A 70,402-nucleotide genomic window follows, 5' to 3' on the forward strand; every position below is an offset into this window, starting at 1 on the left:
TCTATATAAATATATATATATGTGTATATGTATATATATGCATGTATATATATGTATGTATATATATATATATATATATATATATATATATATATATATATATGTATATATATATAGATAGATAGATATAGATATGTATATGTATATGTGTATATATATATATGTATATGTGTATATATATGTATATATGTATATATATATATATATATATATATATGTGAAACATCTTATGATACCATGGATTATTGAAAGAACATGAGCCCTAGGTTTATTTTATAATTTATTTTGGGTGGTTATTTTTTGTTTGTTTGGTAAATATATATATATATATATATATATATATATATATATATATATATATATATATATATATATATATATATATATATATATATATATACATATATATACATATATATATATATATATATATATATATATCCTTTATAGTTTATTTTTTGTTATTTTTGTTTATTTTTTGTAATTTTATTTTGTATTGTGTTATTTGTTGAAAGGGCAAGTGCTAGACATCCTGATCTCCAGTTGGTGGCGGTAATGCACCAAACAGTTTGCCAACCGCCGATAAACCATAAAGAAGAAGAAGAAGTGACGCATCCAGAAGTGATGTCACAGGAAGTTAAAAACGTATACAACAAAGATGGCGTCTCCCGTCGGTCAAGCGTCTCCCGTTGCACACGTGGAGAAAAAGAAGAAGGTAACCACGATTAAATCATTATTAAGAGTGCCTAACTTTTGGTGCGGGCAGCCGAGTGGCGCTCGCGCGACGCTTTTCAAACTGACGCACGCAACGTAACGGTAGCTCCGCGAGCGTCACGCAGCTAACTTAGCGGCGCGTGTGTGTGCGTGAGGCTCCTACAGGAGTTTCTGAACACAAATACACCCGGTGTTGTTCTCAAAGTTGCAGCCCTTAACCTGCCACCGGTTTCTCACTTCTTCAACAGCCTGCAGCGCGTTACTGGGAGGATCCGCAGCAGCAGGAAAAAGATGAAAACAAAGTGGGGAAAGACGACAATAAAGTGGGGAAAGAAGACTGGAAGAAGACCGAAAGACAAATGGCGGAAAAGAAAACGAGAGCTCAGAAAAGAAAACAGAGTGAAGATCAAGGAGATGGATACAAATTCCTATCAAGGGTGAGGAATGGAAGTGCTAATTGCGTCATGATATAACGCCATGGTGCACATTACATACACTTTTAAAGTAAATGTAAGCTGTATAGGTCATACAAAATTTACTGGCTAATGGTACGGTTCAGTCCATTTGGCGTGTTTGTGTACAACATTGAACCTGAAGTACAAATACATGTGTCTACGAAAAGGTTGATAGATTTGTGAAATCTTTTCCTTTTTTGTTTTTACTTAAGTAACTTTATCATCTTGTTTGAGCTCTTCATTGAGGCGATACGTTTATAGATGTAAATGACACAGAAAGTGTCTACATCTTCCGCCGCAAACTAAAAACTCATCTCTTTCGACTACACCTCGAATAAAGACAATGGCAGCAGCACTTAGATGTCCCTTACTGATAGCACTTTGTAATTTGACTTTATTAAGAAATTGTACTCTCTTTGTTCCTGTTGTTCTTAGTTCGTATTTATGGTTGAATGCACTTATTGTTAGTCACTTTGGATAAAAGCGTTAGCTAAATGACATGTAATGTAATTTCTTTTGGCTTCTCTGTTAAATCAATTGTAAATACGCATTTACTACGCATTGCCCAAAATTCATCTTGATTACATGTACATTTCTAATGTAGTATAGTGCTGAATCAAAGCACTATATTTTATTTGTAACTGTGGAATGACACAATGGAGTTAAGCTTGTGTTTCAAGAGCGCTGTTCTGAATGTCGCTGTCCATCCCTTTTTAAACTGTGAGCAAGTGTTTCGACCAAAAGGATGATGATGATGATGATATTTAATCTGTTACAGTCCCAAAAATATCTTTTGTCTAGTCTGATGTTGAAATGACGTCAATGCATCTTCCAGCTGTAAATGAATTCGCCCTCATCTTAATGTTTCACGAAAGTAAATCCGCTTTATTTGTTCTAAACTCAGAAACCAGACCCTTTCCCCGGAGATGCTCCTATTCCCAAAGACAGACTTCAGAAGTTCAAGAGGAAAGACAAAATGAAGAAGGTAAGGGCCCCGATGTCTCATGTTTACAATGTCTAGTCAACCACACAGAGTCCACATGCGCCTCACTCCTTTGGTTCTCCTCGTCACAGTCTGGCCAGCGGCATTACAAGCTGACGGACATAATCGCTCGCTCGGAGGAAGCCTCAGAAATGGCCCAGAAACAAGCGGCTCGTCTTGACATCCTGCTCCCGGAGGATGCTGGGTAATTTCTTCTAAATGTTGGCTTGCTGCTTCGTGTCACAGTGTACAATGTGACACAGATTAAATGATGACTAATGTCTCTCTAAATTATTGCTGGTGGCGACGTGTTTTCTTCTGATCTCAGGTTTCTAGAAGGAGATGAAGACGAGGACACTTGTACGATCTCTCAGGAGGACATTGCCGACTCTGTGGATATAACGTCAAAGACAAAGGTAGGACACTAACCCGACACTAGTGTAGATGTAGACAGATGTCACTTGACGACTTTAGCCTTTTTAAAAACGTCTATATTCTGATCTTTTTTACTGTCAAATGTTGATTTGTTCCCAATTTTATTTACTTATTCGTAGATATGTCAAGGTTTAGCTTGACAAATCCAGTGGGTTTAATTCCCTTTTTAGATAATAATACATCTAAAAAAGCATATCTGTAGAGGAGAAATAACAGTGTGTTTGGAAAAATACTTTTTATTTTGGATATATCTCCCAGGATTTTTGCAGTTTTTTATTAATTTGTTTTTTTATCTCTGGCTCTCCCATCTCCTCCAGTATTTTGATCTGAAACTGTCTCAGTTTGGACCATATCGAATGGATTACAGCAACACGGGACGGTCAGTATCTCACTGTATACAGGCTCAAAGTTGTACTTAACAGTTTAGTCAAGTTAACTTCAGCCAAGCGAATACAGCTCTTAAACGGAGTGGTTATTACGGTTCTTTATGCGCATAATAAGCACAACGCGAGGACTCGGGTTACTTGTTCTTGAACATCAATCATGTCGCCGGCTGCGACTCATCAGAAGATTCATGAAGCTAACGTTAACCACAACTCCACCACACAATAAGGCTCACTTCACTACAGATGGGCTCAAATCAACAGCAACAGCAACCGCACGCTTGTGTACTTACATCGCTGCTTATTGATGTAGTTAAACACCCCCCCTCCTCTCGGTAACGTGAACTTAACAATACATTTGAAGTCGCCGTGTGATGTTCCAGCGACAACTGAACCTGGGAAAACTAAAACACTTTCTGTTGTCTTGACGTACAAACCACGTATGAAGTGTTGGTCTTTGGCTTTGCCGCCGTAGCTGATGATGTGAGTCAGTCCAGCTTTTTTTTGGGCCTCTTAGGGGTAAGAAGCTTAAAAAAACTGCATGACCAAACGGCACACTTTAATTTTCGTTGGCTTCATCGCGACAAGCGAGTCCTTCCTCGCCATGTTGACATATTGATTCAAAGGTTTGAGGTGCATGTGTGTTTTTTTTTCTCCCTTCAGTCAGCTGCTGCTCGGTGGGAGGCGAGGCCACATCGCTTGCATCGACTGGCAGTCCAAACAGCTTATGTGCGAGATCAACGTGATGGAGTCCGTCAACGACGTGAAGTACGTTGTCCAACCAGCGCCGTTTCGTACTTCTGACCGCGCCTCAAGTTCCAGCAACTGCGAACACCCCTTTTTCTGTAAATCCCAAATGAAAGTGTGTTTTTTGTGTAGGTGGCTCCACAGCGAGGCCATGTACGCGGTGGCCCAGAAGAAGTGGCTGTATATCTACGACTCCAAAGGAATTGAGCTTCACTGCATCCGCAAGTTCAACGACGTCCTCCGTATGCAGTTTCTCCCCTACCACTTTCTGCTCGCGACGGCGGTGGGTTCATTTAAAACCTTTCTTTTACAGGGTTTGAACATGATGGAATCAATGTTTATTGTGTGTTTTACTGCAATAACAATGGCATTGTTTGCCACAAACCACAACGTGACGTATCAGGTTTTCTTTTGGTTAAAAATTCATTGCCCCTGCAACGCACTGAAAGCGGGTCTGTGACCCACAAGTTGAGGATCACTCCTTTAATGGGACATATGACCATACTGGGACCGTTTGACCCGACCTGGCACACGCTGCTGAAAACATGGAGGGATAAAGTGCAAAACAAGTTGAAACCAGAACCAGCAAAAAAAAGAAAACGACACTCCGCTATATAATAAAAGTCCCTTCAAAATAAAACCACAGGATTAAAAAAAAAAATTGTCACACTTTGGCGTCCTCCTGTGGCGAAATGGAGACATTGTCCAAACTTGTATATCAATTTTGACAACTCATGGTGTCATTTCTTCACAAAGGAAACCAGAGATATAAAAAAAAAATACATTAAATATGGATATAAAAAAAACACATCTCAGAACTAAGTTTGATACACATTTAGTATTTCAAACACTCTAATTAATAAAACTTTTTTTTATTTGTTAATTTAAATATAGTGGTGACTTAACATATTTAACTTTTAGACTCTACAGCGCTCTGCGGTTATTGGAAATGTTTGAAACAATCTTAAGCAGCCACCACAGGAATTTTATTCTTCAAATAGTGAAAGTAATAACACTGATAATAACACTTTTTTTTATCTCCAACTGTGCAGGAAAACAGGATTTAAACAGAATGTACACTACCATGCAGCCAATTATAAATAATATCTTTTGTGCACATTTTATTTTGACAACCTCGGAGCGCACGCATTCTAACGCACCGGCCGTGATCGGGTCCCGCACCGCCGGGTTGGGAACCATTTGATCTCGAGAACAAACGCGTTGCGTTCCAGATTCCTTTCCTTCAGCTCTTGACGGCCCTTTCCTGTCTTCCTCCCAGAGTGCGACCAGTTTCCTGCAGTACCTGGACGTGTCCGTGGGGAAGGAGGTGGCCGCCATCTGCACCAAGACGGGCCGGCTGGACGTGATGTGCCAGAACCCGCACAACGCCATCGTCCACCTCGGCCACTCCAACGGCACGGTGACGCTCTGGTCGCCCAATCAGAAGGAAGCCCTCGTCAAGATGCTCTGTCACCAGGGAGCCGTACGCTCCGTCGCTGTGGACAAGACGGGCACGTGAGTCACCGTGAAGCTTTACTCCCCTTACGGACGAAAACAGGCATATTGGGGTTTTGTTTTTTTAGAGGCAGGACGCCGTGTTTAATCATGGAGGTCGTTTTGCGGTAAATCAGAAATGTCTTTTCTCGTCTTCCGACCACTCGGAAGAGCTTTACAGGGTTCTTTTTACAGGGAAAAATGGGAATAAACGGTTATTTCCTTAAAGGAAAACAAACACTAAAGTGTAGTGAAAGCCGTGTAAATGTGTTAAATTCATGTGTTCATGACATTCATTTATGCTGAGTTTGAAATAATTAAGATGCTTTTATAAAGAAAGAGGCTCAAAATATAAGCAGGCATACATCCAGGCATCTATATAAATGTTTATTCCTTTAATCAAACTACTGTCTCATTCATTTGTGTTATTTAAGGTTTACTGTATGCTTTGAATCCTCATTGTTAGTTTTAATACTACTTTGACAAAACAATTCCCCTTGGGGATTAATCAAGTACAATAAAGATGGATCTATCTGTCTAAATACTACATTTTATCACTTTTTACCGTTTACACACAGATTTCACAACATGTTTGGTCATGGAAACCCACTGCTCAACATGTTTGACCCCTGGCTTTAATGCTGATGGCAGGTAGCATGCAGAGTGTTACCTGCTCATCAGGTAACTATCTAACATTCCCACCACATTTATACCGTAGGCGGCGCTACAGGAGCAGTTTTGTGCGCGTCGTGTCCAAGGACGACTCCGCTTCCCCACAAAGGCCGTCGTTAATAATTACCTTAAAGGGCGCCTGTTAGGATTTATGATACTGGACCGATTATAATGCGAGGTCACCGTGTCTGTGTGAAGCTTGTTTCTCTGCGTTAGTCAACAAGTGATTCTGCCCCTTTTTGCTCTTCGAAATCAGATATTTATTATAAAATACCCCTTTTTCTTAGTGAAATATCTGCAGGTATTATATATTAAAAGCGCAAGACGGGTGCAACCCGTCTTTTAGATGATATCTGAAAGTCTGTGGACGAGTCTGTGGACTTTAGCCCAAACCGCCACCACGTGTTAATACGCGGCCCTCGTCTGGTTTATTGTGCTTTTTTTATTGGGACTTTTTTTGCCGCATCATCACCATTCATATCATATCAAGCTCTGTGTTTATGATTTAATTGCGTACAAAGGCACAAAGGTCTTCATAGATTAGGCTTTTTTTTATCTTAGTTGTAAACTTAATGAATGATTGTTTTTATGCCTGCGTCCTTATGAAGCTGACTACAAAGACAAACAAACTCTAATCTCTTGATGCATTATAAATCGCATGTTCTTAATAATGCAGCGTTCTTGTCATAATCTATAAATCAAACATAGTTCTAGTGTTCCCGCCCAAAAAAATCCATAAACGATACACGGCTTCATCATCAGGTTGAATAACCTTTTCCATGAACTGCTCAGTTCCCTGAAGTTCCCTCAGTGTCCACCAGAGAGCAATCTGCTGTGTTCTCCTCCTGGCAGATACATGGTGACATCTGGAATGGATAAAAAGCTGAAGGTGTACGACATCAGAGCCTTCAAGCCCCTGAAGTCCTACTTCCTCCCCGCCGGAGCGTCCTGCTTGTCTCTGAGCCAGAGGGGGTTGCTGTCTGCGGCCACGGGCGACATCGTTCAGGTCACTATTCCCACCTCGCTGCACGTTCACTGTTTAATATCTATCTATCTATCTATCTTTCTCTATACAATACAATAAAAAAACACCCGACTCACAGGAAGTGGGGCCTTCTGGAAGCTGGTTTTGTTGTGAGTGAACACAGCTGGACTTTCACCACGGTCAGCACATGCACCCTCGTTTTGTGGAAACCTGAGACGCACATTAAATATATAATGATATGAAAAGAAAGCGAATGTCTCTGTGCTGGTAACATCCAGCGATGTCGACACTTTTCAGAGTGAAGCTTGCGTGTGTCTTCCTGTAGAGAGCTGTGCAAGCTGCTTCTATTTAAAGAGGAAATACACACTCTCCTCGGAGGCAGATGGATCCCACTGCAGCGTTCATCTTCATTTATTATTGTACACTACAGCTGACCTGCTGAATTTTTTTATAGTGTTTAATTATGTTAGTTTAAGTATATTCAAGACAACATTTCCTTCTCAGAAATCCGACACAATATGACCCTTTACCTGCTCAAACCAAAGTGATACGTCCAAGAAATGCTTGTATTCTTTTTTTCTTTTTCTTTACTTTGTCCTATCTGCCCTTCTTTTTTCTTTTCGATAACTATTCTATCACAGCTTCCCAAAACAGGAAACATGGCCATCTGAGGGTTAAGTTATGTTCAGGGTCCCGTTAACACTTGAATGTTTCCTTGTGAGCCGGCCGCTCCGTTGCGCTCTGAAACACTGAACAGACCTCAGAGTCCTGGAGGAGATGTAGCCGGTGTGGCGTCGCTTGTTTTGAGTAATGTTAAATCAGTTGGCATGTTTAGGTCACGTTAACGAGCCTGCCGGCGAGCTTCGCCTCCATCTTTCGCTGTGTTTGCGTTCTTCTTTTTTTGTCTTAGTCTTTAAGCATAGATCTTATTATAGATGGCTCGTCTTCCCCCCCTAGAGGGGGCAGACTGAGCAGTTTGTTGTATAAAACTGTAAATCATAGCTTGTGTTGTGAAGAGAGAAAAAACTGAAACTGCTGTATTTGGATGTATTGAACACCATCAGTAATATACAAGTGAAATATATGGTTTGGTACCGGGGGGGAAAAATTAAAATGTAAAAATGACTCTAACCCAAACAAATAATCATCCAAAAAAGTGATTGAAACCCATTCATTTTCGCTTTGTGTCATCCTCATTTACTTTAAACCAGTAACATATAGACAGATATTTACACATCTGAACAACATCTCACATGTGTAACATTTTATTATAACTCCAAAATTATTCAAATAGCCCTGGTGGTTGAAGAGATGCACCCTTTTCAGTTTGGGTATGACATTTTCGAGGAAAGGGTCTAATAATATGTGAATTTTCTATCAGTTAAATTCCACTTGTCAGCTGGATCATCACTGGAAGTCTCTGGGGACATAATCCCTAGGACGGAGCTCATTTTCAAGGAGCTTTTCCTGTCGTAGAAAACGTCTGCAGTGACATCTGGAAGTTGAAAAAAAGAGAATAAAAACGATGCATACGGGGCAGATCACAATTAGCGGATAGGTATTTCCAGTACTCTTTCATTTTTTGGAAAACTGTCAAGGCGTTTTTGTCAAGGCGTTTTTGTCAAGGCGTCTCACAAGCGGCTGCGCTTTGAAAAGTCGCGTCCTGTGTGATCGACCCCTACGACATCTCTTTGCGTCATTTGTTTAACCTTTGTGTGTCTCCCTTCAGGTGTACAGAGACGTGTGGAACGCCCCAGTGACTAAACCCTACATGGCCCACAGAGTCCCAAAAGCGGTGTGGGGGATGCACTTCTGTCCCTTCGAGGATGTCCTCGGGGTGGGACACGGGGACGGTTTCACCAGCATGCTCATACCAGGTCCGGCTATGTGCCGACTCGCCTTTTTTTATTTTTCTTGTTCAAAATTTGCCTTCGGCACCGTTTCCATCCGTCCGTCCATATCTCTCGTTTTACGTTCGCAGGCGCGGGAGAGCCCAACTTCGACGGTTTGGACGCCAACCCGTACCGCAGCGCCAACCAGAGGCGGGAGTGGGAGGTCAAGGCACTGCTGGAGAAGATCCAGCCGGAGCTCATCAGCCTCGACCCCACGGAGCTGGGGAAGGTCGATCAAGCCACCTGTGAGACGAGGCACCAGGACAGGGTCCAATTCCTGGTGAGTGTCCAGAAGCATCCAGCTTTATTTTATGGAAACGGAACCTAAACATTTAGAAATACTGACTCGTTTTTGTGTACTTTACTGTTCACGCCATTGTAAAAAGCTTTTTTTTTGTTGTCTTCCCAGGGCTTTGACCCACTCGCCACAGAGAAATTTGTTCCCCGGTATAAGAAGAAGGGTCGCAGTAAGTCTGGCAACGTCGAAAAGCGCAAGAGACAAGTGGCTCATGAGGATCTGAGGGTAAGTAATCCCAAAAAAGGAAGGAATTGTGATCTTTCTCGCTCTATCTGCAGCGTTTGGCTCATCCCTCTCGACACATTTGTTCACCCAGGAGGACATCCAGAAAACTGCGGAGGACAGAATGAAGATTGAAAAAGAGAGGAAGCAGAAGGAGAAGAAAATGGCGGCGTTATCGAGCCAGAGATCCGCTCTGGACAGATTCAAAAAGTAGAAGAGGAGGACCCTTTGTGCCGCCACCCGAACACCCCGTGACATTCTGTGGGCCGTGACCTTTTGAACTTCACATAAAGGACGCGCATTTCCAGACGCCGGTTCTCCGCTGAGGGAACAAAACAAGAGACGCCATTAAGATGTTCAGAAACGCTGTCCAGCAAATGAAGACTCACCCCGATGGGCGGCAGATGGTCTGTAATAAATGTCCAGTGCATTGAAAGAGCTGTTTCTGTTTTTTAATCACTGTAGCCTGAAGCCTTTCCTGTGCTCCGTGGAAGTCATGCAGAATTACTGTTAAGTTGTTTCTTTCTTCTCTACTGATAAAAAAAACATTTTGTTTTTCTCCTCAAATGTTTGACATTGTCCAACTGAACAACGGAGGACTTATTTTGGTGTCCGGCCCGACATGTCAACTGTTTTTATATCTATATCTATCTATATATCTATATATGTATGTATGTGTATATATATATCTATATATGTGTGTATATATATGTATATATATATATCAATATAGACATATATATATATATATATTATGTGTTCTAAGAATAAACAACCCTCTCTGAGTTCAGAGTAACTTGCTCGTACAGTCAAGTAGATACCGGTCGACTTGGAACGAGAAACTTTTTTTCTTTTTCTTTTTTTGGCACGGATCGCATTCCTCGAAAATTTGTCTGCAGGCGCATTCGGGAGCGACAGTCAGTGAGAGCAATGAGAGCAAAAGGACAAGAATTAATCCCCAGTACATTTTTTTAAACCCGGATCAGACTGCGTGACCCGTCACGCCCTGCGGTGTGACGGGTCAACCGTGTTCTTGCCTCTAAAAGTTCCTCATTCCAACTCTGAACTGGTTTCCTGTCAGACGCAATAACTGGAAAGATCTGCTCTTCAGCGACGCTCTTTGTTCCCTCTGTGACATTTCAGAGTAAGTGAATGATCGCCTCTAAAGGCGTGAAGCTTAATCACTAACCGACTGCCAAAAAGCCACAAACATTTCTTAGGACGGTGTGTCGCTGTACTACAAAAACATTAATTATTGATTTGAAAAGGAGTTTTAAAAGGACGGCTTTTTCTATATTCCAGATTGTTTGGGATTGAGTTTACTAGTTTTTAGAGCTATCGGGTGTCGTAAATGACATGCGGCTTGTGCTCAAAGCGGTTATGAGTAATATACATACATTTTTGTTCCTTCAACCGCAGCTTTTACATGAAGCCGCTCACAACAAGGCCGGTGCTTTATCTCGAGTAAGTAGGTCATGAGTTCTATAAAGTGACGTTGTGGTCGTAATGTATCTTATCTTCCCGCTCTTTGAGCACTGCGAGCCGAGCGCCATATAGTTTAATAATTAGGCAGAGAAGGCAACTGACAAATAGCACGTCATCATAATAATAGACAAGAGAAAAGACTAAACGTACTTTTGGATGTTGGGTTGAACTGTTCCTTTTAAGTTGTCATAAAGCAGGCTGCCCGGCCACGACAGAAAAAAGGGAATACAAGGGAGTGGTTTAACGACAAATACGGTTATCGTCAAAGTAAATATGGAATGTCTTATGCAGAGGAGAAGTTAGTCACCCACATCCTTCATGGTGTGGACGAGGGTAATAAACACCAACTGGCATATAGTGTTGGGCCTTCTGTCACACTGTTATTAAGATGTCATACTATTTCTTTTTTTTACTGAAAAGGTGAAACAGGGAACTTGTGTGCACATGAATGCAAAAAAAACGACATCAGGCCAATCTATTTCATGACTGAGCGGTTTATTTGAGACAGTATTTGATTTCATCATATTTCCTGACTTTCTCTTAGTGCTGTGTGTGCGTGTGCGTGCGTGTGTGTGTGTGTGTGTGTGTATGTGTGTGTGTGTGTGTGGGTGTGTGGCAGACAGCTCGAGACGCACTCTTTTAAAATACACTCTCATTCGCGCTCTACTTAAAGGTGAATCCCACGAGTGCAGAGAACGGTAATAAATACATTGAGGGTTCTAGCTGTGCATGTACATGCACATCTTCTATAGTTCAGTGGGTCTCAACCTTTAGTCAGTGATGTATTTCCTGTAAAATGTGTTTTTCAGCCAAGTGCGTTGCCTCCTAACAAGCGCAAAGCCTCCGTGGTGGAAAACAAAGCTGTAAAACACAGCACTGAGCCATCAGCGACTGACTTATATAGAGTTTATTAACTTAACTTTATGAACTTGTATTTGATTGAGTATGTATTAAATAACAATTTCTAAAGGTTTTTTAATGGATGTTACTTTTACTTTTTGATCTGTTCCATCTGAAGCAGAATAACGAGCCTCCAAATATGGAATGGCACATTTCTCTGTTTGTTCCCAGAACTGCCTCCAATTTAAAGCCTTCCTCATTAAATTATCCTCATGCCATTCTTATTATTCAAAACAAACGCACGCAATGCCTGAAGTTCCTCCCTTTTGCACATTAAAAGGTTTTAGTGAATAGATATGTATGTATTCCTCCATATTTGGATGTATGAAGCCTGTGGTTTCATTTCTATTGTTCTATTTGGAGCATCATGCACTTAGGCGTCTAAATAGACAATAACATTGTGTGCGTGCGCGTGCGAGAGGGAGTGTGTGTGAGATATTAGTGTGAGAGAGGTCTGCAGCCTCTGGATTGTGTGTGTGTGCGTGTGTGTGTGAAAGAGAGAGAGAAAGTGTGTGTTTGTGAGGGCTGGATCTAAGGTTAGTGTGTGTGTGTGTGTGTGTGTGTGTGTGTGTGTGTGTGTGTGTGTGTGTGTGTGTGTGTGTGTGTGTGTGTGTGTGTGTGTGTGTGTGTGCACTGCTGTGTCAGCTAATGTTCTTCTGCTACAGCAAACTGGATAATATTTTGGATCCTATCCTGTTTGCGGTGACTAGTTCATGTGTGGCTGTATTTCCTCACTGAATACATATCAGCATGCGCAAGTTGTTTGTTCTACACCTACAATATGTCAGTGTAACAATGAAAGAACAAATAAATGACAATTAGTCATACAACCATATTGTTCTGCAACACAAACAAAACTGAATAAATACATGTTCATAAAAAAATAAAGCTCTAAAAAAAATAAAGTGACATTTCACAGCCTGAAGAGCACTTGTGCTGTTCACAGTATCTGCAGCGGGGCCCGGGGCCCCGCGGAGTCCCCCTCACAAGCCCTGCTCCAGGCCCAGCGCGTTCCCGAGCATCGCCCTGACCTTGCAGAGCCCCAGGGAGGCGCGCACGCTCAGCCAGGAGCAAGGCTGCGAGGTGTGCACGTCGGCCCAGTAGTGCAGCATCTCCCTGGGCGGCACGTGGTGCACGGACACCATGGCCTGGTAGCAGCAGCGGCCGTACGGCACCCCGGGGCCCCCGGAGAACAGCGGGCAGTGCGAAGGCAGCACTCCGGCGGTGCGCGCGCACAGGCCCACGAACACGTCCTCGGGGGGCAGCGGTGTGGAGAGAGGGGACGCGGAGGCGGCCAGGGAGATCTTCAGCAGCGCGGAGCGGGACAGCACGTACGCCGTGCCGCTGCAGTAGTCCGGGAACACGGCCGGGGGGTAGGCCCCCGAGGGGAGGTAGTGCTTGCTATCCGGGTCGCGGTCCGGGGCCACGCGCAGGTGCACCCTGCCCAAGTACAGGTCGCCCTGCTCGTACGGGTTCCGGCTCTTGTTCAGGAAGTGCAGCAGGGCGCTGGGGTTGAACAGCACGTCGTCGTCCACCTTGGCCATGAAGTGCGCCTGCGGGCAGAAGCGGCGCGCCCACCCCAGCATGGACAGCGTCTTCAGGGTGAGGTTGGAGTAAGTGTCCAGAAAACGGCCCTGGATCAGGTCCCCTCGCTCCTTGGCCTCCTCTATCAGCAGCTTGGCCATCCCAGGGTCGGACGCCACGCCCACCATGAAGAGGGTCATGACCCGCAGGCCCCGCACCTCCACCTCCCCTCCCCAGGTGTCCCGCACGGCCTGGCGCGCCCGCTGGTTGGCGGGCGCAGAGGTGACCATGGTGATGAGGTAGGGCTTGGCGCGCTGGCACACGAGCGGGCTGGGCATGAGCAGGAACTCCTCGGGTCGCGTGGGTGGCACGCTCTGCGGCGGGATGATGCCCGCGTGCGGCTCCACCGCCGTGTTCATGCCGACGGAGGTGACCCACGACTCGATGGAGTCCACGAAGAGCAGCGCCAGCAGGGCCGCGCTCGCCGCCGCCGCGCACAGATAATAAAGCGCCACGAGCCGGTTCCCCCGCTTGCCAAACCGGGGCTTACATATCCATTGTCCGCGTCCGACCATGGCCAAACTTCCACGACCAAGAGGGTACAACTCGCTCTTGTCCTCACCGGCCCCGCTCAGTGTCTCCACGGTTAAAATCCCGGCTCCATCATCCCTGGCTTCTCCTGCTCTGGATCTCCTCTGCGGCTCCTCTGGTCAGCGTAACGCGCAGCAGCAGCGTAGGGTGGAGGATGCGGTATAAAAAAAATATTTAAAAAAAAAGAAAGAAGAGAGGAAGCTGCTGCTGCTCTTGTGTTGATGCTGCAGCTCCAGTCCGCTTTTACAAAAGCGGGATATTGTTCATGCGCAAATGAAACGGTCGATTCGGCAGCAGCAGAGCCCCCGGAGCTGCTCCTGCCCTGATTCTTTACAACGTCAACGCTGGAGCTACACTTAAGAGGTCGATTGCGACATCAGAGGAGGAGGGAATTAGATGAATGTGCCAAACGTTTCAGACTTCTTCTCGGAAATGGTGAACCGCGATCAGACGCTGCTTAATGGGCACTTTTCTGTTTTCTGTTTCTGAGCTCCATGCAGCTCATGAAGGCCCATCATCCACCATTGAACAGGACGTCCACGTCAATAATGGCTTTCCTTATCGACAAATATTGACCTGTGGAGAGAGGGCTTTGATGTTCGCATGCCCAGCATTTACTATGATGTATTGGAAATCACTGTTTGACTTTTCAAATAGGACATATTAAAATCATTTTTGGACTGCGGAGAAAAAGTGATTTATAGATGCGAAACATTTTTATACAATCGCTGAAAGCATCAGATTCCCATTATAGAGCGTGGGCGAGTAATGGCGATGCATTTGTTTATACAGCGATGTCATCTCCAATTATGCAATCACATTACTAATATTAAATTAAGTGTGTGTGGGGGGAGGGGGCTAAAGACCAGCTAAGACATCTTTTATTTGATCAGGTTTTAAGGTTATTTTCCATCACAGTTTATTTGAATAGGCGTGATTCTCCGCCGTGCGCTATTGTTCTTCTGCAGGTTTAGTAACATCAGACCTGGTGGCGCAGGGCGACATCTGGTGGTCAGTAAGAGGTACTGCATGTTTGCTGACGTTGGACCTTAAAGTCCTAATATTTCCATACTATATGAGAGATGCATGTAAATGCAGGGAAATAGGATGGGATTGTATGTAAAAGTAATTTGTTTATTTAGTATGTTATTTGGAGTAGTTGACGGGGACAATGTTGTTCACGCAACCACACAAAGATGTGTTGCACATCTCGAGACAAATAGGTCAACTGTTGTATAAAGTTTTGGGGACTTTAGACTGTACAATGATGTGTTTAGAACAAAACCCTATTTCTACTCCTTTATTGTCATTAATAAACAACTTATTTTTGTAACCAGATTGCATTTGTGCTTTCTTAACATTTAAATGCACATATAAAAGTATATCGTGCCTTTTATTTTCTTACTACTGCCACAAACATTTAAAAAAATGAAATATTTTGTGTGTTTTTATTACTATTATATTACACTTAGATATCCATCTCTTGGAAACAAACTGCATGACAGGACAAATGTTGTTTGTCCTATCATGCAGTTTTCCAAGAGAGCTCTAATTTGTGCAAATGTCTTGTAAATGAATTGTAAATTATCTCAAATTGGGGCACGTATGGGGAGGGAAGTGGTGAATTTGTTTCTATTATACAGTAAATTGCTTGGATTTAATCACTGTAATTACAAACATGAAGAAAACATATTTTTGTCCTGGTAATTACATTTTTATTATTTGTTTTATGGAAATACATTTACAGAAAAGAAAAAAGGTCCTTCTTTAAAAGTAAAAAAAAAACAACTAAAAAGTGTTTTTAAGACACAACGACATAATACACTATTTAAATTACCTGATTTATTAAATACCAATTCTCTAAAACGTCTGTAAGTAGACTATACATTGTATTTTATGATAATTGTTATAATGCATTATTTTACAACAAAGTTGTCAGACAGTCAGACACGATGACGTCACTCCTGTCTGGCTCGCGCCAAGGTTGGGAGGGGGGGCGGCTGCTGGAGGATGCGAGAGAGGAAGGAGGAGAAGAAGAAAAAAAAAAGAAAAAAACTCAACCATCATCAACGCGCTGGCGGTGCGGGGGTCACGAACTATGACCTTTAACAGAAGAAAACCAAAACAAATATTTTTATAAAATAACGGAGAGCCCGAAATCCGTGTCCACCGTCTCCCGGAGGTAAGTGTCGGTTTCCGGGGTTGAAAAACCGTAGAAAGCCCTGGTGAGATAACCGGATGATGAAAAGAGCGCAGCTAGTTCTCCCCTTGCTAGCTTTGCTAGCTTTGCCGATGCGGAGCTCCCCCTTCCTGCCTGCCCGCCCGCCTCTGGGTAGCCGGACTCCGGCAGCCCGAGGACCGTGAAGCGCCGGGCGGAGTCTCGGCGGAGAGACGTGTGCACTGGGGCTCGCGGTGCAGCCGTTTATTGCGGTTGCTCGTGGTGACTAGGCAGTTGGTTTAAACGGAGGGCGAGATGAACTCGACCCTTTTACCTTCTCGGGGCACATAAAGTGTGTTGAAGTGACAATTAATATATTTAACAAAGCCCGTATTTTATTTTATTTTATTTTTTCATTTACTACCAGGATGTCAACAGTCCAATAAAAAAAATGCTCCTAATATATTTCTCATATAAGAATCGTCTCTCCGGGGTTATTGGCTGCCGGCCAGATTGTCCATTTTGTTCGGTGTGTGTGACGCGTGCGTTCGAGGGGAGGGGGGCGTTGACGGGCACTCTGTTGAGCCAATCGGTACAAAATACGAAGCAGCGAGCTCCACCCCTTTTGCAGTCTGAGCGTATGGCGCCACTGCAGGCACATCAATCAGTTTTCACTTATGCTGTCAAATTGTGTTCTTTTATTATAATTACCAAGAAAAAAGATGGAGTGACTGCGCAAGGAGTAGATGCCATCACTTAATTCTGCCCCAAAAAAGCCCAAATGCATTGTCACACACATTTGGTGTACAGTTTTATAGGCTTTTGAAAGCATTGATAGACTGTATGGGATGTTTTCATGGCCCATAAAGATAGATGGTTACTTTATTAATCTAAGCGGACACTTTCACTACAGCAGCATTTGGACATACAAATAAAGCAATATTAAATATAAAAATGCATGCTACATTAAAAAACAAATAGAATAATATTCAATTAACTAATAAAACATTAGGTCAAAGATCTAACCAAACAAATATGTGTATACATGTACATTTAAATAGTGTGGATCTGTGGATAATGCTTTATTGATGCACTTCTGCCAATTGTGTTAAGAAAATCATATGTGTTTCCTCAGTTTTTAATAATTTGTTGTGCTTTTCTTGTAGTTCTTTGTGCTTTTTACCAAACTATCACATACACAAAACATTTTTCGCAGTCTTGTTTTTAATGCAGTAAAATATATTATCTGGTGTGGATGCATCAGTTTTGACTCTATAATCGGTAAAATAGAGACACACTAGGTGTGCTGCCTGAAAATGGAAGCAAAGACAGCAGAAAAACAGCAGCCACGATGGCGGCATGTTCATGTTGAAGCTGGTTCATTATCAGTTGTCCGCTTTTGTTACAATGTCACACTGCACAACGTGAGGGTCCATCAGACTGTCGTGTAATCTGGTTATCCACGGTCTCCCAAATCTCATGTCTAGTTTGGATTTAAGAGGTCAGAAACTCGATTTGAGGTAGCGTTCCTGTAGCAATGTTACAGTTGGATTCGTCCAGTGAAATTCTTACCAAAGATAGAATATCAAAGTAGGTTTGATGTGGAAGAAAATATATAAACTGATTTTAATGACACAATATAGATATTTGTTAGATATATAATGTTTTTATATAAGCGACGTTTTTTATGTGTGTGACACCTTATGTCTGCGTGACAGCTGCCAAGTCACATACATCCTCCAGAACATCCCTTCAAAAGCATCAAGAAGATTTCATCACGTGTAAAATTTTGCTTTTCTATCAACGTCGTCGCACGTCCTCTGTGATCCGCGAGCACAGCGTTATATATTTATAAAGCCTTCGTAGCGTTGGCCTGCTCCTCTGTGACGGTTTGCACCTTTTGTGGTTGATTATCTGTGGCATCTTTCCAAACAGACCTCACTAATGACCTTTCATCATCATGACGACCAACCTCAATCTGCTCTCTCAGCACAAAGTGGACTCTGAGCACGAGGCAGAGGTGAGCGTGCAGAGGGGGACTTTCATGATAAACTGTTTGCTTGCAGTCCAGAAACTAGAATACTGGGGTGAAACTTTCCTTGTCTGTGGTTGGTTGGTTGATGCTTCCCTTTATTTGGTGCCATGGAGACAAACCTTCTCTTGACAGGTTCTCCAGACAGTTTAGACAAAGCTTTTATTGTATAATAAAATGTCTACACTTTACGCAGACTCAAGTGAACTAGATGTGTGTTGCAGACATATCAATTTGAAGTTGTGTTAAAATGTGTTTCAAATTGTCGGTGTCATCCTCTCCTTTAGACTCCATGATGAGCGAGTCTCCGCAGCGCTTTCAGGTCATCCCCACCGAGGCTGCCGCAACACCACAGCAAATACAGGTAACCACTGCACTCTCTCCACATTAGTTGGCTTCTGAGAATGTGACCCTGACAGGCAAGTTGATGTTACAGCGCGTGACGTATCTATCTTCCACCGCTCACAATGTCACTCTCGTCTTTTTTTAACTTCGACCCCCGTCGGTGCCTGTTCCTTCCCGCCTCTCCCCCTCTCTTTCTCTCTCTCTCTCTCCCTCTCTCTCTCTCGCTCTCTCTCTCTCTCTCTCTCTCTCTCTGTCTCTCTCTCTCTCTCTCTCTCTCTTTTCCGTCTCCCTCTTCCAAACGGCCTCAGATTGTAACTGACCAGCAGACGGGTCAGAAGATCCAGATAGTGACGGCGATGAAGCCGTCCGGCGCTCCCAAACAGCAGTTCATCCTGACTACGGCTGACAGTTCGGGGGCAAGCAAGGTCATCCTGGCCTCGCCAGACAGCCACAACACCAAGCAGCTCATCTTCACTGCTGCAGACAGCCTGATGCCCGGAAGGATACAGGTACAGGTCCCCCCCTGGTACACATTAACGATGCTATTGGCAATATCTTGGATTTGATATTTTGTTATGATTTGTTGAAACATTGTTGTAGGAGTTATGCTATGTTCACACCCAAAGCAACGCTTTTTTGCCTAAGTTTACTCGCGCGACTTCATGCGGTTAATTCGCATGATTCGCTTTTTCGCGGTGGAAAGGGGCCGCAGCCATAGCTTTATCTCTGTGGCTTTTTTTCCGTAAAAACAGTTACTATTTCCTAGTACTGCTTTATAATTGTTGTGGAAGTCCCACAAACGTCGGAACATCAAACGCCATCGTGTCTGCATTCGTATTATCCGTAGCCTCACACACCGCTCCAGGAACTGCGTCTGAATGACCGCAGGACGGCGGTGATGACGGGCGCAGCATCTCAACGCCGAGTGGCGAACGCCAATCAGCGTCGCGCAAAATGAGGCGAATCTTTTAGCTTTTTCGCATCATTTGCGTTGCCCGCCGGATATTGACTTGTTTCGCAACCATATAATTTATATAATCTACTTGCGCGTCGAATTCCCGACGCATTTGGTGTGAACGCAGCATAAGAGTCATTTTGACATTGAGTCAAGGTGAAACACGAGATTAACGGCCTGTGGTTGACCTTGCTTTTCAGATCGTCACAGATCCGGTGTCGATGGAACGGTTGTTAGGGCAGTCAGGGGACCTGAGCCGACCGCAGCTGGTGGAGTACTGTGTGGTGTGTGGGGACAAGGCTTCAGGTACTAAAACTTACAGTTGCATCACCTGTTGATGTGAGGATCTGTGTGTTTACCTTTTGGGCTCATGTATCCAGATGCCCAATCTGACACACGGGCGACTCACCCCTTCTGACACACCCATCCCTCTGTGTTCAGGGCGTCACTACGGAGCGGTCAGTTGTGAGGGATGTAAAGGCTTCTTCAAACGGAGCGTGAGGAAGCACTTGACCTACAGCTGCCGCAGTAAACAGGACTGCGTCATCAACAAACACCACCGCAATCGCTGCCAGTTCTGTCGGTTGACGAAGTGCATTAACATGGGGATGAAGACTGACTGTGAGTTTGCCTCCAAATCCAGGACACTCTACGAAAACATGTAGACAGAAAACAGCCAGAAACAGATCAGGTATTATCAAAGTATCTGCAGGTCTTGAAAATGAAAGAAAAATTCACTTTCCCTTCCCAAAAAAGGCTGAAAATGTCGTCATAATTTTCATTGACTGAGCGCACTGGGGTCGTATTTGCCGTAGACAGTAACAGCAGCCATAACTGTTTCTCTCTGTCTACTCTCAGCTGTCCAGAGTGAGAGAAAGCCCATCGACGTAGTGCCCAGAGAGAGGCACGCCAACTGTGCCGCCTCCACCAAAAAGATCTACATCCGCAAGGACCTGAACAGTCCGCTCATCGCCACGCCAACCTTTATCTCCGATACGGAGACGGACGGCTCCAGGTCAGTGGGACTCAGACCTGCTAATGGTGTTGTTACGTGAACTAGGTTTTTAAATGATGCTCTGTGTCATGTGCAGGTCCAGCCTGCTGGACCAGGGCATGCTGGTTAATATCCAGCAGCCGGTCATCCAGAGCGACGGAACCTTGCTGCTGGCCAATGACTCAAAGGTACAGCTGTTACTGCAGCACATATAACATCTGCCTGTCTGATCTGTGGATGTTCAAGAAGGACTTGGTTGTTGTGGCATTGTGCCGTGTGGGCTGTTTTATCTGGTGCCTTAAAGTATGATGAGGTCAACTAAATATAATCTGTTTATACTGTGTATTAAATCACAGTACATATTTCAATCTTATTCTGCCAGAACATGCAACTTTGATCAGGGTTATTACGCGCATCGAAAACCTGCAAAAATCATGGAATCTTAAAATGATTATTTCCTGGAAAAGCCCTTGAAAAAAAGACATGTAAATGTTGTTATATTCATGTGTTCACGTCGTTCATTTGCGCTGAGTTTGAAATAATTAGCATGCTTTTAAAATAAATGCTCAAAATATGAGCAGCATACATACAGGCATGTACATAAATGTTTATTCTTTTAATCAAACTACTGTCTCTCATTCATGTGTGTCATTTAAGGTTTACTATATGCTTTGGAATCCTTATTGTTAGTTTAAATACTACATCGTATCACTTTTTACTATTTACACCCAGATTTCACTAAATGTTTGGTCATGAAAATTTGGTTTAAAATCATGGAAATCCATCAGTCAAAATGTATGAACCCTGCCTGATGTTTACACTCTATGTAAGCGCGGAGCCTCGAGTTGGCCTCAAGAGAAACGCAGCAATCCGAATATGAACAGAAAGTGGGAAGAAAATAAAAAGTTAAATATGGAGCTGCAGATGGCTGCACGGTCTGCTCCGTCTGCTCCACAGTGGAGCTCAGTTTGATATCATAGAAGTAGGAGTCAAGACTACAGTTTAAGCCACAACATTGAATTGAATTGAACATGTAAAACATTACTCCAATGATAATAAAATAAGCTCGGCTAAAGTTTATAATATAGTCTTTAGACAGCGTCCGTGAGAGAAACCCTGAAACTGTAAGACAGGCGACAAATTCCAGGGTAAAATCTGGCTTAATCGGAACTGTGCCCGTTGCATGTTTTAAGAAGTGTCCGTCATTCCTTACCTTTATGATTTTCTCCAGTTTCAGATCACCTGTTTTGTGTCTGTGGTGTTTTTTTCTGGGAAATAATCTGCATTTGTCTCCTGCAGATGGACCCTAGCCAGGGCGACTTGGGGACGCTCGCCAACGTGGTGACATCACTGGCCAACCTGAGCGACTCACTCAGAGAGAATCTCAACAATGGCGATACCTCGGACATCCAGCACGAGGAGCAATCTGCCAGCGAGATAACACGGTGAGTGAGCGGTGCACAAGGGAGGGGGGGGGCTGATTATGTCAAATTAAGCAACAATATATGTAATATGTGTGTGTTTGTGTGTGTGTGTGTCACAGTGCCTTTGACACCCTGGCCAAAGTTTTCAACCCGCCCGAGCAGAGTCTGGCTGATAAGCCGCATTGTGTCAGTGGAACAACCATCCAGCTGATTGGTCGAGACCAGGAGACCCCCATCATCGAGGTGGAAGGACCGCTGCTCACGGACAGCCATGTCGCCTTTAAGGTGGGTGGAGTCAACTCGTACAACTGTAGTCAAATAACACACACGCTTGATGCTTATTTGCTAGATTTAGGGGTATGAACTAACTGAGTTGCCCACAAGAGAGAGAAAGGGCTTACCTCACACTGCAGCTGGATTACTCTCGCACACACAAACACACACACACACACATAACGCGTATAGCCTCTCGGATGTCTCTTTTTGATCAAAAGATCTGGTTGGTCAGACGATAAAAGGTTCACTCTGTCCTGAAAATAAAATAAAACAATTAACAGATGTTACTCACATGGCTTACAGTGTCAAAAGAAGATCATAAAGTATATGCATTTTTACCGAATACTCTCAATATTGTGTCCAAGCCGAAGCTGTGATCTGATGAAATATAACTGAAACTGTTCACATGGCTTGTTGTCACGTGCAATTTAGACGCATGTTTGAGTTTTCTCTACTTTGATTCAAGATTCAAGGTATTTTTATTGTCATATACACAGATATCCTTAGAATAAAGCTTATTTTGCTGGGTCCTTACTTACACACAGAATTACAATAAACTTAATGTAAGAAAAAAAAAGTTTAAGAAAATATGTAAGAAGTGAAAGCATTAATTTCTGGGAAGTCCTATATACATTATTTTAAAGTATAACTTTCTCTCATATCTCATTATTCGTCTTCTCCTCTGCGTCTAGCTGACCATGCCCAGCCCCATGCCCGAGTATCTGAACGTACACTACATCTGCGAGTCGGCGTCCAGACTGCTCTTTCTCTCCATGCACTGGGCTCGGTCCATCCCCGCCTTCTCGGCTCTCGGGTACGAATGCATTGGACTCCCGGAGACTTCAATCGCACGGTTAACGCCGCCGTCTGTCTGCGTGCTCACGCGTGTGTCTATTTCTTCCTTCTCAGCCAGGAGGCGAACACCAGTTTGGTGCGAGCCTGCTGGAACGAGCTGTTCACTCTGGGCCTCGCTCAGTGCGCTCACGAGATGAACCTGTCGACCATTCTCGCCGCCATCATCAACCACCTCCAGAGCAGCATCCAGGACGGTATGGACCTCAGGCCTCGCCATCATTTCTCAGTAGGACACGCACACACACATTTGGAAACGGGAGAAAAGAAATGTGATTATTTTTTGTTTTTTTTTGTTTATCATGACAAACTAGACCCAAAGCATAAAAGAGCTACCAGCTGTCACTTTCAACGTGTCATACATGATGGCTCCGATACGACAGATTGAATCTAGATGAAGATGAGGAGGATGAAGGCTATTGCAATGTGACGAAATCTGTCATTATCTAAACAGTGATGTGGAATTGCAAATCTTTGATTGTGATCGGGTATTTTCGTTTCCTCAATCCCAGCAAGGACATAACGATGATGAGGTCAAAGGTCAACTGTGACACCACGTCCGTCCCATTCTCGTGAACGTGATGTCTCGGGAAGGCTTCGAGGGAATTTGTTTTTAAAATTTGCTCACAAACATTCAGCTAGAAAATATTAGAGCTTGGTGTTCAGAGTTTCTGTGTCCGCTGTCGAGGCTTTGTATGCTAATTATGACCTTGTCTAATGCAGACGGCACCTTCCAGTTCTGACGAAGCTAACAAGCTAATGTCTTAAACCTGCATTATCTCTTCTAGCCAGCAGGGGGCAACTCCTCTGGTGGCAAAAAAAAGACACTTTATAGAAGTCTATGAGAAAAAGACGTCTTCTCTCTGGATGTATTCCCTCAGTAAACATTGTAAACATGAGTTTATGTCTCAATCTCTAGTTTCGAGTCTTCTTAAATACAGCATTATGTTCATTTAGTAATTTATGGTACATTTTAGAGAAAAGTAAAGCGGAGTGTGTTGCATATACGTTCTCTCTACGTCACTCCTCCAAACTTCCAAATATGGTAACTTTGTTTCTTTGGTTGCAAAAAGCCAAGATGGCAACAGCCGAAAGTTTGAACTCGAGGCTTCAAAACGGCCGTCCACAAACCGTTCTCACATACCACCTGTGATCGAATAGAATAAAATGATGACATACTGCAACTTTGCGCAGGCACACAACTTGATGCGGTGATTCCAGTTGGTTGAGGCAACTTTCCCAGTTAAATAAAGCTTTGAGTAAATTCTGAATCTTAGTGCCTCAAACAGTTTCTTCTCTCGCAGACAAGCTGTCGGGGGAGCGGGTGAAGCAGGTGATGGAGCACATCTGGAAGTTTCAGGAGTTCTGCAACAGCATGACGAGGTTGGAGACGGACAGCTACGAGTACGCCTACCTGAAAGCAGTCGTGTTGTTCAGCCCGGGTGAGTCTGCTTTCCTTCTTACTCAACCTATTAAAGTTAATAAAATGAAAAGAATACATGGAAGAGTTTGGTTTATTGTCTGAATGAATGACCTGTGTGTGTGTGTGTGTGTGTGTGTGTGTGTGTGTGTGTGCGTGTGCGTGTGCGTGTGCGTGTGCGTGTGTGTGTGTGTGTGTGACAGATCACCCCGGTGTGGACAGCAGCGGACAGATTGAGAAGTTCCAGGAGAAAGCCTTGATGGAGCTGCAGGACTACGTGCAGAAAACCTACCCAGAGGACACGTACAGGTGCATTAACCAGTCCAACCAGTCCAACCAGTCTAACCAGTCAGCACAGGCCCCCCACCGCAGAATTTATTTAGAAAAATATATATAATTATATATATATATATATATATATATATATATATATATATATATATATATATATATATATATATATATATATATATATAAAATATATATATTATATATATATATATTAAATATATATAATATATAATTGAAAGAGGATAAATTTAAAACATTAGAATTAGGATTTCATTACGACAAGAAGCTGCTACTTATAAAATAATCGGTTATTTTTTTGGACTAATTCATTGTTTTGTTTCTCACTTACATTTAAATTAATTTAGACATAATAACATTATACATCAATGCAACCATTTGGTTTGTCAGACAATAATACAATAAAATACAATTAGAAAAATAATAATAAATTAAATGAATTAACTTAATATTTTGGTCGAGAACAGCATCAGCAGAGTAACGCTATAAAGTCACACAAAGAACAATGACATGAATAACAATCCTCAGTGAAGATGATAAAGAATCAGGAAACACATCAGTCAGTATATAATTCATTCCTTCTGTCCTCTGCTGATGGGATTCACTCACATCCTGCTACGAGAGCGAGGACAGGGTGTTCAATCATACTTCCCAGAGAGGAACTTATTATTCTGAAGGCGACTCCTCTCCGTCTTAATCGCTGGATCATCCCCGAATACGATCTCAGAACAGAGCGAGACCCCCCCCCACCCCCCGCCGCTTATACGAAAAACCTAAAGACGCGACATCAACGTGACTCTGCGTGACCTGCTGTGTGCTCGCGTCCCCAGGTTGACCCGCATCCTGACCCGTCTGCCGGCGCTGCGCCTCATGAACTCCGGCGTCACGGAGGAGCTCTTCTTCACCGGCCTGATAGGTAACGTGTCTATCGACAGCATCATTCCTTACATCCTCAAGATGGAGACGGCTGAGTATAACAGCCAGGACTCTGACCCTGCAGAATGACCTCGCCGGCGCCCCCCGGCACCAAAAGACCAGCGAGTCTCCACTTCAGGTACTCTTCTACTCCGGCCCCTCGTTGGGGGTTGGAGGCCAGACTGAAATCCTTGCTTCTTTTTTTTTTTAACGACGCATGGTGCAAAGTCATTCAGGAATCCTCGGTAGATTAAGATAATCTGGGACGGAAAAGCCAGGATGACAGTTGGAATGTTTCCCCTGGAGCCGACGCAGCGCGGTGCTCTTGAATCTTCCGGCTCTGAACTCAGTCGCTCTGAGCTGAACGGAGAAAAAGGACTCCTCCGCTGCTGCGCTCGTCTCCTTTTTTACTGTCTTAACGGCACTTCGAGCTAATTACGCGTGAACGCGAAAATACACCTTTTTCCAAAAAGGTTTCGGTCTTTTTCTAAAGCCTCCACTCGCGCTCACGTTGATCGCACGCTTTGTTTAGCAGAGAACAGATGAGCTGCATCAACGAGGACGAGCTGATGTTTCTTCTGTGTAAAGTAAGTCCCAGTACTTACTTTTCAAGTGTACTTTTAAAGCTGTAAATTATTAGTTTGTTTGTATTTGGGAACATTGGCGCGTTACAAACAAGGTATTTAAGTGGCCGTGGCTGTTAAATTTGGAGAATTCAGGCTTTTACAAAGGCTGAGTACAGAACGACCGTTCTGATCTTGTCTTTTTTTTCAGCTTCTGAGAACCGGCGTCCTTTCCTCAGAGACGGCGAGACGTTAATGTACAGTTCTTAACTTTAAATATGTTTAAATAATAGTTGGAGCGAGAACTCCAATCAGGTACAAAAACAATCTCGAACCTCAACTAATTGATCCTTAATCTGTATTCATCAGGACCGGCTCTCATGGCATTTATCTACCACACAGTGCATTACAACATGACCAACATCCCACTTCTCTCTGATTCACTTTGAACTAAATCAGCCAAATTAGCCAGTTAAACTGAACACATGTCTTTATATAAATATATATATATACGGAATGACATCTCAGAGATTGTATCTCTGGGTTTTTCATGTTTAGGTACATTTATGTCTGGATTATCATGGATATGTTGCTAATATAACCCGTGCAATCGCCTCATCACTTTCCCTTTTTACGACAATCAAGTATATGTTGTTTCCTTCTGTGCCCCCAGTTTCAATCCACATTTTATATATATTGTGTATTTATCCAATGGCGTTCATTTCTGTTAAGGAACGAGATTATCTTAAAGATTTTGGGTTCAGAACTGTTGCGTGTGTGTAGCCATGCTACCGTTTTTGTACTTGTGTTTGTCCTCTACTAAGTGCACATCAATCAGCTTTTGTGTTCATGCTGACTAAAACTTTGTGTCTTGTGTGTTTTTCTAAAAAAAAAAAAATTGTTGTGAACAAATTTGCTCGTCGCATACTAAGTGTACTTAAAGTACTTAAAAAAAAATGTTAAAAAACGCGATTCTCTCTCAGAAAGCTTCGATGTCTCGAAAAACATTTTTTCCTTGGAGACAGGCATCGGCCCACCGGCTCCTTTTTAACGGCTCAGAATACGCATCCGCAGCAACACGAATGAAGACGGGAATGTAAGGATTATGTCTCGTGAAATATGTCACCTGTAATATTTCTTTTTGGGAGGGAGGGGTTTAAAACCCACACAGACTGTTTGTAAAGGCACTGTTGTGAAATAACCTTTGAACATGTAGTTTCATTAAAATGAGTGCATGGTGTTTTTAAGCCGGGTTTTATAATCTTGTCGCTGTCTGCCCTAATAAGGAGCATTGTTATCAATTTTATAGTGCATCGCAATGCATGACGAAGTTGCTTTTAAGTGCATTTTATTAAATGCTGTATTAAAAACATGTTAATTTAAATGTCGTGGCTTTAAAATATTAAACATGAGCAGCTCACGCATTAGAGAATATTAGAGCAGAAAACGTCAGCTTTTTTGTGGCTCGAGTATACGATTTAACATTTTATACCATGTAAATGTGCTTTTTGTTTTTTCTGCTCACGTGCGATGCATTTCTTCAAGCGTTGGGAATCGAGAAACGACATTGATGTTTTGCCTCAAGTTTTGTCACAACCCCACATCTCTACCTCACGCCGATGAAGATATAAAAAAACAAGATGTAATAACGACTGAGCTCCTGTATCGGCATTCCAGTGTCCGAGGCCGGCTTCTCTGAGGCCGCGCACTATTAAAGAAATAAACAATTGCGTATGAAATACGACACGACTGAGTCTCTTCATGCTAGAAGCGTCCGAGCGAGGGTCAATACCTGTCATAACTTGTATATTATAGCAAAAGGGGAACTCTGAGAACTGAATCAGAATCCTATCTCGTGTAAATAAAGCTTTACACACCCCAAAAAAACATTTATTTAATTTGTAGTACAGTATAAACTGAGTCCATATTCTCTCAAAGCACGCACTGACAGAATGTACATCCAGGAAAGTACATTAAATAATTTTGGCAAAAACTTAATTCTTCATTCATAAAAGTAGATTTTCTTTATCGTGGGGTTGAGAGTATTTTTTATGTCCAAGGATGTCCAGATTGTAAAAGCCCTCTGAGGCAAATATGTGATTCGAGGAATTGGGCGACGCTAATATAATTTATTTTAAAAAGTCACATTTCAGAGTAATGTCAATTATACAATTGGATTATGATTGTTAAAGTTGACTGTACAAACTTTTGATTTAAATGGAGTTAATGTATTATATTATGTATTATATTGTGTATTGTTGTTTATTATACATAATATATTTCATTTATTTTCTTATCTTTTTATTTTTTCTACTCAGACACAAGGAGTTATGTCCAACCCGCCTCGCTGTTTTTTTAAAAATGTGTTTGTTTAATAAAAAAGTGAAAACAAACTATAACATTTTTTTAAAGCAGTTTAATTAATAATAATAATAATAATAATAATAATAATAATAATAATAATAATAATAATAATGTAACACGTAAGTATGTCTTTTGTTTATTTATTTGTTGTCATGTTAAAAAAAAAAACTGCCAACTTCCTGGTCGCTCATGTGACGTCATCAAAGAGCGCCTTTTCCCGTACCGGACTCCTGTGTTGTGGGTGCTTTGTAAATACGAGCTAAAAGGGCCCGCAAGATGCCGATGAAAGGACGGTTCCCCATCCGGAGGACTCTGGAGTACCTCCAGAAGGGAGACATCATCTTCAAGAACCGCGTGAAGATCATGACGGTGAACTACAACACGACGGGAGAGCTGAGCGACGGAGCAAGGTCAGCCGCGAGACTCGAGCGCGAGACACGAGCAGCAGAAACCTGCGATTCTGAGTTCCATTAGAGATATTTAACTCTGCCCATTACTCTCTGAAAGACCAGTAACGTTAGTGGTCAATGTGGTAGCGCCTTGTTTTTTACTTCTATTATCATTTATAGTATTTTAATTTCTTATGTATTCATATTTGCTGGTTATTAAGCTATAATCAACTACAGTGTGTGTGTGTGTGTGTTTGTGTGTATATATATATATATATATATATATATATATATATATATATATATATATATATATATATATATATATATATATATATTTATTTATATTTATATTGCTTAGCTAATTGTTTGGTAAATACAATTGTGAAATATGCACATTACAATTTCTCCTGAGCCCAGGTCCATGTCTTTCTAAAGCAGCAACATTTCTGAGATTAAAGAAGTTGGAACCAGAGATATTTTAATTTATCATCAAATAGACGCCAGTTGACTTCCCGTTGATTGTCTGATAGAGCGATCCGTCAATCACTTCAGTTTTACTTTATTTAGTTGATTATATCGTCAGATTTAAGCTTTTTCTGTCTTTACGTTACTTCTAATTTCATGCACAACTACCAGCATATGTTTGTTTTTATTGCAAAAACAACACTTACCACAGGCGGCTGTAGTGAACGTGCATCAATCAGGGAATCTTTAAAGTACGGGATCAATATTGTGCAGCTATTACAGAATATAAATACATGAGACAACGTTCAAAAGTGACAAGTAAAGTTGACTTATTTCTTAAGTTTCCTTGACTAGATTAAATAACTATTCCAACTAATGATGATAGATTAATATGGAATAGTGTAAATAAAACATTTCTGCTTTTGTCCATTCAGAACCAAGAGGAGTTTTAAATGTAGCATGAAAAATGTACTTTAAGAAATATGTTAAAAGGAACTCAGACCATCTGTTTTAAATGTTTCCTTGTTCTTTGTTTTTTTGCAGAAAGTTTGTGTTCTTCAATATTCCTCAGATCCAGTACAAAAACCAGTGGCTCCAAATAATGATGTTCAAAAATATGACGCCGTCACCGTTCTTGAAGTTCTACCTGGGTTTGTTCTTCTCGCTCTGCTTGATGCAAACAGGAGAAGTTTTCTATCATTTTTAACTCCAAACTGGATATTTTCTGAATGTTTTTTGAAAAAAATTCTGGCAGAAAACCAAAAAGGCAAAACTTCTCTCGTGTGCTCGTTTGACCTGCATTCATATTGCCATCATTTTTATTATGTATTGTATGAAGCCCGGGCTGACATGCTCTCTCTCTCCTTTGCAGATGATGGGGAGCAAGTTCTGGTGGACGTGGAAGGGAAGAACCACAATCAAATATCTCAACACGTGAAGAAGATTTTGGGCAAATCAGAGTAAGATATTCTAAAATATTTAAACAAGAAATGCATTTCTGATGGATGTTATAAAAGCACTCATTAAGGGACCTCAAAGAAGGAGACTGATTTAAGTAATAACATTGAAGGTCGTGTTGGTAATCTTGAGAAAATAGCGAGAGAAAATTTCATCATAAACTTCATTTATTATCACAGCTCTTTTTTTCCTCAATGAAAGTGGCAACACAAGCTCCAAAAGTCACACAGAACACGATGTGTTAATGCTCATTACATTACAAATGAATTACCAACCCTGCCTTCAACGACTGTTATTTACAGCTGCGAGGTTCCCAACTGACTTTTCAAAAGGCCTTCTGCAAAAAAGGCCCAACCCTGTGCTGACCAGATACTGTAACTACAGACCAGATACTGTAACTACAGACCAGATACTATAACGACAGATGAGATACTATAACTGCAGACCAGATACTATAACTGCAGACCAGATACTATAACTGCAGACCAGATACTATAACTACAGACCAGATACCATAACTACAGACCAGATACCATAACTACAGACCAGATACTATAATTACAGACCAGATACCGATTGCATCCGCTCTCTTCTCCAGAGTCGTGTTACAAGCCGAGGCTCAGGCCAAGATGCAGGCCTCCAACCCCGCCAACTTCGGCCCCACGAAGTACTGCCTGAGGGAGTGCATCTGCCAGGTGGACGGCCAGGTGCCGTGTCCCAGCAACACGCCGCTGCCCAAGGAGATGACGGGGAAATACCGAACCAAGATGGCGGCCGTGCAGGAGTGAGGCGCCGAGGAGGAGAAGCTGAGGACTGTACATACACCGGACCCCGTTGTGATTTTGTACGATGGCACAACTAAAGGACTACGGCATTGCAAAGAACATGTGTCTGTAGATGAGCGTCTAAATGCATGCTGCTGTGGACGGAGACCCGCTGTTGAACCCCCGAGCAGCAGGACGCCACCAACACACACAACGTTGTTTGGGCTTTCCGGTCCCGGCCCGTGAAGAATCCTCCCATCAGGATGAGCAATGTGTCAACACTGTAAACGTTGAAATAAAATGGATTTGCCTGCATGTGTGGCTGCAGTCGTCACTGTGTTCAAAACAATTAGGAACATGTAAACCTCAAGGAAAACTTAACCACAAAAGAGCAAGAAATGTTTTACAGAGACAACTTTTTATTTTCATGTTTTATTGGTGCTGATATGAGAAGTTTGTGCATCAAAAATGCTTTAGCAAATTACCTAAAAAAAAAAATCAACCGCTAGTACACATGAAGAAGCTTCACACACAACATTTAGTGTCCCACGCGTCGCTCTGGATCTTCAGCTATTAGTGCGAGGTCAACAGACAAACGCTGCTTTTGTCTGAAGACATTTCAGGACATTCGGACTGACCGGAGAAGCACGGTGACGTTTCTTAACACTGTGATAATACTTGCTGGCAGTAATGTAGTGGGTAATTAATCTGACACAAAAAAAAGCTGCGTTGAGCCTCGAGGACTTAGTTGATCTTTAGAAATGGGGACGTGCACACTGGGATTTTATTGGACTCCTTGGTTGTAGATGCAGACGGTGTTCGGTTGGTCCGTGGTGGAAGCTGGATGAATGGACGTCTTGGTTGAAACCGCTGAATAAATTACACGCTTTAGCTCTCGGCCCCGACGGCTCTGAACTCCGTCCAAATGTAGAAAAGAAAGCAGGAAGACGGGCGTGGCCGCGAACAGAACTATAATCGTGCAACCCCCCCCCCCCCCCTCATCCTCCTCCTCTCACAAGTGCTCGGTTGGATCTGTAGTGCTTCTGTCAACGAGGGTCCCACGGCAGGATGTGGGGAAAACGCTTTGTTCACTTCGTTCAACGCTGTAAAAAAATAAAAGAAAGGTCTAAAAATGACACCGACGAGATGCACAAAATAAATGATGACGTGGATCTGCTCGAGTAGGAGCTCACGGACGGAGTTAACGTTTAAATTCAGTTTTACAGAAAAAGCAACTTCCACCGAAACAGAAATGAACAGTAACACTTATTCGCGTGGTTATTTATAGAATGATTAAGGATTAAAAGCCTCCGATAACGTCGTCGTAGTCATGGGTGAAAGCCACATAACGAGAGCGACGACAAAGCTCTGATTCTGCGTCTTTAACTTCCTGCGTGAATCTGCGACACGAGGGGAAAGTCATGTGACCGATTTTAATCATTTAAGTCTGTGATGACGTTTCGATAAATAACAACTTGACTGATCAGAGGCTGGTCGAAATGTCTCAACTCATTCGCGTCTGATTAAATGATCAGATGGGTGTTTTGGGGCCAGTACGCTTTGGTTCTTTTTAGCTTGCGTCTGGTTCTTGTGTCTCCATGAAAAGATTTCCCTCGCGTGATGTCACCCGAGTCGACAGCCAAAGACGAACAAGTTAGAACATTTCAAACAATCTGGAAAGTACTGAGACGACGCCTGTGGGCCGCGTGAGGCTACGATGGTGTATTTACATTTTGGGTAATGTAGTCGCCAAGCTGAGAGACGCTATCTCTGGGTTTACGGTCCACCGTGACCGTGTTATGAGAGAGAATGTCAGTGAGTAATCTTTGATCCTAATTTGGCAACAACAACAAAAAAAACCTGCACATTCAACCATAGATTTTAAAATGTGCATTCGCTGCTTCGTGGCTCCCGTTTCTTTTCATTTTTGGCCACAATTCCATTTGGACTTTGTTCGTCGGGTCACAGCCGGAGATCCGAACTTCCACCCATCCTGACTCCCACAGTCAGACTCGAGCGAACCCTCAAAGGAATAGTTTGTTCTTCCTGTTGCGACAGGGTTGATATCTACAGCAACATGCAAACTGTACAAACAGACCTTTTTCTTGCAAGTGCTTAAAAACTGTGCATGCTGAAATAGACTCCAGCCCTCTTGAGAGCGACCCGGGACGGGACGAGTGGTTTAGAAAGTTAAGGGAGTCACTCCAGTCTGCTGAGCTTTCAGTACATATTTCATTTTGGGACTTAGGAAGTCTTTGTGTGGTTTGGCGGACCTCGCCCAGATTAAAACCAGTGGGTTTACATTAGTCATGTAAAGTGAGCTCGCCTTGCAGGACTTGGTAAGTAGCAGGTAGTAGTAGTAGTAGTAGAGGGGGCTTTGTGGGCGGGGTCAGTGCTTCTTTTTCTTCTGCTCTTGCAGGGTGTGCTGGAGCTCTCTGAGGTTCGCCGACAGGAGCTCCACCTCGTCGAGGCGGCCGCTGAGCTTGGCGTCAAAGATGTACGCCCGGATGTTGTCGATCTGCTGCAGCAGCAGCTCCTCCTCGATCATGTCCACGTCGGGCAAATCCTCCACGACGTCGCCCACGTCGAAGGGGTTGGTCGAGACTCCCGGCGAGCTCCCGGAGGCCTCCAGGAACGGGTTGCCCGCGTCCGTATCGCTGTCTTCAAAGGGGTTTCCGGACACGGGCGCAGGCGCGGGCGCGGCCTCGACCGGTTTGTCCTCCTCGCCTGCCTCCGCCTCCTCTTCCTCTTCGTCGAATGGGTTGTACTCCCTCTTCTCGCCGCCGACCTCTTTGTGTTCCTTCTTTATGTCCTCAAAGAAGGGATTGGATGGATCCTCCTCGGTGGGCGTGGAGTCCTCTTCATCGAAAGGGTTGAGGGAGGCGCTGTTCTGCTCTTCGCCACCGGGGGGAGTCACGTGGCCCCCTAAGCTCCTCAACCTGGGAGGCGACTCCTCCCGGCTCGCGAGAGCCGGGAGCGCTCTGGCTGAGGCCGGGCTGCTCTTGGCTTTCGGAGTCAGGTCGCCCTCGTCGGCGACGTCGTCCTCTCCGTTGAAGCCGCCGGCCGGCCCGACGTCCAGAGACCTCTCCCAGGTGACGGGAGGCTGAGCGCCGGCGGGGCCCCAGTGCTCCTTTTCCTCGTTCTCCTCCCTCTCCGCTCTCTCCCGGGCCTCCAGGCGGTCCAGCTCCCCCTGCTGCAGGCTCTCCTCCTCGGCCAGCTTCTGGGAGAGCGCGATGGCCAGGCTGGTCTGCTGCTGGTCGTACTCGTCCTGCAGCTGACGCAGGTTCTCCTCCAGCATGGCCACCTCGTCCATCCTCCGGGCCTCCCGCGCCTGCCGCAGGAACGACTGGATGTTCTTGATCTGCTGCAGCAGGGGGTCCTCCAGCTCGCTGCGCGCGCCGGCGGAGTCCGCCGAGGGCAGCCACCCGCCGGCTTTGGTCATGTGCGGCGCCCGGGGGGCCCGCGGCGGCTCTCCGTTGGCGCTGGGAGCCGGGCGGCTTTTCTCAGACTTCTTCAGGGTCTCCTGGGACGCCTGTTGAGATGAGATGACACGCACGCATTTAGTGACGAGTTCTGAACGGTGGAGGAGAAGTAGCTGTACAATGATCTCACCAGTCTCTCCTGCTGGAGTCTCTTCTCTTGTTCCTGTTTTCTCTTTTCTTTCAGCTCTTCGTATTTAACCTTCGTGGGTAAAGACATCAGGCCTAAAAGCTTCTCCTAAAACGGAGAGGACGCGGACAATGTGTGAACTCAAGGAAAGAAAGGATCAAATGGAAGAGACGCATGTTCTGAAGCTCACCTGGACGAACAGCGTGGCGGTGTAACGGATCATCCTCTGCAGCTGGAGGGCCTTTGGATGCGGCGGTGGAACGTCTTTTGCTCTTAGGGTTAAAATCTTCTTACTGAGAAGAAAACACAGAACTCCATTTGATCTTAAAAACTTCATTTATCCACAAACATGACAGAAGACTTCTGCTCATTCATGACATTTCTGTCATTTAGGACCGACGTGTACCTCAGGGCATCGATCAGCTCGTAGTATTTCATCACCTCCAGCCTCAGTCCGCCTGCAGTGTCGAGGTTGTACGTGGTTTCTCCGGCACTGTGGGATCAGAGAGCCACGAGGATGAGCGAGCCGTCTCTCATGTTAAAAGTTCATTTTCCTCGCATCAGAAAACATTTCCTAAATAACCACTTTTTTTTAATTTTTTTAAACGGGGTCTTACTTCAGCGATTCTGCCATCCTGATGTATTCTGGAGCCTTTTCGTCCACCTTCTCCATGCACATCCTCAGCCGCTGGCAGGAAGAACAAGTTTTGAGCAAGTTGAACAACAGGAAACCCCAAAAGACAAACACTGAATGACAGGAAGGATGCGACAGCGTAAACTCAACGGCAGCATGAGAACAAAAAACACAGAATCACAGACGTTACTAGTGGGAACAGAAGAAGAGGGACGGACTGTAAAATGATGCCCTTTTATCATTTTAACCAGGGGTTTGCTGTGCCGACCTGGTAGAGTTTCACTACATCCGGCATGTGGTCCTTCTCCTCCAGCTTCTGCTGCCTCTTCAGCAGCGTGTCCATGCAGTGGCGGCAGCAGCGGATCTTCTCGTCGTCCTTTTCCTCCAGCATGGACGTGACGCTGCTCAGGCTGCTGATGCTGCCTCTTCTGGAGCCCATCCCACTGCCGCCGCCGCCGCCGCCTCCTCCAACTGGTTGGGACTGGGAATGAACCGGGCTTCCGGGTACACACAGCGCCTCTCGCGTCCCGTTAATCAGCTTTTCTGTGAGCAAAGAAAAAGTGTTTCGCAGTATTAAAAACACGAACGGCCAAACTTGATACGCGATGGGAACTCGTGGTAGGTTGTTTTTTTGTTCATACGTACGAGCCATAGGTAAGAGGACAAACTCCATGCACTTCCTGCACATGATGGACCCGCAGAGGCGACAGTGGTGCCGCCTGTTCCGGATGTTGAACTTGTTTCCGCAGTCGGGACAGAACGGGACGTCCGAGTCGTTCACCCACGACACCACTGACTTCTCAATGGCTAGAAAAGAGGACGAAAAGGATCATTCACTCATAGTGAACTCATTGACCTTCAGAGAGAGCAGACGGAGTCGCGATGGAAACACAAACCTCTGATTCTGGCAGCGTCGGAGTTGATCCTGTCGAACGACGTCAGCTAGAAAAAGACAAATGATTTGGCAAATGAGTCGACACAGTTAGGCAGTTATCTCAAGTGTAATTGCATCAACAGCCAGGAGAGATTGCTGGCGCGAGGAAGTCTTGATCCGTGCCGTTGGAAGCAAACCTTTTCCAGTCTGATGATGAGCTTGTTGACCTCGATGACGTAGTGATCGATCCGAGCGGCACGGTGTTTCTTGAAGAAATCTAGGTGACTTCTGGTCGCCCCTAGAAAAAGCAAAAGAGGGACGGGGGCCACCATCAGAGTTCAGTGTGTCTTAGTAAATCCCATCAATGCTCTAGTCTGGTTCCTATTCAAATTATATGACAAACTCCAAGTTCACAGACCAGTTGCACAGTCTCACCCAGTTCCTGAGGCTCCCACATGTAGGGGTCCACTCCTCCATAGTAAAAGGACTCGTAGCTGCCTGTGTCCGGTCGGTCGTCTCCGTCCCTTTTCAGCAGCTTGTCTTTGGCTTTCTTTGCTTTCTGAACCAAATCTGTGCACAAAGAAAAATGTAAAACCTCTAAGTCCACGAGAACAAATCAGAGAGCACCCCTCCCTCCTGTTTTCTGACCGCACTCGTCCCCTGCAGTTCATCAGTATTTTCTACTTTCCCTCCCTGCAGCAGAAAATGTTGCCAATTCATTCTGGCAACAATTTCCACCAAGTCAAACACTGCAGTGCCCATGTATCAAAATCAATTTTTACCCCATGAACTGCTTTTACGAGACCATATAAAGTTGTTTTTGATTCCATTTTGCAACTCAAGTTGCTCCCGTAGCTGCGAGCCGAGTGCGATCATCCCCGTGACTCACTTTTGAGCTGTCCCCTCACGTGGCGGTCGTCCCCAGAGTGCTCCTCCTCGTAGTGGTCCTGGAGCTGGTAGAAGGACTGAAGGTCCTTCAGGCACAGCGGGCACAGGAAGCCCTCCTTCACTTCACCGGTGCCCTCGAAGGGGGGCGGATAACTGGAGGCCATGACCGCAGCGGCGGGCTGAGTTCAAGGAGGGTAGAGGGGGGGAGGAGGGGAAGAGATGCAATGTGGGAGAGTCTCGCTGAGGTCCGCATGTCACGGGGCGTGCGACCCCCTTAAAGATGGAGATGGCGCCATCACACCAGAGGAAACCCTGGGAAGTAGATTGATGCAAATATAAGTCCCAAATACCTTGTGGGGGATTCACATGTTAATTACCGTGCCCTCTGAAAAAAAAACGATTTAAAAGCACACCATATACTCTCTCCCTTATGCAAACTGAATAATGTGACTTTTAGGGGATTAAAGTATAGAGGGAATGAGTGTCAATATGTGACATTGACACTAAATAAGAGAGGATTGTGATGTCTTACATGTTATATTACACCTGCACATATTGAAGCTAATGATTGTTGAATATTGCTCCTAAAGGGTTAAAATGTAACTCTAATCTGGTCCACAACAGAGAGCTGCATCATGGTGAAGTCTCGCTAACATGTTACTGTTATTGCACACAGTCCCATGAATGAATAGCACGCATCTATTGTATCCATCTATACGTTACATATGCTTTCTCGATGTCAAATAAATGAACTTCAATTGTTTCCTGTGACACGTCTATGTTTGCTCGCCAGGACTTTACACACTTAAGCCTCCTCTCAGTCAGGGGAACTACGTAGTGTTAACCCTTCGGACTGCGAGCGAGCGCCATTCAATTAAAATATGCCATATTTGTGTATTAACCACCGCGACGACTGAAGTTGTGCTGTTGAGTATTTATGTAATGTTAGCAGCGGAATGCTAACAAGCGCTCTCGTTATTCTCTCACCGAGCTATTGGAGAGAAAAAAACACGGAGGAGCGAATAACGTCAAACTTCTCAAACAAATACTCGCGGAATGATCAACACTACTCGCTGTACTTACAAATTAATCCAATAATAGCTGTGTGGTTGACAGTTAGGATCCTCTTTGACAGCTCGACAACACCAGCTGCAGCAGCAGCAGCAGCCCTGCCTGGTCATGTGGTTAGCATTCGGCCAGTACGGAAAGACACGAGAGACAAACGACGCGAAACGCACACGAACTGGACCCGCCTTGTTCTCAACAAAAATAGGATTTTGTATCTTCTTTTTGTCAAAAATAGGATTTTAATGGTGGATTAGCAATACGTGTGTTATGTGCATTACGGCCACCGTCTGCTTAGGGATACAGACTAGATATGAAATAATTTTAGGAAACAATAAAGCCTCTTTCCATGCTTTTGTTGGCTTTAATTATTTAATTAAATGAACCATTGTTTCCATAAATCTTCAAAAAATGTCAACATTATAGGATAAATTTAGTTTTTTCCCCCGGTGATGACGGCTATTATTTGAACACAAAAGTCTTTTCTAAACTAAATAGATAATTGACTGGATAATACCAAGGATTCAAGGATCATTGATTGTCATGACGCAACACAGGGATGCACAACGAAATTCAAACGTCTCCTATCCAATGCTCCTGCATAGTGCTTTCTCTCGGTGTTAATTCTTCCCTCTCTTTCCTTCAGTCAGATATCTTAAACTACGTTGCTATCAAATGCTTTCACCATAATTTTAGTCTTGACCCGATTTACTACTTCTGCTTCAGACTTCTGTTCCTGCCCACCCTCTTAATCACACTCCACACTTCTGCTATTTAGGCAGTCTTCATAATTCCACTGTCTGAATCTCTTTGCTTTGACTCTACAGACATTTTACCACTCTATTTCTGCGATCTCACGACTTAAACTTCTAGCAACCTGTCCAAATATTCACAGGTATACCTATTAAAATAATCTATGCTCACCATCTTGATTAACATATATCACAACATATTTCTGACCTTTACCCAGTACTCTATAAGTCTTGATTAACGAGTTCCTTTCACCACCACCCCTACTTCCTTTCTTTTCATGTGAAGGTAAAGCACTATATTACAAAAATGTTAACAATTTTTCAACGAGTGTCTTGTTTAATGATTTTGTCTGCAGCCCAAGATGGTGAACCACTGCTTTTAATGATAACTAAATCCATACTCTTGCAATAAAGGTCACTAGATTTTCTCTTATTACATTATCATTAATTACCTGACTGCATCTTCCCATCTTCTCCCGTCCACTTTCTTCTTCTGCGCTGACAATTCTGGTTGCAGTACCTCACCTCACCTGCAGGCGGCGCGGTACTTCATCTCGCCCAACGTTTGCTACAAAATAAATAAAGACAATATCTTCCATATTCTGTTATTCCGACTTAATATTAATATTTTCTCCTTGACTGTAGTATCACTCTTCCCTCCATGTTTTATTTCAATTCTAACTTCGCTCACTAGCGTCCCTATCAGAAACTCCCGGAAGTAGTTTCCTCTCCTGCTGACGCTGTCATGACGACACTGGACCGTTACGTGACGTACATCATAGTGTTTCCCGTCTGCTGTTTTAGGCCAATGACTGACCTCAAAGATTCTCTTCGAATACAGCCTTATCGCGGCGTCACGGCGTGGCAACACAAACACACACAGGTGTAATTAATCACGTTAATTATGGCCCCGTTCCATTTCGGTGGGTGAGATGCACGGCGCTGTGCATGCTGGCTCACTGGACCGGCTGTGACACACTAAATTATACAGGGTTAAAATCAATGTGATCAATTGCACCTGTGTTTACTACGCTGCAACATGGCAACATGGCCGCTCAGGAAAAGGGGCTAGTATGTCAGTATGTAGTGTTAGAAGCAGCTAAATTCACTTTGTGTCAGTTGGTTTCGGACAATTTCATGAGTTGCAAAATGTGCTCAGAATTATGTGACCTGAAATAATAAAGGCTTTGTGTTTCTGCATAAACTAACTTGACTAACTCTGTAGTTTATAGTTTTATAAACTTTATACGTTAGCTCAAAGCTCTGTTTTTGGCGCTTTTTGGTAAAACACAATCACAATGCAGAGTTTATTATTAAAGCCTTGAGGTCAATGGGGCCCAAAGCTCATTGATTACTCAGTCATTGACAAATGAAAGTATAATCGGTTGGACTGTCTCAGCCGTTCTCACTCTTGGGGGTCAAGAACATGAATGTAAAAATACTATAATCTTTTCTATGTAAAATTCGGTTTAATGTAAATTTTCTCTAACTTTTGCTTGCATATCGGAAAGTCTTGGATGAGGAAACTCTTTAAAATGAAACAATTCAAACATAAAAAGGACAACCTGTAAAGAGCGGTCGCAATAATAATCGACTGATCGTTCAATATATGGACACGACCTCGATCTGATCAGTGATCCTCTACAGCTCTGCTGTGAGACGTTGTTCTAACTTAAACTTGTTGCATTACTTATCATTGAGCACATGTTCTGTAAAGGATTATAAATATGCGCGAGGTTGTGTTCACGATATATTTATTTTTGATATTTAAAAACAAAAAATTCACATCCCAATCCAATGTCTAAATATTCTTAAGTATTAATGCTCCTTAAAAAGGATGTTCTTGCATAGTTATTCTCTTATATTGTCATTATATCAGAGGCATGAAATGGTCTTAAAATGACAACGATATCTCTGCGACGATTTACCCTATTCAAGTATTTATCGTGAAAGTGCGGTAGAGTTCACTTTGAGGTGTGTGTGTGTGTGTGTGTGTGTGTGTGTGTGTGTGTGTGTGTGTGTGTGTGTGTGTGTGTGTGCGTGTGTGTGTGTGTGTGCACGTGCACGTATCATTGTCACATAGGTTAGTTTTCTTTTTTGAAGACACTTTCTACAGACTGACTGAAATATAAGCAAACAAACTTTTTAACAAAATTATATATATATATATATATATATATATATATATATATATATATATATATATATATATATATATATATATATATATATTCTTGAGGCAATTCGAGTTGTCACCATTATTTTTGTGCACAAGATAAGTATATGTATTATTCATCTGAAAGTCTCATCCAGTGCAGACCATGTGCATCTTTCCCGTGCTGCTTGATGCTTTGTTGAATCATCTGAAGCACATTATGCCGCTGGAGTTGAAAGCTGCGCGCGCAGATCAGTCGGGCTTCTGCACCACGAAGCCTCCATCTCTCTCCATCTCACGTGCCTAATGAATATCGTGCATATTGATCCGGCCCGCGGACAGCTGCTCTGATGGAAGGAGCCCAATTAAAGCGAGGAGAGGCGATATCTGTCACACTCTGTGCTACTGAGTCACATGTTGGACTTCACACTAATTAGACCTGCTGGGTTGGATAAACAGTTTAATAGACTTTAATAGTGCACAAATTACTTGTGAAGCAAACCATACATTATTTTTTTTTTACCAATGCGTTTTATTGTCCAACAAAAACATTGGCGGTTGACTTTAAGGCAAAGGCTTTTAAACGTTATAAGTTAAATCAACTTGATCCATGCAATAATATACGTAGAAAAATAATCAGACATATTTTATTTTGCGGTGGTATCAATTATATTATACTTATATTATACAGAAGTAGAAAATAATGAGGGGAAAAAACACAAATCAAATGGATTCCATCTCTGCAAAGCTGTGAGTAAACGTCGGCCACTTCCATCCATCACATTTCCAGCGTGACGCCACCGGGCTGAAGAGCGCGCGCCGCCTCACAGAGGCGGCACGCCAGCAGACTCACGCTTTTCATCCGTGGACTTGATCTGAGCACAAGTAGCCTAATCAACTGGATAACTACCAAATAAATGCCAATGAATTAAACCAAGATATAGGGCGCGAAACCCAACTTTACAGCGATACAATCAGTTTGGAGGACAATTACGCACAAGCTCTCCAAACAAAACAAACAGCAGATACATGATTTTTTTTTGTTTAGCGACGGTGATACAGAAACTGTCGGTGGCACAACAGATTAAATGGTGTAAATTATTTTTTCGTTTTTAATTATTCACTGTTGTCACTTCATTTACACATGTATTTGTTTACAACACAGCAGCAGACACACACACGCGCACGCACACACCGGCTGTGTGTTTTGACCCTACTCTCCTTCCTCTAGGTCCTCCTCGGGTGCAAACCTTTTCCCCGGGTGTTGTCGCTTCTCCTCGGCGTGGCTCTTGGTAATGTTGTCTAAAAAGTCGAGCAGCAAACTGGACTTGCTGCAGCTCGTAGGGTCCAATACGTCACACAGACTGTCTGTGGCTAAATCCGGACTGGAGGTATCCCAAAAGCGTTTCCCGGGGTGCTGCCGCTTCTCCAAGTCCGCGAGGTCTTCGTCATCGTCGTCGTCGTCTCCCTCTCCGTCCGCGTCCCAGTCCCCTTCCCAGTCCCCGTCGCGCTTACCTGGGTGCTGGCGCTTGCTGTACGTCACCAGGTAGCGCTTACCCGGATGCTGGCGCTTTGAAAGTTCCCCCAGGAGCGTCGCGGGGTTTTCAGAAACGCGTCCCACCGCGAAGCGCTTCCCCGGGTGCTGCCTCTTCTGCAGCTCCAGGAACGAGTGCGCGTCTCCCTCGCGCTTCCCGGGGTGCTGTCTCTTTTCAACATCCAAGTACTGTTCATCCTCTTCCTCTTCTTCTCTCCTCCCCGGATGCTGCCGCTTCTCCAAGTCCTCGCCGTATCTCTTACCGGGATGCTGTCGTTTGGTCACCCATTCTGCCTGTGAGGAAAATCCCTCTGGAGAAGGAAAGCAGTATTTAGAGTACTTCAAGGAGCCTAAAGTATCCTATGTATATCCCCGTTTGCCGAGTTTGGACGTGCCGTGCGTAAATTACGCACACGCGAGTTTTGGGTGATCCATCTCCTCTGCATTTTCTTGTTTTAAAATATTGTGTTGTATGATTATTCATACGTTTATAACTGGAAACACCCAAATGTATATAAGCCTTAAGCCCAAAACTCTAGAACATGTTTTTACTTTCAATACTTCCAACTTAAAATCGAAACAATTTGCCCTGCTATCAACGACACGGCGCTGTGGAAATCAACTTCATAATCACTGAGCAATACACAACAAAGTCAACTTCATAATGTCACCATTGTGCATTATATCACAACTGATCTAACACACACGCACACACACACACAAACACTTTACGCACCGTTTCTGCCGTCTTCGTCCTGTATCTTTTTGAGAATGGACCGCAGCAGAAGGCTTTCTGCTCTCTGCAGGAGGATGTCGTCGATGGTCCTCCCGTCCGTCTGAGCCCCAGCGGGGAGGCCCTGTCCTCCAGACACGGTGACGTTGCAGACCACGAGAAAAGCCAAGATGAGCAGGCACGTCGACTTCATGGTCATTCAGTTGGTCCTCTGATGAAGAAACAGATTATGATCTATATATATATATATATATATATATATATATATATATATATATATATATATATATATATATATATATATATATATATATATATATATATATATATATATCGGATAAGAGGTCAATCATTTGAACTAGTGCAACTTGGTTCAACGTTTTCTTGACGCCTGTGACATTAAACTCGGACCAGTTAAGGTTCTTATGATCCATAAACAAGTATGGTACGGGGAACAGTTTAGTTTTAAAATAATTAAAAGATGTAAACTGAGCGCCAAGTTGTCCTAAAAACATTCTAAATCAATCTGAATGACACAAAGACCATTTCTATAATACATAACGCGTTGGAACCGGATATGATGGAGCGGCTCCACTAACGCAGTAAAGTCAACACCACAGCGCGCCAGCCTCACCTGTATGCCCGAGCTCTCCTCTTCCTCAGACTCTGGTGACGTAGTGGCTCTGAGCCTGCAGCAGCACCCGTGTGGACCAGGTCTGGAGGAATGAGCAGATCACTTCCCCGTGTCAGCTTTTATACTCGCCGGGCACTGGCGTCACACCGACGCCCTGGAGTCATTTCTCAGGATCCCTCGTCCCCGCTGATGTCACCGTGTCGCGCGCAGCTGGATTTTGGTGAATGATCGCCCGATGTGGAGGGCTGTGATGTAAAGACAACAACAACAACAACAACAAGCGGAGGGTGAGGCAGCTAATGACTGGATCAGATGCTTTCACTGCACAGATAATGAGGATTTAGGAATGAAGTTTAATCATCTTTTTCACTTTACTTTATTTAGTTTTGTTTTTGCTCTTCAGACACAATAAGTGGTGTGAATTTCTGAAGGAATAAAAAAAAAAGGTCTCCACTGGGCTGCAGAGAGGTGCTGTCCTATTTTTTTTTTTCTTGCAGAAACACCGTCAGGTCACAGGAGAGAGAAGTGAGAGCGGAGCATCTGCTTCTTTGAGCGCAAATAATGCAACACGGCTGAACGTGTCAGAGGAGAATCACACGTCGTACCGTGTGACAATCCATCTGGATGTGTTGTGTTTCATAAAACAGCCCGAACAAAACTATCAAACTACAAGTCACTGCTTACTTTGCAGAGTATTTACAATGAGAACCGATGATGGATTAATCAATTATCAGAAATTGACAATTGTTTCCATAGTTGACCATATTGGGTGCAGTACCACAAACATACTTTAAATGGTGGTATCCATAGTCACGAATAATGATTGATTATGATCAATAACATTATTGGATTTACATTTAATCAATGTGTTGGGCGCCACCCTTTGAAAAGGTGAAATTACCTGCATGTCCATGTGGGGCCCATAAGGTTTAAATTTGAGCTGCAGATAAAGGTCCCAAGTGGTTTTGTCTGCAGTGTCCATGGTGGCCTCACCTGTGTTTGCTCATATATCAGTATTTTATTTTGAAGAAAAGTACTGAAATTTGACATTTTCACTGGATCACACCAGATTCAACCTTTTCCATATTGTAGGCACATCTATCAACATTTACTGTGCAAACTAGACAACAACTTTGAAAACTTCAACAACAAAAGAGAAACAACAGAACAAACTGAAATACTGCCATCCCAGAATGCATTGCGTTTATACTGCAATGACAGCGAGATTAAAAAATGTGGTTTTCATGGAAGTCAATGAGGCATTTTTTTTGGCCAGCGAGGTGTCCAGAGGGAGTATTTGACACAACATGAAAAATACTGATGCAATCAAATCAATTGTGTTGCTAATCTTTGACATTTCCAAGACTCCAATCACCACCAAAACCCCATCACCCTACTATTCATCAGATGGAGAATAATCCAACATGAATATGGGCAAACACAGGTGAGGCCGCCGTGGAAGCTGCGGACAAACCCACTCTTATCTGCAGCCCAAACGTAAACCTGATGAGCCCCACATGGACCTGCTGGGTAGTGACAATAATGTTGTCGCATGTAGTAGTCTCATGAAGTTTACTAAACTATCAATGAGGAACTCTGATGAATGATTTCATGAATACCATATCACTAATGTAGATCGTAGAAATATGTAGGTCATCAGACCAGGATGTGTATTCATTCATTCACACACTGAAACACACAAAGAACCACCACGATTAGTGTTTACGGGGTTAATGACCTGCATGCAGCTATCAGGCTATCAATGGACCTTTTTCACTTTTCACTGCACCACCACAGTGAAACAAGTTGAGTTGCTCGGTTCCATCAAGCGTTGCCTCAACGGGACGCAGTCGTCTTTGTTGCCGTCAGTTGCATCTGACTGTGGGGCGGACGGTCACCGGGAGGTTTTAGGGAACCAGAAGTGGTGTAGCGAACTATAATAATGCTGAATAAGACATTTTTTAGGGCACTGAACTGAACAGAAAACACAAAATTTTTTAATGTTGTACAAAGAAAAACACTTTCCTTCAGATATTTCTCTGCTCTCTTCAGGGCAACGCTCCATCAGAGGGGAATCTCGTGGAAGTGACCGTGTAATTACTGGCTTTCACTGAGCTGTCATGTCCAATACGTCAAGTGGGGGTTAGACTCCTCCATTAATAAACATAAATACCACATGGAAATGATTATACTGCGGGCTTCATGACACATCTTGTTTTTTGCATCGTGTCATAAATCCGTCGCTCATCTTTAATATGATGTCCTTTTCCCTTTGTGAGGAAACAGAGAGATTTTGGTCAGACATTTTCTTTAATGAAATGAAATAAATATGGACACATATTTTTTGGAAAAGTTTAATATCTCTGGATTCATCCTCATTCTACTGACACTTTAAACATGAAGGATGACGCTCCTCAAGAATAAACAACCACCACAACAAAACATTTAGTGATGTAATACATGTCCTCTGAAGAAAAATAAACAGATTATGAATATTATAGCAAAGTCCATTTGGATATTGTGTAAAAGGAAATTAGACAGAGCACAAGAGGACAGCTGTTTGCTTCAGAATGAGTTTGTGATGCTTTATAATATTATAATATCATAATATTAAAAGTCTAACGACTCAAAGGAACCAAGTTATTGTTGGAGAAGATATGAATGGTGGATTGTAAGCAGTTTATTAAGTCCAGCATGCAGCCGAGTGACATATTTTTAATCTGTTCAGTGACGTCCTATAAGAGATGCAATATATATATGTGTGTGTGTGTGTGTGTGTGTGTGTGTGTGTAGATATATAGATATGAAGATATACAGTGGTGGAATGCAACAAAGTATTTTTACTTTGTTACTGTACTTAAGTACATTTTTACGTGTCTGTACTTTACTTCAGTAAAAATATTAATAGATGGATGTATGACGATGGAACGACGGCTGCAGGTGCAGCATGAGCTCGTGTATCTCAGTGCTGGAAAACACGACCTCCTCTCTCTTGATTCACTCTCACTCATCCGGCACCAAAACAAAAGAAAAGCGTCTTTCAGAGCTGGGAAATCATAACAATTAGTATGGCGGTGAAGATGAAGGAGCTCATGTACTGAGGAAGAGGAGAGGTTAAGTATACACCCTGCGCGCTGGGAGGAAATAATGAGGCTCATTAGCCTCCGTCCTCTGTTTACTCTTGCTCGTGTTAATCATACATCTTTTTTTCTTTTTTTTTAATGTCTTGGTGAACTTCTTCAGTGTGGAAGAGAAGTTTCTGAAACGCTCGTCTTCAGAGTCAGCGGCTGAACAGCTTTCTTTTATTTGTCGACGATGTCGTCTGCCGATACATATCGTTGCCGTTCTGTTTAATTATAGCAGCTTTTATGCAAGACTACAGACCATGTGAACCATCTGCAATTATGAATATAATCCTTTAACTTCACTATAGTTATCTGTAGAGTTGTTTTGCATGAAAAAGGACATCATTTTCTTTCTAAGCGCCGTGCACCAACACCAGGAGAGCAACAGACCAACACAGTACACCTCCATGCATGTCAAACAGTGCAGCAATGCAAAAGCAAATACCTTCAGCTATTTGGAGTAATACGATCATTGAAAGAAAGAAACAATCTGCTGACTGAGCAAACTGCTCTGAAACCTGGAATTAACCAAACCCTTTTTGAATCCCAGGTTCCTCATTCGCGCTCTCTGTTTATGACATTAATTTGCTTTCATACCCGCGTGTGCCGCTCGTGAGACGGAGCGTAACGGCGCCTGAAGATGCCCGCGGGCTGCAGGTCATCCTCCCTGCTTCAGTGCGTGGAAGTCAAAGCTGTGACAGAGAATATAAAAACCCCTCCGCAGTGTAATATCACCGTGAACATCTCATCGCAACCACTGAACTGGAGACACGAGTTCAGACATTCAGGTTAAAGTTTAATGCTTTCAAAGTGGGGGACTGCTTCCTGTGGCAACAAAAACAAGACAAATAACTCACATTGTTGCACTTTTGTTCCATTTCTTGAGATATTTCTCACTGAAGGAGAACGAGAGCACGAACACCTGCTGCAGATGAGATGAATCCTATAGGACAGAAACATCTGGTCCTCGTCTCAGACCCTCTTACCGGCATTAACCATTTAACCCAAGAATGTTTGTTAACACATATTATCACTTTATAAAGTTGATGTGGATGAACTGTTGCCTTCTTCACTCAGCAACATAGACAGCTGCAGCAATGAGTCATAAGAAACGGACATGAGTCGGTATGCATTTACGGTTTCCTCGTCTCAGAGTCAATGTTTTTGAGATTTGAACATTTTGATCTGCTCTATAAAATCCGCCAGAAGATACCTCTCTTGTAGCCACTTGCTAACGAGTAGCTCAATGAGACTACAAAGCGCCATCAGGCCGACTGAAGTCAGGGAAATCCTAAAAAAAAAGTGCCGTCTTCGTGGAGAAGCTGATTCTGCTGTTGGTCACAGAGTATTTTCTGCATGAATCCAAAATCAAATAGCACAAACTCATGAGCTTTTTATGCTTACATCCGGGTTTGGCCTCCAAAAACCTGTCAACCCTGAAACCACCGTGACCATCACTCCTCTTGGGTCCTTTTAGCTCTGTTACTGGGCTCCACTCCTATGTGAAATGTCAACCTTTTCAGTTCCTCAATGTCTGAGCAGGTAGTGAGTGCACTGTGGGGTTCAAGAGCTTCCTCCCCGAATGAGGAAAACTACAGAATCGGTTGTTTCAGCGAGGGCCGCGTTGCATACATTTGACATTCAGTTGATAAAGCTCTCTGGGAGCCGTATACTAATTATACCGTTGGTCTAAAAAGACAAAAAAAATGGCCTCTGGGTCTATAAACAGCAATCAAAGTAGTTATTTTCAGATGAAAGATGCTAAAACACTCAGTAGAACTGAGAGGAAGAGTGAAGTCCTGAATATTACCTGTGGGTTCGTCACAAAGACGGTCCTCTTTCACATTACATGTCATCATCTGAACCATTAAAGACATTTATTACAGCTGGTTTCAATGAACAATAAGTCTTTAGGTTCAGCAGCCGTGACGTTCGTCCTGTTTTAAAACTGCCGTGAGCCGCGGGGGTTGAGCGATGACTCTCAGCGGCTCTGAAATCTCACATCCTCTCATGACTCTCCGCTCAATAATTCTCCAATATTTACTCTCAGTGCTCAGCATGAAGGATGTTCTGGTTGCACAAAAACAGATGAGTTCAGTAAAAAAAAAAAAAAAAAAGTTCACACAAAGTTCCTGAAACTCAAACGAGAGTGGAGAGCGGTCTCTTCAGTCAGACAGGACTCAAACACCTCCGTGCTGCACTGACACCAGAGGTGGCGGGTGAGGCGTCCGAGAGGGACGGACAGGATGAAGGCAGCCGCTACCCGGGAAACGACACAAACAAATAAATAAACAAATGGAGGAGTCGGTGCCGTGTGGATGGAGTGATAACCCCGAGCCCCGGGAAGTGACACGGGGCCTGACAGGGGTCACCGCGGAGGGGAATGAGTGACAGCTTACAGGAGATGGCTGGCCAAAAGTGTGCGTGTGTGTGTGTGTGTGCGTGTGTGTGTGCGTGCGTGTGTGTGTGTGTCACAGGCCAGGAATAGAGACCAGCGGCCAGCTTGTTGGCGTTGTCGTGCATGTTAATGTTAGCATTGTGCAGACATTCAAAGCCGCTCATGAGCAATTCTTTCCATGTAAAACATTTGTTCCGATCCGGCTGATGCGTTACTATTATTATTATTATTACTATTATTATTATGCATTGATGCATTTTTTTGTTGTTGTGATAGTTAAAAGACAAATCATGCGGCAGACTTTCATTCTATTTCTCCGTCGATGCACCGCTCTCCATACTAAAGAGTGCGAGGTGAGTTGAGGTGATCGTTCACCCTTTCACAAAGAGTCGGAGAGGAGTTGTTGCCGAAACCAGCCGAGACCCGCTGAGCATTGTGGGTGTCCAGGAAAAATTCAAACCATCTGAAAGGATGAGGGATGACGGACAGGCGGAGTTTGCGTCAGAGTGTGAATATTCACCGGCAACGCGCTGAAAGGAAATATCAAAATGGGGCCCTTAAAGGGCTCACAGAGTGGGGGATTTTACAGAAACGCCCCTTCGGCTGTTTGTACAAATAACAACGCTGTCTAAAGACATCACAGCGGGGACCAGAGCCGCGGTCCAGGGGGGCGTGGCATCAAGTGAACCTGTGTGTGTGACACACAACAAACCATGCAATCCATTGCTGGGCGGGGGTGAAAAAAAAAAGAAAAACTAGAAAACTATTTCAAATAGGGCCTCAAGTAAAGGCTCCTCGTAGTATTGGATATCCCTGTTTTGCATATTTAGGCTTCACGTCCATATTTAGTCGTGCCAAATCCAGAAGTCTCGGTCGTGAGTGTCGTTTCGAGATCCAAAAATTCCTTCCCTGGATTTTTATTTTGCCATTTTGTGCCCGGGAATCTAAAATCAGTCCTCTGATAAGCTGGCTTTGTTTCCAGATATTATGACTAATGCCTTATTTCCTCATTTTTCATCATTCTCTGAACAGTTAGTTGTAGTCACACACACACACACACTTACACACACACACACACAGAGACTATTTTGCATAATTTATCTTCAGATTCCATCTATCTTTAGCTGTCTGTTGGCCTGAGAATCCCATTATCTCTCAATAACCGTGTGAGGCGTCGGTGTGTTTCTTCAGCCAGAGACCGTGATTAGTGCACTACTACCACATGCTACAACTCACTTATCATCACGCTCACTCTCTCTCCCCTGCGTGTCGGTCCTCCCTCGTCTTCGCAGCCCTCCATTGCCGTCAGCTAGTGTCTGGGACCCGTCGTAATCCTGCTAGATTGAACTGATCTCTCAGTCTCACGACCGGCTGAAATGGCAGATGTGAGTGAGTTTTAAAAAATATATATATTTCAGTCCTTCAGGAGCGATGAAAAGGAAAATATTTCAAGGAGGGGAGGCAGAAAAAAAGTGATTAGAGCACTGCAGAAGGAAAGAAAACCTACATCTTATCCATCTATTTGGTCTCTAATTGAGTCCCAAAACCCCTTTTTTCTTGAAAGAAATGGATAAAAAAGGAGAAAACGTGTACTCAGTAGAGTGCAGATCCCCTCCAGGTGCGTCTGCAACGACCACTGCTGTGTTTTGTGATTGAAAGAATAAAATCCACAGCTGGCTAACCCCACAAACGAGCTGTAAGGCGTCGTGAGACACGCTTCATTCAAACTGAAAAAAAAAAAACAAGCGGCGATGAATGCAGATATTTCAAAACCAGCTCGCCTGATGCAAAACATTCACCACACTGCAGTGCAAGGCTGTGACACACTCAGCTGCGTGTGTTTTGTTAGTTGCGTTAGCTAAGCGCGGACAATAAAACAGGCAATAAAAGTTGTTTTGAGAAAGCTTGAAGTCACCGAAGCCACGAGAGATCCTTGTTTGTCTCTGCTTTTCCGTAACTTCTAATATGTTAGTATTTATTCATGTTCATGAAAGAACAAGGAAAGAACATGAAAGAACACGTGTTTATCCATCTTTCAGGACTTTTGCTCACCACTTTTTTCTTAAATTTACAAATTTGCCACTTTAACTTTAAAGAATATCCAATATACTTTGTTCTCGTAAATTTACAACATTAAATTTAGTTATTTTTCTTAGCTCCGAATGTCACCTTCTGTAAGTTTGTGGATATCTGCTGCCGTGAAAATCTGTTATTGCAGGTTGAAAACCTGTATTGACAGATATTATTTCTGAGACCCTGCATTATCATGATAACTAACATCAATCATATTTATTTGTTGTCTTTGTCGTTTGGTCGCTGAAAACGTTAAGAAATATAGCCATTGTGCTAAAAAATGAGAGATGTGATGCTCTTATATTGTCATTTCTTCGTCAAGGTTTCCGTGTCTTCCGTTGGTACCTGTAACGGTAACTTTAGACATTATTGAGGTTATCACTATCAGCACATGTAGAAACACTGCAGCGGTGAAGTGTTTAGCCGTTACATGCGAACCATCCATCTTGTGTCGTTAACCAGACACGCACACAGAACCCCCGCTAGCTCCCACTCTGAGCATCCTGCAGCTTACTTAATCCAATAGGGGGGATTGTTGGCAGCTGAAAAGCATATTAAAAGTATAAATAATCACCGAATTTAAATGCCACTACATGCTAATGCTGTTCTCTTCCTCGTTGTCGCGACCCCCTGCACGGGATAGAGCAGTTATGTCTTTTTTTTTTTATTGCATCGTGTTCTGAACAAAACAAACACAAGGAGGCTTTTTAATATTTCTGTTCAGAGACGAGAAGGACATTGTAACTGGAGGTTCAGGTGAATTGAGAAAATAAAATGGAGAGCTAACTGGAACTAGTCCTTGTAAGAAGATGTAAAAAAAACCCAACATATTTATAAATAACATTTCAGAAAGAGATATTGTATGTACCCTGGGGATACCTATTTTTTCATATATTTTGTTTTCCCTAGTTATAAACTACACTTCAGATTAGTAGTAGAACACCTCAATATGTCACTCAGAGACGATCAAAGCATTCTGATATTGAATTACAAAATAAAAGCCCGTCAAAATCTACTCCATGAGCTAACTTCAACTCAATTCATGAGGCAATTTATGTCTAATTTCAGATAATATTAGAAAATAAACTACCCAAAGTTACAAACTAATTCCACTTAATAGCAGACCGCCTCTCAAGATGTCACTCATAGACAATCAAGACTTTCTGATGTTGAATTACAAAATAAAAGCCTGTCAAAATCTCCGTCATGAGCTAACTTGAAATTAGTTCATGATGCAATTTTTGTTGCTGTCACTGCTACCGCAAACCGCTGCTACACATCTATTCTCTGCATCTAATTCTGGTCCAGTTGCCACACCTTTCTCTCCATGCATCCTTCAGGTCTTTCTGCAAAAAATCCTAAGACGTTCCAAAACCAGCTTGGTCTTCTCCCCCAGGTTCTGCTGCCGGTTAAATGTCCCCAAAGTACCTGTCATGAGTTTGAGTTCACCTCATTAGTGAATAATTGCTCGCATGAATCATAAAGGGCAGTCAGATTAAAGGAGGTGACTGTTGACGGCACTAAAAAGCTTTGTTTTCATGCTCAATAATTATAACAATAATGTATCCTTTATTAATCCTGTTGGGGAAATTCTTCTCCGCATTTAACCCATTCTTAATTAAGGAGTAGTGCTGCCCTGTGAGGCGCCCCGGGGAAAACTACAAGAACAATGTGTCCGTCGAGGGAGAGAGACTATTGGTGTGAAGCAGAGAGGCGGGGTCATTCCAACCCAAATAGCAAGATATGTTGGCGAGGAGATAGAGAGAGAAAGAGGTGTGCGTGAGTTCATGGGCAGCATCATTTTTTTGGGCATGTTGGAGCTCATCGACGTACCTTGCAGGAGACGAGAGGAGTAAAAGTTACGCCACTCGCTTCTTGGTTTCATGACAAGTTCAGACTTGGATACTTTTTAAAAAAAAACAGGATTTTTTATTTGTTTTATGTGAGTTTCACACAGACTTCTATACAACCAGGGGGAGTTGCCCCCTGGTGGTCAGAAGAGAGAATTCAGCGTTAACACATGAAGCATAGACTTCTATACAACCAGAGGAGTCGCCCCCTGGTGGTCAGGGGAGAGAATGCAGCTTCAACACATGAAGCATATACTTCTATACAACCAGAGGAGTCGCCTGCTGGTGGTCAGGAGAGTATGCAACGTTAACATGTGAAGCATGGACTTCTATACAACCAGCGGAGTCGCCCCCTGGTGGTCAGGAGAGAGAATTCAGCTTTAACACATAGAGCATAGACTTCTATACAACCAGAGGAGTCGCCCCCTGGTGGTCAGGAGAGAGAATGCAGCTTTAACACATAGAGCATAGACTTCTTTACAACCAGAGGAATCGCCCCCTAGTGGTCAGGAGAGAGAATGCACGTTTTAAGACACTTTTCAGACCCGGAGGTTGCAGCCTGCTCGGGTTTAGTGGGTCACGATTTATCAGGTCAGGCAAGCCGAGGAATGACAGAGACAATCAGAGAAAGCTCAGAAAAGATGTGAAACTAAAATGAACCTCCGGACAACTTCAATAATGAGTTCTGTTCTCTCACTCGCTTGATGAAAATAATACTGCACCATTGATTCAAGACTGAATTATCATCTTGTCTTGTAACTTTCTTTGAAAACATTTTTTTTAGCATTATGCATAGACACACATACAAGCGTCTGATCCTGCCATTCGGGGTGTCTCCTTCTTGGAGAGACCACCTGGGCGGTGAATTGGCTGACAGAGGAACCTCCACTCCCCCCTTTAGGTATTTGACAGCAGGTGGTGATTCCCAATATTGACCTTTACCCAAAAGACATGATGGGAAGGTGCCGTCTGCTCTGTCAGTTGTGGTAAACCTGTAGCCGGAAAAAAGCAATACCCCACGTCTTCATTTGCTGTAACTACAGAAAGAGAGACGCGCCTGCATCTGTACTAATAACGTTGTTTTCATTACGTTAGCTTCAAACAAAAGCACAACCCATTAGGTCACAACTATATTGTTCTCATGCTTTATCTTTGCTAATGTGGTTGTGTTCAGTTTAGGCTCACTGCCATTTTGTTTGGGCTCGTCATTTCATCTGAATTTGGCCCCCACGTTGTATCCCCGTCAGCCGTTGATTTACAGTAAAGAGCAGCACCGACAGGGTCATCTGTTCTGCCAACCTAATTGTCTGCTGGGCATGGATGAAGATACGCCGTTGTGTCTCGGCGATGTTCGAAGAGGTTGTAAAAGGTCAGATAGCAAAAAGTTGATACAAGAGGGGGCCGGAGAATCGCGTTTTGCTGTGATTGAACTTCCGTCAGATGCTGACGGAGTCGCGCGGCCTTGGAAGTCAGATGCCGATAAAGTCAGACGCGGTTCGGACAGTATTCATCTGAAGTGCCTCGCGACTTTTACTGAACCCATTGTCTCCAGAGTGAAACGATATGTTTTCATGTTTGCATTCAATGTGTTCAAAATGTGTGACGAAGGGTTCGAGGGAATGTATCTACTGAAAAGAATCCCTCAGCTTTTTTATTGTCATTAGCGAGCTAATCATTAGCAACATTTTACTTGAAATTTGATATTCGACAAATGGAATAATGTAATGGTCCTCCATCAATGGATGTTTGACTCATGTAATCGACGAGTGTTTGCAGTAAGAGCCACCACTCTGCTCTCCCTGTTTTACAGCGTTAAAGGATAAGTGGTGTTATTACATGTTTTTTTTTACTGTCAACAAATCCCATGAAAACACTAAAACCATCGTTGGTCCATCATTCAAGACCTTCCATCTTCTGTGGCACCTAATGGGTAAACCCATTGGCTCCTACTCAAGTAGTAAAACCTTCAAAAACAGCTGACGAGTTTGATGAGGGATCTCCGGACTTTTCCTCTAACGCAACAATATGGTTTACATTTGAAGTTTTGAGTTAAATATACCAACAAATGTTAGATTGAATTGCCATGAAATTTGTTTCAAACTTGCATGTTCCCCTCGGGAAGAATTGTAATAACTTTGGTGACTCCCTAACTTCTTATCTTTATCTTATCACCTTTTAGATCACATCTTTGGTCATATTGTGACAAAACCAGACATATTCCTTGCTCACGTTTTGTCTTTTCTTCTCTTTCCCTTCTTCCTCCATGCCTGGACAACATGGTTTATTTCATATGCATGTGTTAGTTCTTAACTTGTCTGCTTTGCAAGATAGTCAGTGTTAGCAATACGGGCGTGTCCCATCTCGGCTCCGTGCTGATCTGCAGTCAGTTTGGTTAGTTTTGAGTGTGAATAAATAATACAATTTGAAATATAGATTTGTATTTATAGATATTATTCATGTATAGTTTGCATGCAAAATAGGTCTAATTGGACCTGGTGCTGCTGGACCTCACCACCTGGAGAATGAGAGGCCTCAAAAAAGGTGGCCATCTTACTGAAGGATTATCTCACCTAAGGCAACAGTGGCTCATTCTTGTGCTTTAATAGTTTTTGGGACATCAACGGAAGTCTACGGCACAAAGGAATAAACTATATCAAGTTTTTTTTTAAAGCGACACAGGAAGTTGTTGTCAGTGAGATCAGCTCATTGTTGATTTTCATGAGATTTGCTGACACAAACCAAAGAAAAAAATTGGAACAGGACAAGCCTTTTTCTCGAAGAGTACGGCTTTTTGAATCTGAACAATATACCGAATCAATCATCTGCGTATCCAGGACGTCAGAGCACACCTGAATGTGTGAAACAGCGTTATTCGAAGACGGCTACTCATAATCAAGACTGATGACTTCAGAGGCTTTGTCCAGGCGAACGAGATGGGCACGTCTTCGTCAGCAACAGGAAGCTCAAACGAGGAAGACTGACAAAAAGCCGGACAGGTGGGATCGCATCACGTGTGAGTCAACTGAATCACAAAATCATTTCTACTCAGGCCCTTTGTGGCTCCTGAAACACTATTGAGCTGCACAGAAAGTAAGTTGATTTCTCTTAAAGAGCCACGAGAAGAAGACATAATGGTGTGGTGATTGAAGTGTGGGTGGCTTCCTTATTGTTCGCTCGAGCAGCTTTCCACAGGCACGCTCATAAAGCAACACACACACACACACACACACACACACACACACAAAGACACAGTTACATAAGATTGATGTTATGAACGGGGTTCGTCTATGGGTTTTTTTTGTTTTTTTTAAATATCAATCGTTCTCAAACCAATGCTCAAAATCAATTATGGCTGTGGTGTCTTGTTTACTTGTGGCTGACCTATACCCCTGTCTATGCAGGATGCAGTTATTCCCATGAGGAGAACGGTTCAAATGTCACATTAAAGATACATCCTGAATCTGTCAAAAGGTCCTTTTCAATATTCCTTCCATGTTTTACCTCCTTCATCATTTTTTTCCTCCTGCTTCCAAACTGGGGTTTCTCATTTTTCATTTTTGTTGTGGGGGATAAGGACTACGTCTGTAAAGTTCAGGACAGTTTCTTCTCTGCAGTTTACGTGCTTTCACTGATAAAGAGCTCTGCGATCGGGTCCAGTGCTCAAAGAAGAGAGACTCCCAAGTCTCTCACAGAGGCCACGCGACCGCCGAGATTGATTCTCGCTCTGCCGTCAGATCTCTGATGGACTTTCGTTAAGAGCAGCTTGGAGAGTTGAGATGATGGGTTTCAAAAACGAACGTAATTGTCTTCAAGGAATGAGTGAAATAGAGAAAATCACCAAAACTGAAGTTGAGTCTTTTCTCCTAACTTTTAGCTAAATAACAAAAATCTATCTAGTTGTTTTACTTGGATTTTTGGAGCTATCAAGCATAGAGATGTCTGCCTATTGCACTATATGTAGCCATATGTCACTTGTGTCCATTTTCTTTGATCCACCGTATTTCCAAAACTCGGCAACTCACATGAAAACAATCTCGATTGATAAATAGCACCACAAGTAAAAGGAAGTAAATGTATTTTTGATTTTGGGGTGTATTGTCCCTTTATGAGTGACTGCATGGCCATTATAAAATGCTTGTAGTTGTAAAGTATCTGTCATGCCCCTGACATACAATACACGCAGTGTCCTCTGTTGTTTACTGGTCTAACGAAGAGGAAAGGTCTAGGTTTCATGCTCTTGTGTGACCGGTCTGGAGCCCTGTGCTCCATCCTCTTCGTCTCTGCGCTCCCTGTCAGTCGCCGCTGTCACCGTGCTGCCGCCCTGCCACACTGATGGAGCTGAGAAACAATGAGGCTGACAGTCGTGCTGACTCACCAGCTCCAAATGGGTTCTCTAAAGACACCCTTAAAGTCTGAATGAACAGTGCGAACACGATCAACACCCCCAGTTTTGACTCCACAAATAGGAACAATACCGGATTTGGATACTAATGCAATAGAAAGTTTGTGTTTCATCCGCCTGGTGACACGACACACTTTTTATACAGTCAACTCAGGACTTAAACATTCAAACCTCAATGTTATTCAGGCTGTTCTCACATACAATTCCTAGCTTCACCTACGGAAAGGAAAGCTCTGTAATTTGTGTATATGTATATGTGTGTATATATATATATTTGTGTATATGTGTATACCACAAAATCTATTCAGAAAGCATAAAAAGGTGGATAGGTGGGTAAAAAAACGTTCATAACAGTTTGTGTCCCCTGTGTAACCAGAAATCTACTCGGATTTATTCGTCAGATAACTGATTTTACCCCAAACCTTGAACAGCATCAGTCACTGTGGTAACAGTAACGCCGCTAATGTAAAGCGGCTAACGCAACGCCGCTAACGTAACTGTGCTGGCCATACCACCGCTAACGTAACAGCGCTAACGCCGCTATGCATATGTAACAACAAACAGAAATTGACACAAAAAAAATACTTTGTATGAGGATATGTTGAAATGTGGATTCTGGCTTCATATTAATAATTCTAGTATTTAATCTAAAGGTTCAGATTACCAGTGTAAGGTTTTAAAACTTGTAATAGATCCCCATCTGCTTTCAATTTGAGATCCGTGTATTTCCAGTGTTCGATGATTTCTTAGATACAATTCATAAAAACATGATAGCTCTCATTTGTCACGCGTGTCCATGCGTGTGCTCCATCACACACAGGGAGAAGTCTGTTTGCAGATCTGAGCGGGTGCAGGTGTAACTGAGCACATGTGGACGTACAGCTGATCTCAGCTCAGATTGGGCTTCAGGTGCTGGCGGTGACGACCACAGGGGCGGAATAAAGGAGATCTTGATTGTGTCCGCTGAATCGTTTCAGATAGATTCCTTTAACGGTTATTTGAAAGCGAAACCCACTCCATTTCATATTAGAATCCGCTCTTTTGAATCTCTTTTTCTCCATCCGGATGCTTTGATAAAGAAGAGATTAATACAATGATGTAATCCCCTTGATGGCTGTGAGGTTTTGGTGACCAGGGAATCAAAGCAACGTCATATGTGACTGCTTTACATATGAGGTATGTAACTGTGTCTTCCCTGTGGATGGAAATGTGCCTTTAATTAACTTTCAACCCTCTGGTCTTCTACAGGCTCCAGGAGGAAGTTGTGTGTTTAAGCAGAGATATAACACACTGCTCACACACACACACAATCACACACAGCAGACATCATCCATACATCTGGGATTTTAAGAGTATCATCTATACGCCGGCATTCAGTGATCTTGAGCTCAGCCTCCGCAGAAGAAAGTTCCCCTCTCCTACTACACAAGCAGTAATTGAGGGTTTTCAGCGTTAGTGTATAGGGATGCTCACATGTAACTATTCATTAACAGGCTTCTGCTGACAGACATTGCCACCCGCATATCGCGTCACGTTATCTACAGCCGGCAAAGAGAACGGCCGAGCTGGAGCTCATATTGTTTGGAGGCAGTGTGACATCTGCAGGAGAGTATTTAAGAGATAAAGATAGCAAGGGGTTGTTGTTTCATGTGTGTTTATGTGAGTGTGTGTGTGTGTCTGTGGGCTGTAATGGAGAGGAAAGAGCATTAGGCACACTCAACACTGAGGCAGCAGGAACTTGCAGCAGAACTCCACAGAGTCCTCTCCATCTGTAATCAGTGGAGTGAGAGGGGAGTCACACCTTCTTTTTCCTCCACACAAACAATCCCTGCTTCTCTCCCCGCCTGTCCTCCTCCCTCCCATGCACCAGCCAGGCGAGGTGATTTCCTTTAATGCAGCACCGTTTTTTAAATACACACAGCTACGAGAGAAATGCGCAGAAGGATACGCTTCAAATGCGTCGACAACGAGCGGGAATGTGCAGGGATATTCTTTATCGTGAGGCCAATTTAGGCAGAAGACCGCTAAACTAAAACAAGACGCTGTCTCTCCTGTGACAGACGACTGCTTTTCCACTTGCACACTTCTGTTTCCTGTGTGAAATCATTAAAAAAAAATGACTCGTGAGCGATATCTGTGGACGTCGCACAGACACATTTAAACATCTAAAAATAAGCCCCTTTAGACTCCTCCGTGGCCTTTGCACTTCTACTTCTCATCTAACTCTTCTCCACTTGCTGAGTCCTACATAACCAGAAATGGCCCTCAGTAAAATTACCTGCTGTCTCCACACACACACACACACACATACACACACACCTCTCCGTCACTCCGCTGCTCTCAGCAGGGTTTTCTCTATTAAAGGATCCATCGCCGGCCCCCTTAAGGAGCCAATTCATGAATAAATGAATAGCCCTGAAAATGATAACAAGATTGCTCATTTTGTTGCACAGCATTGTTTGTGTGTCTGTGTGTGTGAGAGAGAGAGAGATGGACAGACAGATACTCCCAATTACCTGAACTGTACGACAACCTCCAAAATATGTCATCAAGATTTTGTGTCAAAGGAACGTCTCGACCGTGCACTTCAATCAACCGATTTTGCTCCTGATTTGCAAATAAGACGTTTGTCCTGGAGTCTTTATTTACTCGTGAGACTCTTCTTTCCTTTCTGTGTCCGTTTGAACCAAAGTTAAATGTCCGGCTGGCCGCCCACTCTGCTATATCCAAGTACCGACAGTTACCCCGCTCTGTGGGGACAAACTAGCAGACGTTTCCATTGATTTATCTTTTACTTATCGACCGCTGTCGTCTTCAGAGGACAATTTCTTTTGGCTTTTATTACTGAGCTAAGGAGAAGAAAGAAAGATGGCGGATAAAATGCAACCACCACACCTCATGGCAACTTTGTTGTGACAAGAGTTCAGTTGAGTTTAACACACACACACACACACACACACACACACACACACACACACACGCAGACTGATCAGACAGCTTAGATGGCCATTGTGGTGTCTGTATAGCTCTACGTATTATACCAAAAGTTATACCTTTGTATACCATTACCACAATATATATTTTTCATTTTACAATTGTTTTTTACATATTTGTACGATATATTATATTACTAATATTTTTATTGTAATATACTTATAATATATCTTAAACACATAAAAGGGTCATTTAAGTGAGCTATCGGCATGTATATTAGCACATATACAGTCGTATACTTAAATTGTACTAAGTATAAGTTAAGTATTTCCAATCTAGCTCAAAAAAATATACTAAATGCACTTCAAGTTGGGCTTGAATACTATTTAATCACAACTAAAATGTACAAAACATAAGTTGTTATAAAATAGCACCCTTTAACACCTCGGACTTAAACCACAACTCTGCCACCTGCAAAAAAATTGTCGGTCTCATCTCCGCCGATGACAGGAAGTACAAGGAACTCAACCAGGACTTTTTGGGATGGCGCCAGCAAAATCGCCTCCAAATAAACTCCAGCAAGACCAAGGAGCTGGTGGTGGACTTCCACCGGGGTGAACGCCCTCCTCCGGTACCGGTGAGCATCCAGGAACTGGACGTTGAGATTGTTAAATCTTACAAGTACCTGCATGTTCACTTGAACAACAAACTGGACTGGACTAAGCACACACATGACAGAGCAGACTCTTCCTGTTGAGGAGACGGAGGTCTTTTGGGGTGCAAGGAGCACTCCTGAAGACCTTCTACAACTCCGTGGTGGCATCAGCCATCTTCTACGGAGTGGTCTTCTGGAGCAGCAGCATATCAGCAGCTGACAGAAAGAGAAGGAACAAACTGGTGAGGAAGGCCGGCGGCGTGCTGGGGCGTCCTCTGGAGACTGTGGAGGTGGTGGGGGACAGGAGGATGATGACTAAGCTATCGTCCATGATGAACCACGCCTCCCACCCCATGCAGGACGCTGTGGCCGCGCTGCACAGCTCCTTCAGCCAGCGGCTGATTCATCCCCGGTGTCTGAGGGAGAGATACCGAAAGCCCTTTCTCCCCGTTGCTGTCAGGCTGCACAACCAGCTGAGCCCCCAGTAGACCATGAACCACCTGAACACTCTGAACACCGTGAACACAAATCACTTTGAGCACTATGAACACTGTAATTCATGTCCTGGTGTAATATCCACTATGTTCAAGTATGTTTAAGAACTTTTATACAAATTCCTTATTCCATCTGTATATTTTTTATTCCATCTGTATATTTGTTATTCCATCTGTATATTTTTTATTCCATCTGTATATTTTTATTCCATCTGTATATTTCTTTATTTTTTTAATATTCTTTTTTAGTGCTATTTTTATTTTTTACCGTTCTACTATTTTATTAGATTGCTTGATTTTTTTTTAAAATTCTTATTTACTTGTGAGCAGTGCTGCTGTAATCCTGTAATTTCCCCACTGAGGGACTAATACAGAATGATCTTATTTTATCTTATCTCATCTTAAGTATACTTATGAGTATTAGGGCTTCAAATATACTCAAGTATACTAAGATTAAATATACTTTGTATATATTTATACTAAGCCACAGGATGCCACAGAATTGATAAGACCGTTATGACTCTCACTCTGGGGATTCTGGGATTGCTGCCGACTTTACAAACAAAACCGAAACTGTGAGGTCTGCGTGGTAGAAAGGTGATATAGATCCGCATGTCATTAAACGTACAAAACACGTACGTCAGCACCTCGGTGTAATTGCTGACTGATGGAACCTCCTACTCTCTTAAATCCCCCATTTTTTTTCCTGCTCATTAATTGACCCAACAAGGCTCTGAATGTAGCAGGTGTTAGGCCGCTGTCACTGGGAAGGTCAGAGCTGTCACCGATCGTTTGAGTGCGTGTGCGTGTTTGTACGGACACATACATGTTTTTGTTGTGCTTTGTGTGTGTGTGTGTGTGTGTGTGTGTGCAGGAACTGGAGTCTCTGAATTAATTACCTTCGGAATATGAAGACAAAAGCCAGGGAGCCTCCATCCCACGCTGCACATGCCGACTCTATTTAGACTTCATATTTATTCAGAGACTGAACACATCGGAAAACAATCAAGATTCATGGAGAAGTTATTCACGTCCTGCGAAGCTTTTTTTCCTTCAGACTGAGCGTGAACATACACACAAGCTATCTCCAACCAGGCGCCAGCTGTATAAGTTATACAACGACATAATAATCTCTATTTACACATGAATATAAATGTTATATTTTCTCATACTTTGAAGCCACATTTGCATGATGTTGTCGTTCACGCACTCGGCTTGAAGTAGAAGAAGCGGTAGTAGAAGTACTCTTATTGTGGAAGTCGTGGTGAATGTTAGAAGTACAGTAGCTCAGACACCTCGGGGAGACCTTCTCCTCCGACAGACTGTGAATGTGGCTTTTAATTGCTCTCACCATTATGTCCGAAAAGGCTTCAGCCTGAGAGATTTAATAAGACCGAAAAATATGGTTGAAACCCAAAGTGGTATGTCATATTAGCGCAACGCGTAGAGAATCTCCCCGTGTCACGGGCACATTAAGCTTGTCGGCCTGTCAACCGGGCAATCACCGAAAACTACAAAAGGGGAAACGAAGCAGGTGTTATCCTCTTATCTGCTCGTTTCCGCAGGGTTTGACTGATACGTTTAGCCTGTATTTAAATTGGTCCATGTATGATTTAAGATAAGATAAATTGCCAGCGAGCTCACAGCTTAGCGGTAGTTTCTTAAAAATGCTCAACCAGCTGTTACTTTTCTATTTCCTTTGGTAAATGAAAATAGAACAAGTACAAGAGGTCAAAGAGGATGACGCCAGGCAATTTGTTTTTTGAGGAATCTCAAAAAAAAAAACATTTTCAAAGTAATAGTTCGGCCTTTGAAATAAGACCAAAGATGACGCTTTAAAAGCTTTGCCAATGGTTGGAAATGGTTCACACTTCCTGCCTCGTCTCATAGCATAATGTATATTTTATACTTATATTTAGCATTACAAAAGTGAGCTAGCGGGAGCGTTCATTAGTCTTCAGATCTCCAACAAACACATGTTGTCCTGATTTGTGTCAGACAGGAAACTGACTCTCAGTATGTCGTCCTGATGAACTGTTTATACTACTGTCATGTACGTCTGTTACATTTGAAGCTATAGCTAGGCATTAGTTTGCGCATCTTATGCATAAAAGTTGGAAACTGGGAAACAGCTAGCCAAAACATATGACTGTTTTTAACCTTGATTTTGTGGACCGATTAAACACATAAGACACTGTCTTCATTATTTAGCTTTAGAGCTGCTTGTAGTGGATTTTCTTTATTTTTCTACTTTTCAACCGAGCCAGGCTAGCTGTAAGTTTCCAGTCACTTTGCTAAACTAAGCTAAGCTGACTATTGCCTCGCTGTAGCTTCATATTTACAGACGGAAATGAGACATGAGTGTGTCTTTGACTCTTTGCTTCACATCATACCTCTAACTGTTCTAACTGGAGTTACACTCAACTTTTCTGCAAATGTATGCCAATTTAGATCCTGTGAATCCCTATTTATACTTAATCCTTGAACCAGGCTTGCAGATTACACCCACGTAGTTCAGTGACGTTCCCCCAAATACAGTTTTGTCTTCGGCTCCATGCTGATCTGTGGTTTGATATCTGGTAATAAGGAGTTTACACTGATTTGTTGTCGGATTAGGTGACAAAAAAAACAAACTGGTTCAACTAACCTTCATTAAAACTAGAAGATACATCTGAACTGCCATCTGGGCTACGCGTCCCTAATTAATCTCTCTTTTTCTTTCTCAGTCAAACACTCTCTGTCTTGTTTTGGATCCAATGACTAAGTTTCTTGAACAAAAAACAATTGTTTATTATCTTACATATCCGATTATCTGTCCAACCATTTCTTTTACCTCATTCCATCAATTAAATAATCCATACGATTATAATTTGACCACACCTCGGCCACCATTAGGATTCAACTCTTCCAGTTGCATTGACACACATGTTCATTATATCTGATGCTTATAGATCACTTGTGTTCTTTCACAATCTCTCTCATTAAATTACCTCAGATCAATAACGCATGTCGCTGCTCATTGTAACCCACACCATGCAACTTTTGTTCCTGCGCTGCACTTAGGGGTTAAAAGCCCATTTAAACCATGTTGGGCGGTAGCTATGTGATACTAACAGTATTAACAACAATGAAACATGCGTAACGCACAAATGAACATATGCTTCCCATCCACAAAGTAAAGGGGAAACTATTGCATCTTGCGCTGTAGCTTTACGGTTGCGTCGTTTTGGATAATTTTTCTTGTTTGTCCCACGCAGTCAAAGATTCCTCTGGGGCAGCAGGGGACTCATTATTGGTACTCCCTCTTGTTGAACTTCAGATATAATATAACTCATGAGTCACGCTCTATCGTGAAGTATTTATATCACAGCGCCCACAATCTATTCCCCGATGTCGAGGACACCTATAAGAGCCCATGTCTGTAAATCAGGTTCAAAGAAAAGCAATTAAGCCTCGTCTTCACAGCGTTTCTCACAAGATCTCACATGGCTTCTCCTCCTCCTCCATCCCATGACTATCAATGACTCCACAACTACCTGGAGAATAATTCTGAAAAAACTCCTGATTTCTCAGATGTAATTTATTTTCTATTAAGCTGGTATAAATACAATTTAAGCTACGTGCTGAATGTCTATCCAATAAGCACCCATGGGGACACAAAGTTCCATATAAATCTCTATCTTTGATTTTATGTGACTCCTACTGCACATCTTAATGGATAATGTGACATGTCCTGTGATTTTGTGTTCCCGTAACAACCGTTTCAAAATGTCCGCTCCAGGTTGTGACAGATCTGAAGGAAGTGCTAAATTTTAAAAAGCTTGTTTTTCCTTGTGAGAGGTAAGAGTCACTCGTTTAAGAATTAAAATGCTTAATTAACTTCAATACATTGAACCTGCTGTGAGCACATTTCTTGAAGAAACTGATAGAAAACAAATCAGAAAATCTTTTTAACACATATGTCACATCAGGAATTTAACCTAAGAATTTCACAAAAATAATTATTATCTGCTTAGTTACTTTGGCTGATTCATTGATATTTAGCTAATCTATTTTACATTGTTCACAAAAAAGAAAAAAAAATCGTTATATTATTTAATTTTTAATAAAAAACATTGAAAGGCCTATTTGAATAATTTCAAAAGGTATAATGTACCAAAAACCCATGGGAACATAGATAATAAGTTCATATATGTGTAACTTATCGTGAATATATTTTCTATATTTGAATTTAATATATAACATAATTCCATATGTCAAGAGTATCTCTGCAACGTTTGGCTTTGATTGAGTGAAGTTAAGTATTTATAATAATTAACGCCCAATGTCACATACATGTAACATTTTAAATATTTTACATTACTTTGAAAACAATGTCAGAAATGAGTTTTATGTGGTCTATTAAGTCTGTAATATGACCTCCATAATTTTCCTTGAAGGAGAAATAAATGTCAACCAAATGTCACTGCAGTCCATCCGATAGGACTGACCAACAAACAGACATTATTATGTGTCTGTTTTGGCAATTGAGTAGTTAGGGAATTGTGTCTGATGGCATTAATAAACTGCTGTTGTCCACTTTGTATGCATTGATGGTCTCTAACATGAATACTTGGAACATCCTAGCTAGCATTAGCTTTAACCCTCACAGCCCTCAGCCCTGCTGGCTATAGTCCTTCCCTCTGAATGCTAAGCCCAAATCAGAAATGACAATTAGCTCTATTAGCATGCCGGTCATCATGGAGATGCGGAAACATTGAGGGGGAGGGAGGCAAAGGGTCCTGACCTTATCAGAGACTGAGTGAGTGGGCATGATCAGAATATATAGAGTGAGTGTGTTTATTCTTTGAAAAAAAGTGAACATTGTGCTTATTTTTAGGGGCTTTTAGGAGTCCCTTGGTTTCCAGGTGCTCACAGTGTCAGATACAATGTCATACTGGATGTATTTAAAGGATAAGGCTGGTGGTATTTCAACTTTTTGTGATGAACAAATCCCATTAAAACAAACAAAAAATACATACTGTCACATGTGTTTAGCTTTGAGCTGAATGCTAACATTAAAACACATTAGAAATCCTTTCTAGAGATCATGACCTTCATTCAGAACCAAAAAGTTCAAGCTCATTGGGGCAATTGATTAAAATTTAGGAGATCCCACACCCCGAAAAAAATCTGGGAAATGAAGCCAATGCTGAATTACCTTAAACTTGCATTCTCTCTAATGGCCATCAGGGGGCGACCCCTTTGGTTGATTTCATGGAAGTCTATTAGAAAACAACCCTACTTCTATACATATAATATATCTCAAACTGTCGTTAGAAGTCTTTTTAAACACCACATGGTTCATATAGAGAATTATGATCTTAAGGATTGTGACTGACCTTTCCACTTTTCATGGCAATTCCATTTAGTCTGGACCGAAGGGCTTTGCCATCGCTAGTGCCCTACTGCAAGTGTGAATAAAAATCCCAAATAGCTCGAGCTTCATCCTTTATTTGCCTCACAGATACTCCAGTCTCTGAGATACTACCAGTATAGGCTTAACACTAAAACTACAGGTTATTGACAACCTGACATCCACAGAATAGAGCTTGTTAAACCCCGCAGTAAAAAGGAGACGCTGAAGTATATCGCCCACTACGGACGAACAATTACGAGAGACGCACCAGCGTCCACCATGGGCCGCTTCGCACTGTCGATGCACAGCAGCACAAGAAGGTTTGGAGAACAAGAGGCAGAACCCTTTAGAACATGTGTGAGTGTAATGGTGTGCAGAGAGGGAACGGAGGGAACATAGAAGACGACGTCTCCCTCGTGGTGCGCCCTATGTATGTATGACGAGCGGGAAGAGATCCAGTCCCCAGGCTTTCCTACGTCGGCGCCCCAGCTGTGCCCTCGCCGAGCCGGGGGATCGATGCTGGGCCGCGCCGCCTCCACTCCCGCGCTCCGGCCTCTCCATTAGTCCCGGCCCCCGCTGCAGAGTGGACGCCCTAATTGGCGAGGGCCACTGAGAGCCAGCATCCTCGTCTGCCGCGCTCTCAGAGAAAGGGCCGCCGGGCATCAGCCGCTCACACTAATCTTTCCCATTATCCTCTGGTCTGTATGCGGGAGCAGGAAAAAACAGCCTGCCCCGATCGTCGGTGTATGTGTGTGAGTGTGTGTGTGTGTGTGTTTGCGTATAGTGTATGTTTCTGCTTGCATCTTTTAGCTAATGGGAACACAGGTCTGATCAGATCATGTGAAAAACAGAGCATCATCGCACTCATACGACACATGTTGACAGCTCACTCTTTGAGGACATTACCGTGAGATATGAAACTATTTTTTCATGTTCTCCAGGATGTTTTTTTTTCCCACTTCTGCTTCAATGCTTAACACCGCTCTTCCTGTTGTCTGAACAACAACTCTGACACAACCATTAGGAGCTTTTTGCAGACATAAAGACACTGAACGCTCCATCTATCCGCTCTATGTGTGTCTCCGTTGGGCCGCCACCGGTTCTCAGTCGCTCTGATGATTCATACTTCTCTCAGGTCTAATTTCAGTCCTTAATCGTTGTAATTAAACATTTTAATTCAGAAATTAATGTAATTTACAGCGTGGCAATAATCATTTGCAGGTAAGTTACAATCTGTGGCGGCCTAATGAGAAATTAAGCTATTTTTACTTGCGGATGTGACAACTCGTTTCGGGTGATGGCAACAAACAAGAAAACGACGGCGTGGCCAGAAAGGGTCAAGACTCAAAGGTACCAGGAGGAGACGGAGGGGTGTAAATGATGTACAAATGTCTTTTTGTTTTCGTCAAAAACACTTAAGGCTGATTTATACTCGGGTTTTACGCAGAGACGCAAGCACGCAAGACACGCATGGCTGACCATGCCTGGTCAAATCGGCCATTTTGCGTGCTTGCGTGCGTCACCCCAAATTTCTGACTATCCGTCAAAGCTTCGCGAGCCGTACGCAGCCCGGAAGGCTGCGATTGGTCCGATAAGCACATCCTTTCTGAGTCTCTCATTTCCGGTTTCAGAGCATAATACCTCTGTTTTTAAAAGCCACAGCAGAAACACAAACAATGGATCCTGTTGAAGAACGTTTGGCTGAAGAGGTCCACAAACATGAGCATTTATAAAACCCGTCTGACGGAGTATCAGGACACGCAGATGGAGGTGAATTCCTGGAGGGAGATAACGATGAACGTAGGTGTGCAGGTCGACTCTTAAACGGTCGTTGCGCCACCTACTGGTGTGGCGTATGGAAAACGCAGGGGAACTAAAAATCAAAACGAGTCCGTCAACCCGACTGCGTGGCCAGCCGGAGTTGGAGTTGCAGAAGTATAATTCAGCCTTTAGCTTATCTTCCACTTTAACCAGCTACTAAAATTGCATAATTTACCATCATAATGTTTGTTTTTCTGACCTATTTTAAAGTCTCTCAAGTCAAAGACACACTTGTGTAGATCGTAATGTGTCCAGAAACATAGATTCTAGGCGTTTGCATGCAGCAGTTTGCAAGTTATCATTCCCCACAATAACAATAATGTTTGTCCAAAACAAGTTGAAGGTTTTTTTGGGGCGGGTTTCTCTGACAATGTTCACATTATATCCAATCTGTGATGCTGTAACATTTGCTAATTAACACTAAACATAAAGTACAGGTGACACGGGATGGGTATGTTTCTGCTGGGATTTGATTCAAAAAGTTATATCAGTTCATTCTGTTATTAGTTTTTACTGAATTTCTCAGCAATCCATCCTACGTTTGTTGAGATGTGTCTATAAAAAAAACTAAATTTTCAATATGGCGCCTCTCGAGTCTTTCAGGCCAATCCATCCATTTGTTGTTGATTCATTTGTTGTTTCTGTATCAAAGTGGTGGACCGAAGTCCACAGAGACATGTCTGCCATGTCACGACATGTCTCTCCACAGAGCCAGGTCTCTGTACTATATATATATATATATATATATCACCTCTCTAGTCTTCCGACCACTCAAAGTACTCTTCTATGTCATCATCCCCCATTCACACACTGATGGCAGGGCTACTGTGCAAGGTGCCACCTGCCCATCAGGACTCTAACTAACCATTCAAGGACAAGGACACACGGACCATCCTCTGATTGAAGGACGACTGGGCGGCTGTCGCCTATGAAACAACGTCAAAGAGAAGAAATATGGATGTGGATGGCTTAAGGAAAAACTTTTGATTTTGGTTGCATACAAATATGAATTAATGGTCATGGTGACCATGGGAGAAGCTGGTTGAGGTGTCCATGATCAGGAATGAATGGACTCTGCAACCGCATGGTCCATTGAGTCATGATTCTGGAGAGCCATGTCACTTCAACCTCGTCTGGATGTCACAGACTTGCACTGTATGTATGTAGAACCTCACAGATCCTAATGGAGGAAATGAAGCAGGAGGTTGTGATTATTTTATTTTTTTTAAATGAGTGAATTATGGCCTCCGGCACGGTCTCATTTGAAGCAGAAGCACAGCTCGTTGTTACTGGAACAAGATAGTGCAACATGTCGCAGAGAATATTAGGACTGCAGTATAACTCCTATTTGGTATTTTAGTTGCTGTTCAAATAGTTCATTGCTTTTTAAATAAGTGCTTGAAACAAATC

The 70,402-nt window shown here is 43.0% G+C and overlaps 6 protein-coding genes across 9 annotated transcripts; 3 read left to right on the forward strand and 3 right to left on the reverse strand.

Moving 5' to 3' along the window:
• The first annotated feature begins 592 nt into the window (after positions 1-592).
• Positions 593-9,715, forward strand: wdr46 (WD repeat domain 46). Its single transcript, XM_068597723.1, has 14 exons — positions 593-715; positions 963-1,151; positions 2,074-2,154; positions 2,244-2,356; positions 2,480-2,567; positions 2,904-2,965; positions 3,633-3,737; positions 3,849-3,999; positions 4,996-5,231; positions 6,735-6,888; positions 8,597-8,744; positions 8,849-9,039; positions 9,169-9,282; positions 9,374-9,715. Exons 1-14 carry the CDS (start codon positions 659-661, stop codon positions 9,491-9,493), a joined length of 1,809 nt encoding a protein of 602 aa, XP_068453824.1. The 5' UTR covers positions 593-658; the 3' UTR covers positions 9,494-9,715.
• A 1,630-nt stretch (positions 9,716-11,345) lies between these two features.
• b3galt4 (UDP-Gal:betaGlcNAc beta 1,3-galactosyltransferase, polypeptide 4) lies at positions 11,346-14,293 on the reverse strand. Its single transcript, XM_068598671.1, has one exon. The coding sequence runs from the start codon at positions 13,761-13,763 to the stop codon at positions 12,648-12,650; it is 1,116 nt and encodes a 371-aa protein (XP_068454772.1). The 5' UTR covers positions 13,764-14,293; the 3' UTR covers positions 11,346-12,647.
• A 1,482-nt stretch (positions 14,294-15,775) lies between these two features.
• Positions 15,776-27,406, forward strand: nr2c2 (nuclear receptor subfamily 2, group C, member 2). 3 transcript variants are annotated; one of them, XM_068597881.1, is made up of 16 exons: positions 15,776-15,961; positions 17,873-17,957; positions 18,257-18,333; positions 18,623-18,823; positions 19,470-19,575; positions 19,711-19,890; positions 20,128-20,284; positions 20,361-20,451; positions 21,563-21,708; positions 21,807-21,972; positions 22,656-22,777; positions 22,873-23,012; positions 24,120-24,257; positions 24,439-24,544; positions 25,375-25,460; positions 25,545-27,406. In XM_068597881.1, exons 3-16 carry the CDS (start codon positions 18,262-18,264, stop codon positions 25,547-25,549), a joined length of 1,716 nt encoding a protein of 571 aa, XP_068453982.1. In that variant the 5' UTR covers positions 15,776-15,961; positions 17,873-17,957; positions 18,257-18,261; the 3' UTR covers positions 25,550-27,406. The 3 variants fall into 3 exon arrangements, with proteins under 3 accessions (XP_068453982.1, XP_068453981.1, XP_068453983.1); XM_068597880.1 differs by having other exon boundaries at positions 25,375-27,406; XM_068597882.1 differs by lacking the exons at positions 15,776-15,961; positions 17,873-17,957 and having other exon boundaries at positions 18,237-18,333; positions 25,375-27,406.
• A 1,196-nt stretch (positions 27,407-28,602) lies between these two features.
• mrps25 (mitochondrial ribosomal protein S25) lies at positions 28,603-31,278 on the forward strand. The gene is made up of 4 exons (XM_068598047.1): positions 28,603-28,796; positions 29,787-29,893; positions 30,115-30,202; positions 30,799-31,278. The coding sequence occupies exons 1-4, from the start codon at positions 28,663-28,665 to the stop codon at positions 30,986-30,988; spliced, it is 519 nt and encodes a 172-aa protein (XP_068454148.1). The 5' UTR covers positions 28,603-28,662; the 3' UTR covers positions 30,989-31,278.
• Positions 31,279-31,382: 104 nt separating this feature from the next.
• On the reverse strand, positions 31,383-39,478 carry LOC137800945 (rabenosyn-5). 2 transcript variants are annotated; one of them, XM_068598314.1, is made up of 12 exons: positions 39,239-39,478; positions 36,971-37,281; positions 36,517-36,651; positions 36,279-36,379; positions 36,104-36,149; positions 35,853-36,014; positions 35,476-35,750; positions 35,191-35,261; positions 34,980-35,066; positions 34,764-34,866; positions 34,577-34,681; positions 31,383-34,496 (listed from the first exon to the last, which is right to left on the reverse strand). In XM_068598314.1, exons 2-12 carry the CDS (start codon positions 37,131-37,133, stop codon positions 33,354-33,356), a joined length of 2,391 nt encoding a protein of 796 aa, XP_068454415.1. In that variant the 5' UTR covers positions 37,134-37,281; positions 39,239-39,478; the 3' UTR covers positions 31,383-33,353. The 2 variants fall into 2 exon arrangements, with proteins under 2 accessions (XP_068454415.1, XP_068454414.1); XM_068598313.1 differs by lacking the exon at positions 39,239-39,478 and adding an exon at positions 38,053-38,151.
• A 1,944-nt stretch (positions 39,479-41,422) lies between these two features.
• trh (thyrotropin-releasing hormone) lies at positions 41,423-43,924 on the reverse strand. The gene is made up of 3 exons (XM_068597986.1): positions 43,843-43,924; positions 43,212-43,419; positions 41,423-42,786 (listed from the first exon to the last, which is right to left on the reverse strand). The coding sequence occupies exons 2-3, from the start codon at positions 43,405-43,407 to the stop codon at positions 42,155-42,157; spliced, it is 828 nt and encodes a 275-aa protein (XP_068454087.1). The 5' UTR covers positions 43,408-43,419; positions 43,843-43,924; the 3' UTR covers positions 41,423-42,154.
• Positions 43,925-70,402: the final 26,478 nt, after the last annotated feature.

Source organism: Clinocottus analis, unplaced genomic scaffold (assembly GCF_023055335.1).
Source record: "Clinocottus analis isolate CAN_PGR_092001 unplaced genomic scaffold, fCliAna1.0.p SCAF_4, whole genome shotgun sequence".
Classification (NCBI taxonomy): Eukaryota; Metazoa; Chordata; class Actinopteri; order Perciformes; family Cottidae; genus Clinocottus; species Clinocottus analis.

Coding starts and splice junctions, on each gene's coding strand:
- b3galt4 (XM_068598671.1), bottom strand. CDS start 13,763: ATGGTCGGACGCGGACAATGGATATGTAAGCCCCGGTTTGGCAAGCGG.
- mrps25 (XM_068598047.1), top strand. CDS start 28,663: ATGCCGATGAAAGGACGGTTCCCCATCCGGAGGACTCTGGAGTACCTC. Junction 28,797..29,786: donor GAGCTGAGCGACGGAGCAAG/GTCAGCCGCGAG, acceptor GTTTTTTTGCAG/AAAGTTTGTGTTCTTCAATA. Junction 30,203..30,798: donor AAGATTTTGGGCAAATCAGA/GTAAGATATTCT, acceptor TCTCTTCTCCAG/AGTCGTGTTACAAGCCGAGG.
- LOC137800945 (XM_068598314.1), bottom strand. CDS start 37,133: ATGGCCTCCAGTTATCCGCCCCCCTTCGAGGGCACCGGTGAAGTGAAG. Junction 36,015..36,103: donor CGACGCTGCCAGAATCAGAG/GTTTGTGTTTCC, acceptor CCTCTTTTCTAG/CCATTGAGAAGTCAGTGGTG. Junction 34,682..34,763: donor CCGCCACGCTGTTCGTCCAG/GTGAGCTTCAGA, acceptor TCTCCGTTTTAG/GAGAAGCTTTTAGGCCTGAT.
- trh (XM_068597986.1), bottom strand. CDS start 43,407: ATGACCATGAAGTCGACGTGCCTGCTCATCTTGGCTTTTCTCGTGGTC. Junction 42,787..43,211: donor GGACGAAGACGGCAGAAACG/GTGCGTAAAGTG, acceptor TTCCTTCTCCAG/AGGGATTTTCCTCACAGGCA.
- wdr46 (XM_068597723.1), top strand. CDS start 659: ATGGCGTCTCCCGTCGGTCAAGCGTCTCCCGTTGCACACGTGGAGAAA. Junction 5,232..6,734: donor GCTGTGGACAAGACGGGCAC/GTGAGTCACCGT, acceptor TCCTCCTGGCAG/ATACATGGTGACATCTGGAA. Junction 6,889..8,596: donor CCACGGGCGACATCGTTCAG/GTCACTATTCCC, acceptor GTCTCCCTTCAG/GTGTACAGAGACGTGTGGAA.
- nr2c2 (XM_068597880.1), top strand. CDS start 18,262: ATGATGAGCGAGTCTCCGCAGCGCTTTCAGGTCATCCCCACCGAGGCT. Junction 22,778..22,872: donor CCCGCCTTCTCGGCTCTCGG/GTACGAATGCAT, acceptor CTTCCTTCTCAG/CCAGGAGGCGAACACCAGTT. Junction 24,258..24,438: donor AGTCGTGTTGTTCAGCCCGG/GTGAGTCTGCTT, acceptor TGTGTGTGACAG/ATCACCCCGGTGTGGACAGC.